This window comes from Chiloscyllium plagiosum, unplaced genomic scaffold, assembly GCF_037043375.1.
Source record: "Chiloscyllium plagiosum isolate Xiang-an unplaced genomic scaffold, Cpla_swu_hap1 HiC_scaffold_27, whole genome shotgun sequence".
NCBI classification, from domain to species: domain Eukaryota; kingdom Metazoa; phylum Chordata; class Chondrichthyes; order Orectolobiformes; family Hemiscylliidae; genus Chiloscyllium; species Chiloscyllium plagiosum.
Window position 1 is genome coordinate 10,810,778 of NW_028270165.1, and position 72,089 is coordinate 10,882,866.

General features: G+C 46.1%; 1 long non-coding RNA gene across 2 annotated transcripts; it reads right to left on the reverse strand.

The window, feature by feature from the left end:
* Positions 1 to 13,283: 13,283 nt before the first annotated feature.
* Positions 13,284 to 51,846, reverse strand: LOC148143098 (uncharacterized). Of its 2 annotated transcripts, none has more exons than XR_015751115.1 (3): positions 51,729 to 51,846; positions 18,718 to 18,822; positions 13,284 to 13,555 (listed from the first exon to the last, which is right to left on the reverse strand). It is a non-coding gene; the product is annotated as an uncharacterized LOC148143098 (long non-coding RNA). The 2 variants fall into 2 exon arrangements; XR_015751114.1 differs by lacking the exon at positions 51,729 to 51,846 and adding an exon at positions 26,423 to 26,540.
* Between the last annotated feature and the right edge of the window lie 20,243 nt (positions 51,847 to 72,089).

Genomic DNA, 72,089 nt, shown 5'->3' on the forward strand with positions numbered 1-72,089 from the left:
ATAGAACAAAGAACATAGAACAATACAGCGCACAACAGCCCCTTCAACCCTCGATATTACGCAACCTGTGAACTATTCTCAGCTCGTTCCCTGACACTATCCCAAAATCAACCATGCGCTTACCTAAGGATTGTTTAAATCTCCCTAATGTGGCTGAGTTGACTACCTTAGCAGGTAGGGCATTCCACGCCCTTACCACTCTCTGCATAAAGAACTTGCCTCTGACATCTGTCTTAAATCTATCACCCTTCAATTTGTAGTTATGCCCCCTCGTACAAGCTGACGTCACTATCCTAGGAAAGAGTCTTTCACTGTCTACCCTATCTAATCCTCTGATCATCTTATATGTCTCTATCAAATCACCTCTTAGCCTCCTTCTTTCCAATGAGAACGGACCCAAGTCTCTCAGCCTTTCCTCATAAGACCCTCCCTCCAGACCAGGCAACAACCTGGTAAATCTCTTCTGCACCGTTTCCAATGCTTCCCACATCCTTCCTGAAATATGGGGGCCAGAACTATACACAACATTCCAAGCGTTTTGTATAGTTGCAGCGTGACATTACGGTTCCCTGGAACTCAATCCCTCTACGAACGAAACCTAACACACTGTATGCCTTCTTCACAGCACTATCCACCTGAGTGGCAACTTTCAGGGATCTATGCACATGGACTCCAAGATCACTGGCTTCCTGTTATTCTTTCCAAAGTGAATCACCTCACATTTAGCTGCATTGAACTCCATTTGCCACCTCTCAGCCCAATTCTGCTAATCCATCCACCTCTGCCTGCACCGAAGTAATTTTAAAAATGACAAACCGCAGTAGTCCCAAAACAGATCCTTGTGGCACACCACTAGTAACCGGACTCCAGGCTGAATATTTTCCATAAACCACCACTCGCTGCCTTCTTTCAGAATGTCAGTTTCTAATCCAAACTGCTAAATCACCCTCAATCCCATGCCTCTGCATTTTCTCCAACAGCCTACCATGTGGAACCTTTACTGAGGTCCATGTACACCACGTCAACTGCCCTATCCTCATCTACATGCTTGGTCACCTTCTCAAAAAACTCAATAAGGTTTGTGAGACATGATCTGTCCTTGATGAAACCATGTTGACTATCTGAAATCAAATTGTTTTTTGCTAGATGATTATAAATCCTATCTCTAATATTGCTTTCCAAAAGCTTTCCTTCAACAGAAGTAAGGCTCACTAAACCTGTAGACAATGACGACTCAAATATTAAAACCAAAGGCTCTGCTATCTCCTCCCTCGCTTCCCAGAGAATCCTTGGATAAATCCCATCAGGCCCAGGGCACTTGTCTACTTTCACTCCTTCTAGAATTGATAACACCTGTGTGCAACTAACCTTGATCCTTTTGAGTCTAATATCTCGTACCTCATTCTTCTCCTCTACAATATTCTCCTTTTCCTGAGTGAAGACCGATAAGAGATATTCATTAACACCTCTCCAATCTCCACAGGGCCCACACTCAACTTCCCACTTCTGTCTTTGATTAGCCCTATTCCTACCCTAATCATCCTTTTATTCCTCACATACCTATAGAAAGCTTTCGGTTCTCCTTTATTCTATTTGGTAACGACTGCTCATGTCCTCTCTTTGCTCTTAACTCTCTCTTTAAATCCTTCCTAGCTGATCTGTAACTCTCCATCACCTCATCTGAACCATCTTGCCTCATCAACACGTAAGGCTCCTTCTTCTTTGTAACAAGAGATGCAATTTCTGTTGTAAACCACGGTTCCCTTACCTTATCACTTCCTGCCTGACAGGGACATATCTATCAAGGGCACAGAATATCTGTTCCTTAAACCAGCTCCACATTTCAATTGTTCCCATCCCCTGCATTTTGCTACCCTATTCTATGCATCCTAAGTCTTGCATAATTGCATTATAATTGCCCTTGCCCCATCAATAACTCTTGACCTGTGGCATGTTCCTAAATCTTTACATCGCTCAATGAAACCTAACTGAATTATGGTCACTCTCTCCAAAGTGCTCACCTTCCACTAAATCAAACACCTGGCCTGGTTCGTTACCAAGCACCAGATCCAGTGTGACCTCCCTTCTTGTCGGCCCTTCGACATACTGTGTCAGAAAGCCCTCCTGCACACACTGGACAAAAACTGATCCATACGACGTACTAGAATGAAAGCATTTCCAGTCAATGTTGGCGAAGTTAAAGTCCCCCATAATGACCAGCCTGTTCCTTTCACTCCTACCCAGAATAATTTTGCTAATCCCCTCTTCCATCTCCCTGGAACTCTGCGGAGGCCTATAAAAAAACTGCAAGCAGTGTGACCTCTCCTCTCCTGTTTCTAACCTCAGCCCACATTACCTCAGTAGAACAGTCCTCATCAAAAGTTCTGTCAGCCACCGTTATACTATCCTTGACTAACAAGGCCACGCCTTTTCCTCTTTTACCGCCTTGGCTGTTCTTATTGAAAGATCAAAACCCTGGAACCTGCAACATCCATTCCTCACCCTGCTCTCTCCATGTCTCCAAAATGGCCACAACATCCAAGTCCCAGGTACCTATCCGTGCTGCAAGCTCACCGACTTTATTGCGGATACTCTGGCGTTGAAGTAGACACACTTCAAATCACTTCACTGTCTGCCAGCACATTCCTGTGACCCTGAAATCCTGTCCCTGCCCTTCCTACTCTCATCCTCCTGTGCATTGCAGCTACACCCCCTGGTTCCCATCCCCCTGCTGAGCTAGTTTAAACCCACCCGAATAGCACCAGCAAATTTCCTACCCAGGATATTAGTACCCCTCTGGTTCAAGTGAAGACTGTCCTGTTTGTACAAGTCCCATCTTCCCCAATTATCCAAAAACCTGAAACCCTCCCTCCTGCACCATCCTTGCAGCCAGGTGTTCAGCTGATATATCTCCCTATTCCTTGCCTTGCTATCACGTGGCACGGGTAACAAACCAGAGATAACCACTCTGTTTGTTCTAGCCCTCAGCTTCCACCCTGCTCCCTGAAATCCTGCCTTACATCCCTATCCCTCTTTCTGTGGGAGATTAGAAATGTTGTTTTTGCAGATGGGTGATGGGATGTAGTAGGGGGAAGGGAAGCGGAATTCTTGTAGCATGTAGCAAACATAAGGCTACGACTTTAATGAATATAGACGGTCTTTTAAAGAAAATAGTTTTAAGCTAGGAAATAACTTTAAAGTGTTGTAGTGGACCACAAGAAGAAGCAGCGGGGGTATTTCACAATAAAGCTGAAGTAAAGTGATTCCGCAATAAAGTGATTCCGCAACTTGTAAACTGAATAAGAAAGCGAACAGGCTCTGTTTTGGCACGCATTTCTGCTTGATTGCAGAAGCGTCCAGTACTTAGAAGACTGTAATAAATTGTTCTTGTTTCCAAGGCTTTGTCTCAGGCTGATTGATTTGTGAGTGAGTTCTGTTTCTCACAACTGGGGGCCTCGTTCTGGGATCCAAGACTCAGACCGCTCGACACTCTTGGGATGACCGGGGAGGTGCACCTCGCCGATTTCGGTGATCTTCGACTCCCTTGCTTGTCGTTCGCGGTTTGGGCGAGTACGATCCGGACTGGGAGACCCTGGAAACAAGGCGGGCAGACACGGCGGGTTAGGTCGGGCAGCTCTTGTGCACAGGAACCAGGTAGGGAAAGGTCTTCAAGGATATATCCGGGCGACCGGGGGCAGCGGTATTTGCTGCAAGAATTGCTGCGGGACGGGGCGCACCGAAATGACCAGGTAACTCTGTGCACAGACCAAGGTCAGAAGAGAGACCTTTTATGTCTTGCCTTGGTGGTCGGGACATATAAAAGTATGAGGAATTGGCAATATATAAAATTAAGCATATGTCAATGGAAAACAGCCAGTGTCAGAAGGGCTAGTAGTTGAAGGGCTACTGAGGATGCCCTTCATAACTAACTTATGACCAGACGTCCAGATGAATATTCAAAAGCTAGAGGAGTCGTTGCGGAAAGCTCAAAGTTTCTGTGAGACACGGTGTCTGTGTGTGTGTGTGAGAGAGAGAAAGAGCTGTACAGCAACTAGAAAGTTTAATCTGTTGTGATTTGGTTTGAATGCACATTTGTTTGTTGGTGATTGAATGTTTCTGCTTTGTTCCCTGGAGCTTGAGATCCGGCACTGTTTTGAATCTGATTTCTACGATGGAAATTTTAACATGATTTCTTTTAAGGTTAAGGATTTTACAGATTATGAAATAAAGTGTTAACTCCTGTTCTTTTTACAGGTCATAACTGCCTTACTATCAGTTTCTAACTAATCTCTTTTATCCTTACATAAAAGTGATTTATGGAGAACAGTTGAAGTCTCAAAAAGCATATAGTTAGTCAGATTAATTGGACGAGTAATGTGTCTAGTCAGGACCCTGAAGGGGGTGTGGAAGAAGGTGACACCGGACCTCATTAAGATTAATTAAATTAGCAACAATGGGAGGCACGGGGAGTTGCCTGGGTAACGATCGATCTGTAAATAACGTTAAAGGGGAATATATTTCACCCGACAGTCCTTTGGGGAGAATGTTGGGAAATTGGGAACACAACTCCCCGACGCGGGGGAAAGATAAGGCTACAATGGTAAACTATTGTTGTTTTGTCTGGACTAGATAAAGTATTAAGGCGCCTGGTATTTTTTTGCCCAAATATGGGTCCGATGAGGATTGGCTGTGTCAAGATCTTAATATATATGTCAATCGGAAAGAAGCGTACAGTCAAAAAGAGTCCGATTATGCGGTTTGTTGGATAGAGAGCGCAGGGGTAAAATTATCTCCCATGAATAGGGAGGAATCAGGGAAAGAACAGAAAAAGAATGAACAAGGGAAGCCACAATAGGATCCCTTAACGTGTTTGCCGCCCCCATATACTACTCCCCGGAACGAGCCTACAGCTCCCGAAGTAGAACCGAGTCCAGACACAGAAATGGGAACGGACTCTGAACTAAAAGATGCAGAACCTGGGGGGAGGGGGCAGAGTCACTCGAGCCACCACACGTAAAGGAGGGGCAGAGATATTGGAAAATGTAAAATTATGTCCCTTATGAGAGGTTCTGATTGGGGAAGGTACAATCGGATATGTAAACGCTCCCTTAACTAGCAGTGAAGTTAGGGTCTTTACAAAGGAAATGACAAGTTTAATAGAGGATCCGGTTGGACTAGCCGAACAATTAGAGCAATTCCTAGGGCCTAATTTATATACCTGGGGAGAACTGATGGCAATTTTAGGAACATTATTTTCAGGGGAAGAACGAGGTATGATTAGGAGAGCAGCTTTATAGCAATGGGAAAAGAGGCACGCAGTTGGGGAAGAAGGGGCCCCAGCAGAACAGAAATTCCCAAATGTTGACCCTTATTTGGAAAATAATGACAGAGAAGATAGGGAGTCAATGCGGGATCTATGAGAAATGGGAATATTAGGAATTAAAGAGGCGGCACCAAGATCATAAAACTTTGTTAAGGCCTTTGAAGTACGACAAGAGACGGATGGAACCACTTCTGCATTTCTTAAAAGCTCAAGGAGGCCACAAGGAAGTGTTTGGGAATGGATCCCAATAATCAGATAGCACAGGGACTCTTAAAGGTCCAGTTTGTAACGAAATCATGGCCGGACATACAAAAGAAATTACAGAAATTAGATGGATGGATGAAAGACAGATGGAAGAGCTGTTACGTGAGGCACAGAAAGTGTATGTGAAAAGGGAAGACGAGAAGCAGAAACAGAAAGCCAAAATGATGGTAGAGGCAGTAGAAGAAATAACAAAAAGGAGACTGGGGTCAAGGGATAACAGGAAGGGTAGGGGAGGACACAAAAGACAAGGGTCAGATACCTGGGAAAGGAGGCAACAAACCAGAGATAACCACTCTGTTTGATCTAGCCCTCAGCTTCCACCCTAGCTCCCTGAAATCCTGCCTTGCATCCCTATTCCTCATTTTTTTGTGGTTAGCACTGCTGCCTCACAGCACCAGAGCCCCAGGTTCAATTCCCTCCCCCTCCCCCCGCCGCGTCTGCGTGGATTTCCTCCCACAGTCCAAAGATGTGCGGGTTAGGGTGAATTGGCCAAGCTAAATTGCTCCGTAGTGTTAGGTGACGGAAAATGGGGCTGGGTGTTTTGCTCTTCGGCGGGTCGGTGTGGACTTGTTGGCCCGAAGGGCCTGTTTCCACACTGGAGGGAATCTGATCTAAAGTTCTGGAATTTATATATTGATGAACTGAAACCTGCAACCCATTCTAAAAGATGAAGGACTCAGCAGCGGTCCAGGTTTGTTCCAAATATTGCATCGGTTGCATGACACTGTGATGTTTTGCTATTAATTCTGTGTCTTATGATCCTGCAGCACAGCTACCCACAGAAGGAGCACTGCTGCAGAAGCTCGTGCTTCCAAATACACCTGGGTGGGCGCGGTTTACCAGGAGGGGCGGGGATTAGTCTGGGGGCGGGGTTTACGATCTACGTTCGGAAGGGGCGGGACTTACGTGTCGCCTTGGACGAGGAGGGGGCGGGACCAGGACCAGGGGGCGTGGCCATCCCGAAGCCGGAAGTGTGCCCGAGGCCTGTTTCCTCCGCTGGAGCTTCGGCTGCAGCAAGTAAGGTAAAGCTTTATCAATATTTCCTTTTACAGAGTTTGTATTTAATAACCAGTAATGGCTACTCAATATCATCATATAATCCCAAAATGCAATTCATTTCAATCCATAGCAGATAAGCACTAATAGTTAATTTTCTACGGGATTCGACAGCGTCAGCACTAAAATGGTCTCACAAGGGAACGGCTGTGAATGTTATCACTTGGTGTCCTGTTCACACAGATTCACTGATGCTGAGGCAAACGCTCTTAATTGCCTCACAGCATCCTGTTATCGCTTGGTGAGCCCAGGTGTCCCTATCTTTAAGTTCTCTCCTCTTTCTGAGCCTTCCGGCCTGTTTATTTTCTAGTGCAGTAAATGTATTCAATAATTCAGCATTACATTTTAGTCTGAATGTTTAAAGACAAGTTTTAAGGCTATAGACTTTCTCACCCAGGTGCCCACACCCTCATTCCTCCCTTTGATTGCACGGAGATCACTGAAAGAGAAGGCTAATCCAAACGAATGCCCTTCAAGGTGGTCCAGCCATCAACATCCTGTAGAGTAACACCACCATCCTCGCAGCTCATCTGGTCATATTTATCATCGCCATCGACACGTGTGGGTGAGCCATCGGATCGCAAAAGGAGCATCTTCTGGGGCAAATCTATATCACTAAGGGACCTCATAAGCCGAACAATTAAACACCTAACAATACCAATACCGACAAACAGACATAGCTAAATTGATAAGCCAATTGTACCATCAGCCCGATCTGCAGTTTTCCCAACTGGTCCCTTCAGTCATTCTGGATCTCTGCTTGTATTTTAGTAATATTGCCAGTGAGATCGGGAATGCCCATAGTGAATTTATCTTGGACAATGGTGCAGACCTCACCCTCCCGGGCGAGTATATAGTCTAAGGCATACCGATTCTGCATAGAGTAAAGACACAGGTCTGATAATCCCAGTTTACTCTGTTCCAGAGCCTCTTTAGTCTTATTTCCTCGAATGGTCAGGCCGCAAAAGAGTGAATTGCGCTTCTTTTAACTTGTCACTCCTGCTGATCCTTCCAACCTCAGGGTACTCTGGATTCCCCAGCCTATCGGGTGTCCTGTATTGTCACGCAGTCCTTTGGGATCTTTCCAATTGGAGCAAGGTTGGCTGAGACCGACCGCTGCATCCTCCTCAGATGGAGGTTCCATCGACTTGTCCACTGGCCAGGACAAGGTACTGTTGTGGGAACAAGGGCTCCGATGGTGACCTTATGAGGGACATCTTTGCCATTCGGGACAAGGAAATTGGTAGCTTTACCTTTACCTTAAGAAATAATAGTCTGGTTTGGTGTATATTAGGGAGAGTTTGTCAAAATAGGTTACTGAAATGTTACAGCAGGGGGTCTGGTCAGATCTACAGGAGTAAAGGGTCGACGTTTTAGATTAGATTAGATTAGATTACTTACAGTGTGGAAACAGTGATGAATAGATTGGAATCGGAGACTGGGGACAGGCAAGTAAGTCATCTCCCGATAGAGAGGAGTAACATACTACTGCCTCTGGGGTGAATAGCGTTCTGTGGGCCTGTATAAATAAGTTGTTTGTGGATTGAGGAGTTTCCCCTATCAGTCCACACCACCCCGCCGAAGCGCAACCCACCCATACCCCTACACAACTACCCCCTACCTAACACTATGGGCAATTTACCATGGCCAATTCACCTGACCTGCACATCTTTGGATTGTGGGAGGAAACCGGAGCACCCGGAGGAAACCCACGCAGACACGGGGAGAATATGCAAACTCCACACAGTCAGTCGCCTGAGGCGGGAATTGAACCCGGGTCTCTGGCGCTGTGAGGCAGCAGTGCTAACCACTGTGCCGCCCACAGTGGCACAGAGGAGTTGCTTGAGCACTGTAAAAATGGGCCAAGGGATTCGAGCACTCGCACTGTATGGGAGACAATGGTCCTCAGAATGCTGTTCCCATTGGGCTCTCCCTTAGCTCTATTGTACATGGTCTTGGTGACAGTATCAGGTTCTGAAAAGAGAAAAGGTCCATGTGCTGCATAAGGTCTGCTGTACCCCAGCCAGTGTTACACCAGCTGTTTGTATACACAGACCCGAGGTATTGGAAAGTGATATTTCTCTTCGCGGGGTCGACAGTAGGAAGTCTGATGAATAGATTGCAATCGGGGACTGGGGACGGGACAAGTAAGTCATCTCCCAATAGAGAGGAGTAACATACTACTGCCTCTGGGGTGAAGAGCGTTCTGTGGGCCTGTATAAATAAGTTGTTTGTGGATTGAGGAGTTTCTCCGATCAGGCTTCCCTTTTCTCGAGTTGGCCCGTCCTGCAAAAAGGGATGATGTTCCTGGGCATATTTACCATAATAACAGGGTTGATCATTTTTATCTTCACTAGGCTTGCGACTGCAGGTAAAATAAAAAAAAAACATGGTAACGACATGATAACTCTCACTGATTTCTACTGTCCAGATGGACCATCTGGTCTTTCTGATGTAAGAGTCCATTGCAATAAACAATCTTCATCACGTTCCACACGTCAAAGGCGTCTGGTCCGGTGCACTGGACGACATCTCCTCAGCATGGGTGGTGGATAATCTCTGATCATTCCTGGTCGCATCCATAGTTAGTGGCGTTCCCCATCAGGATGTTGTACGTGATCAGAAAGGTGAGGAGATAAGCGATCCCCAAATGTCCCTCCTCTTAGTTCAAGTATCTGTAATAAGATTAACATGAGAACAACAGCAAAATTCAAAAACCCAACTGGACAGGGTCCACTCCTTTTGTTGAGATTCCAGGATTCTCTCCTCCTCTTCCCCCCTTTTGATTGGTGCGGTCAATCAATTTACAATGGTGCAGTTGGACCCAAGCTGAGCGCCCAGCGACTGAGACCGCCGGAGGGGTGGGAAGTAAAACCTGGAAGGGGCCATCCCAACGAGGTTGGAGACCTTTGCCAGTCCAGTTCTTGACGAGCACCAACGAACCAGGCTCTACCCGTGACAAGGCTGAAAGGGAGGGAACATCGCTGTAGGCCGCACGCTCCTGGGAGTGAAAGGCACGCATAACATTGGTTAGAGCAAGAACATAACCAATGATTGCTTTGGTCATGAGGTGGAAGTGGACTCAGAAGGGAGCCGAATCGTTCCAAGGGGTACGGAGGCAGTGACCAGAGAAACTCTCAGCTCGAGACATTCGTGTCTTGCCCACAGACATGGATCGCATCTGGTATAAGGCCACAGGGATTAGCATAACCAGGAGAGGCCAGACTCGGCCATTAATTTGGCAAGTTTAGTCTTGCATCTGGTTAAAACATTCAACAAGGCCGGCCGCCTGAGGATGATAAGCACCATGCAGATACCGCCAAATACAAAGCTGGGAACAGAGTTCTCTGTTAATATTACCTACAAAGTGTGATCCATTGTCCGAGCTAATGCACGCAGGTATACTGAAGCAGGGAATTACTTCCTTAAACAAAATCTTCACCACAGTCTCAGCAGTAGCATTAGGAGGAGGGTAGGCTTCAATCCACTTATAAAAGACATCAGCAACAAGCAAAACACATTTATAGCATCTCAACTCATTTCTCCAACTCAATGAAGTCCAGTTGAAGTGACTCCAAGGGACCCTCCAGCAAGGGAGTTCTCGTAGAGATACTTGAACTAAGAGGTGGGGGATCGCCTACCCATGGACCTGTTTGATCACGTACAACATCCTGATCGGGAAAGCCACTGACTGAGTATCGATGCGATCTGGAATGATCTGAGATTATCCTGGTGTCATTTGGTGCACCAGATCAGACACTTTCAACATGGAGTCGCTTGAGCGATGGCATGAGCTGCCAGAGGAAGTGGTGGGTGCTGATACGATGACAAGTTAAAAGGCTCCTGGATGGGCATATGAATATGAAGGGTTCAGTTGGGTCAGGGCCAAGTGATGGCAAATGCGACTGGAGTCATAGAGATGTACAGCACAGAAACAGACCCTTCAGTCCAGCCCGTCCTTGCTGACAAGATAGCCAACCCAATTTAGTCCCAGCTGCCAGGACCCAGCCCATATAGGGGCCAAGTGATGGCAAACGTGACTAGATTAATTTAGGATATCTGGGCAGGTTGGGCCAAAGGGTCACTTTCCGTGCTGTGTGACTTTAGTGTGTCTTTAGTGGAAGCAGAAGTGTGGTTGTGAAGGCTGGACTTTCAGAGTATGTTTTGCCCTGACTGCGAGCAGAAGAGTTTGACTGAAGTGTGTCGGTGTTAATGCCTTGACATCTCATTTTACTCCCACCTTCTCGGGGTCGTTAACCATTTTGTGTCTGGTCCTTCCTCAAGAAGCTGCATTGCAGGTTCACCCTGAATTGACACTTTTTTTTTTGCTTCCCAAAATCAGACCTGCTCACTCTCAGCAGGATCCCAGTGTTGTGAAAGATATTAACTTTCAGGTGGAGGTATCCAAAATTCAGAGAGATGTCAGTCTTGACGTTTTTGCTTTTCTGTCCCTGTAAGATCCTGAATCAGCACCTTCAGGAGAATTAGATAGAGCGGAGTGAGAACAGAGGGGGAAGAGGGTGTGGGAGTGCTTTCAATTTTGTGGAACAACAAAAGAAAAGAATATTCCACAAAGTAGAATTGCTTGTTCTGAATTTCTACCCTGCACTGATAGTGATGACTTTTGTAATCTGTTTTTAACCGTGTATTTGAAGATCTGAAGACTGAAGCTTCAAAATCAACAGATGAAGGGCTTATGCCCGAAACATTGACTCTCCTGCTCCTCAGATGCTGCCTGACCTGTTGTGCTTTTCCAGCGGCACACTTTTCGACACTGACTCTCCAGCATCTGCAGTCCTCACTTTGACGTCAATGTCTGACAGTCACTCAATCCATCGGGACCGCAACGATTTTCAACTATGATTCTGTGAGAAGGAGCAAAGCATTTTGGTTCCTGTTTGAGTAAGTTTTCAGCATCAGTGGGACTGGATGAGAGACCCTACTGTTGCAGCGCACTGAGTGTTGAGCCTGAAACAGTTATACGGCCTGGGAAGAGGAATTCACGGTGGGGAGGGGCTCCACACGCATTTGTGTGTAACTGAAGCTTCGGCCATGGAGAAACCTGAGGAATCCAGCCCCGTGGAGAAACGGTGGAAGTGTGGCGACTGCAGGAAAAGCTTCTGTGTCCCATCTGTCCTGGAGACTCATCGGCGCACCCACACCAGGGAGAGCCCGTTCCCCTATCCCATCTGCGGGAAGGACTTCAGCAGTTCCTCCACCCTGCTAACCCACCAGCGGATCCACACTGGGGAGACGCCCTTCAGCTGCCCAGTGTGCAGGAAGGCCTTCAGCGATTCCTCCACCCTGCTGAGGCACCAGCGGGTCCACATGGGGTAGAGGCCCTCAGCTGCCCCCTGTGCCGGAAGGGCTTCACCAGCTCTACCAACCTCCAGAGGTACCAGGGAGTTTATGTACCATTGCAGGGGGATTTAAGGCACGATGGCTGAGTGCCAGTATCGACTGGACTATCAACCCAGTTCCAGGGGCTCCCAGGTTTGAATCCCACTGCAGCAGATGATGCGATACAGGGTATGGGTTGAAATTGCCGAGTGAGGCAACACTTCCTCCAGGTTAAGGCTGTACCAAGGATCCAATTACAAAGGGACAACTTGGTGGTGACCAATAGTAAAGAAGTGAGGTGGGTAAGGGGGTGGTGGGGTAGCGTGCGCGTTTTGACCTTGAACTGTTTAAAAAACAGCTACTTTTTCTTTGCCTTTTTGCTGAGGGGGCTTGAAGCTGTAACAAACTTGGATCTCAATAAAAGTTATCTGAATTTACCCCCGGCTCAGACTCTCATTGAAAGCTTTGAGCTCCAAGGTTTTTGTTTTATAACTGCTCATTTCTTTCAGCTTCCTGCACTAAGCTTCCAATGTGGCGTATCAGATGGATCAGTGAATGAGCAGCCAGTTTCGTTAGAAATTGTGAATTTTTCAGGAGCGCATAGTGTGTCATTTCATCGGCGTTGTAAAGTTTACTGGCAGCATTGGGAGGTGTGGGCTGTGCTCACTAGAAATGATGTGGAGGAGCCGGTGGTGGACTCGCCTGGATGAAGTTAAAAATCACACAACACCAGGTTATAGTCCAACAGGTTTATTTGGAAGTGTGAGCTTTTGGAGCACTGCTGCTTCATCGGGTAGCTGTGGAGCAGGATCATAAGACACAGATTTTATAGCAAAAGATCACAGTGTCATGCAACTGATAGGATATATTGAACAAACCAAGATTGCTGTTAAGTCTTTCACCTTTTAGAATGCGTTGCAGGTTTCAGTTCATTAATATGTAAATCCCAGAACATCTTTTGATTCACATTCTCAAGATGACTTAAGTTTTTTTTTAAAAAAAGTGACAACTCAGCCCAGACAGCCCCGATAAAGGTTTGAGGTTCGAGTCTGTCAATGTCCCAATTTTGAATCAGACTGGTTCTATTTCCAAAGTAGGAATTTATAAAATATTACATGGATTGACTGCCTGCAGACTGTGCACTTTGAGCAAAATTGAATGTATCTGCAAACATAATTCTGCCAATACAAATTTGCCCAAAAAGTGATATGTGAGTTTATGCATGAGTGCACATAAGAGTGTGATGGAGTATATGCCTGTAAATGTGTTGGGGGTGTATGTGTGCGGTATGAATAAAAGCAAGGGCTTGCGTTTTGCTAAAGCAAGGAAGGTCAGGACTTGTACAGTTAATGGTAGGGCCCTGTGTCATGCTGTAAGAGAGAGACATGGTGGGGTTCAGGTACACCGTTCTTTCAAAGTTGCTTCACTGCGAGACAGGGTGGTTAAGAAGGCGTTTAGCACACTTGCCTTCATTGTTCACCACATTGAGTATAGGAGTTGGGACATCATGTTGACGTTGTACAGGATGTTGGTGAGGCCACTTTCAGAGTACTGAGTATGGTTCTCGTGTCCCTGTAATAGGAAGAATACTATTAGAGAGGGTTCGGTAAAGATTTCCCAGGATGTTGCCAGGACTGGAGGGTTTGAGTTATAATGAGAGGCTAGGACTTTTTTCACTGGAGCACAGGAGGTTGGGGGGTGACATTATTGAGATTGATAAAATCATGAGGAGTGGAGGTAAGGTGAATAGCAAAGGCTCTTCCTTCGCGTTGGGGAGCTCAAGACTAGGGGGCATATTTCTTTAAAGTGAGAGGAGAGAGATTCAAAAGGAACCCGAGGGGCAACGTTTTGACAGAGGGCGGTTTACACATGGAATGAACTTGTTGAGGATGTGGCCAATGCAGGTACGTTTACAAAGTCTAAACGACATTTGGATGGGTACCTGAATAGAAAGGTTTAGAGGGATTTGGGCCAAACGCAGGCAAGTGAGGCTAGTTTAGTTTGGGAACCCTGGTCGCCATGGATGAGTTGGACCAAAGGGTCTATTTCTGTGCTGTCTACCTCTCTGAACCAGAAGTGATCTTATTGAAACCAGTAGAATTCTGAAAGGGGCTTGACAGGATAGATGCAGATAAAATGCTCCTTTGTGGTGGGAGTCATAGAATCCCAACAATGTGGAAACAGGCCATTCAGCCCATCTATTCCACACTGGCCCTCTGAACAGCATCCCACACATACCCACCCCCTTACTCCGTATTTCCCATGGCCAATCCACCCTAAGTTTCACATCCCTGGTCACTATGGGTAATTTAGCACAGCCTAACCACCCTAACCTCTACACCCTAATCTGTAAATTACCTTCTCAAAAATGTAATTTAAATGTAGAGTTTTTCTCGAAGAAAAATGTTAGTCTGACTCAATTCGGGCGCAGACAGAATTCACACTTATTGTTAGAAAAGCTCTGCATTTGAATGGCATTCTTGAGAAGGTAACAAAAAGGAAGTTCTGGGATTAACAAACCAAAGAGCAGAAACCTATTCTAAAAGATGAAGGATTTAATCTAAAATTGTTTGATATGTCACATTTCCATGACCCTAGACTCCTTTGGATATAAATTGTGATCATGATCTCATTCTCCACAACTACCTGATGAAGGAGCGGCGCTCCGAAAGCTAGTGCTTCCAAACAAACCTGCTGGATTATAACCTGGTGTTGTGTGATGTTTAGCTTTGTCCATGGGAAACACATGAGTTGTGGGACTGGTAAGAGTTCTTATTTTGTGATCTATTCCAAGTGAAATTTCTCCTCTGCACAGGCACGGGTGAACAGTTTGTTTTTGTGCGAGATCGGGCTAGCAGCTTTTAAATCCTTATGTTAAGCAGTTCAAGTAAACTGTCAATCAGCAATTATATTCCGAGAGTGGTACTTCCAGCTCTGGTAATCCTGTTGCATTAACAGAGAGGGAGAGGTTGTCACATCTAAAGAGCAGAGAGAAAAGTTATTTTGCTTGTTGAGTCGGTTCCTCACTCAGATGAGACTGGATACTGCTTTTAATGGATAATCATTAAATGCTACAATGGAACACCTTAAATTCAAGGAATTTTGAAAGGGCAAACGAACAGTAACTTTGAACAGAGATGTTCTTCCATTTCTAACCTTGGTTGAGCCAAATGAAGCATTTTTACTGATAGCTCCATAATCATGTTCCTGCTGGATTTTTTTCAGGGCAAACAATTTCTGGTGGGAGAAATTCTGCATCCTGGGAAGGCGGGGAAATGAGAAAAAAAGCTGTTGAAAGCTTTGAACTGTGGGCCCATGAGCTCTCGTGGGAGCAGTGCATTTGCCAAAAACATTTCGGAGGAATTCTGTTTACCTGTTGGACTGAAAATAGTTTCCCCACTGAACGTTAAACAGGTATTGAGAACTTTGCGCATTATAGATTGTGTTCCTGAGGACCGGAGGAGGATTGAACTTGCCAACGTGAACCACACTTTGCAGAGAGAGGAAATTTCTCTGGATGGAATAGGTTGATGGAAGTCAACAATTGTCAGATTATTTCATGAAAATAACAGCTGGTATGGGGATCCCAGAAGAGGGGCGTCTGTAATGAACACACAGAAACAAACCCTTCAGTCCAGGCCAACCAGATATCCTAAATTAATCTAGTGACCCATTTGCCAGCATTTGGCCCATATCCCTCTGAATTCTTCCTATTCATGTCGCCATCCAGATGCATTTTTTTCTTCGGAGAATACTTGGGTGAGAGCCAAGATATGCAATATCTCAATGTATAATAATGAAGCAGCTCATTTATTCTGAAATTATTTCAATTAGTTGGTCAATTGCCAAATAATAGCTGCATAACTGTTGTCAATATTGATACCCAGGAAAGCTATTTTGTTTAGTATATTTCCTTTGTAAAGATCTTATCCAAATTATAAAATGAATGTATTTTCATATGAAATAAAATTTGCAGTGTTTTATTAAATGGTTGAAAGTAACTTTGCACTTAATTGCTCCATTTGGGATTAAACATTGTGACTTAGATAAAAGTGATCTTTCATAATTTATGATGAGTCTATTAACAAACGAATGTTGCCATTTGCTCTCAAGTTAGCTCAGATTCAATTTGAAATTCTTAAATGAGTTGAATAAGTGGTAAAAAGTAAATATTTATTGCACTTTTCTGAAATTCTCTGCACTGCCATTGTATTTGGTTAAACAAAATATGTATCTCTCTTCATAACTTTGATATCACCACAAATCCTAGTAACCCCATCCAGGACAAACATATAAATAGAAAGTAGGAGACAACAGCTTCGCTTCACTTGGAAGTCACCACTGATGATATTACCTAGCCAGGTAATGAAACGTCTGGATATCAAACCTACAGCTCAGCGAGCAAACCTGCACCCTAAACATTCTACTTTGCTGAAAGACTGCACAATCTGCAGGCAGTCAATACATGTAATATATTGTCAATTCCACTTTGAAAATAGATAATGGGCCCACTACCTTTTGGATGTGAGCATAAGTGGTATAGTAAGTAAGTTTGCTGATGACAATAAAAATTGAAGGTGTAGTGGACAGCGAAGGAGGTTACCTCAGATTACAATGGGATCTTGATCAGATGGGCCAATTGGCTGAGAAGTGGCAAATGGAATTTAATTTAGATAAATGTGAGGTGCTGCAGTTTGGGAAAGCAAATCTTAGCAGGACTTATACACTTAATGGAAAGGTCCTAGGGGGTGTTGCTGAACAAAGAGACCTTGGAGTGCAAGTTCGTAGCTCCTTGAAAGTGGAGTCGCATGTTGATAGAATAGTGAAGATGGTGTTTTGCATGCTTTCCTTTATTTGGTCAGAATATTGAGTACAGGAGTTGGGAGGTCATGTTACTGCTGTACAGTTGGAATATTGTGTGCAATTCTGGTTTCCTTCCTATCAGAAAGATGTTGTGAAACTTAAGGGTTCAGAAAAGATTTACAAGGATGTTGCCAAGACTGGAAGATTTGAGCTATAGGGAGAGACAGAACAGGCTGGGGCTGTTTTCCCTGGACCGTCAGAGGCTGGGGGCTGACCTTATAGAGGTTTATGAAATCATGAGGATCATGGATAGGATAGATAGACAAAGTCTTTTCCCTGGGGTGGGAGAGTCCAGAACTAGAGGGCATAGGTTTACAGTGAGAGGGGAAAGATATGAAAGAGACCTAAGAGGCAACCTTTTAATTTAGAGGGTGGTACGTGTATGGAATGAGCTGCCAGAGGAAGTGGTGGAGGCTGGTACAATTACAACACTTAAAAGGCAACTGGAGGGATATGGGCCCCATGCTGGCAGGTAGGACGAGATTGGGTTGGGATATCGTGCACAGGGTTGTGCAGGTTAGGTGCATTAGTCAGGGGTAAATGTTGAGCAATAGGGGTAGGGGAATTGTGTGGGTGGGTTACCCTTCGAAGGATCGGTGTGTCGTCTTTGGGCCGAGTGGCCTGCTTCCACACTGTGGGGAGTCTCTGAAGGGGAAGGGATTTTTGTAAACTGTGCAAGGTAACACAGGTGTAGTGCGGGGGCCTGCTGTTGGCCTTGCTCTGCCCCTTGCTCCTCCCCCTGTTGTTGAGCTGTCTAACAAACAGATACTCTTTCTCTGCCTTTTTGCTGGGGGCATCTGAAGCTGTAACAATGTTGGGACACAATAAAGGTTACCTGAACGTTCTGCCGGACTCAGACTCTCATTGAAAGCTTAGAGTTCCAAGCGGTTTTTGTTTTAAAGCTGCTCATTTCTTGCAGCCTCCTGTACTAAGTTTCCAATGTTGTGTATCAGATGGAGCAGTGACTGAGTAGCTGGTTTCGTTAGAAAGTTTAAATTTTTTGGGAGTGCAGGCACTGCATCGTTTCATCGGCAGTTTACTGGCAGCACTGGGAAGTATGGGTTGTGTTCATTAGAAAGGAAGTGGAGGTGCTGCTGTTGGACTAGGTGGGACAAGGTTTAAAAATCACAACACCGGGTTATAGTCCAACAGGTTTATTTGGAAGCACCAGCTTTCAGAGTGCTGCTCCTTCATCGGGTAGCTGTGGAGCAGGATCATAAGACAGAGTTAAGAGCAAAAGATCAATGTCATGCAACTGATATGATATATTGACAAATGTAGATTACTGTTAAGTCTTTCATCTTTTAGAATGGGTTGCAGGTTTTATTTCATTAATGTGTACATCGCAGAACTATTATTAAGTCGTATTCTCAAGATCACTTAAGGTTTTTTTTAAAAACAGGTGACAGCTCAGCCCAGACAATGCATGAAAGGTGTGGCAGTATCCCAATCTTAAATCAGACTGGTTCTATTTCCAAACTAGGAATTTATAAAATATTATGTGGACTGACTACCTGCATGTTGTGCATTTTTTGTGCAAATTGAATATATCTGTAAATATTATTCTGCAAATGCACGCCATCGTTATATGTGTACACACGTGTGCGTGTGTGTGTGTGCACATGCTTTGTAAAGGGAGTGTGTTGGAGGAGAAGCCTATGAGAGGGTGTGTGTACATCTGAGAGAGAGCGTACGTATGAGAGAGGTATAGATAAAAGTGAGGGATTGCATTTTCCTAAAATAGGGGCAGGACTTGTACAGAGGGATATTGGGGGGAGGGGTGGGGGGGGGGGAGGTGTTCAGGTACATACTTCATTGAAAGTTGCATCACTGGTTGGAAGGGTGCTTCACAAGGCATTCAGCCCACTTACCTTATTTGTTCACACCATTGAATAAAGGAGTTGGGACATCATTTAGAAGTTGTACAGGATGTTGGTGAAGCCACTTGTAGAGTACTGAGAACACTTCTGGTGGCCCTGTAATAGGAAGAATACTATTACAGAGGGTTCAGTAAAGATTTACCAGGATGTTGCCAGGACTGGAGGGTTTGAGTTATAAGGAGAGGCTGAGACTCTCTTCACTGGAGCACAGGAGGTTGAGGGGTGACCTCATTGAGATTGATATAATCATGAGGGTTCTAGGTAACATGAGCATCAAAAATAGCGAGGACCCTGCACGGTTATGTCAAGTGACTAGGGGGGGGGGGGGGGGGAAGAAATTGTGGCATTTGGACACTTTAAATCCATCAGGAACAGCATCTCCATACAGCATACTGCGCATGTCAGGTGAGGTGCCTGAAGATTGGAGGTTGGCTAATGTGGTGCCACTGTTTGAGAAGGGTGGTAAGGACAAGCCAGGGAACTTTAGACCAGTGAGCCTGACGTCAGTGGTGGGCACATTGTTGGAGGGAATCCTGAGGGACAGGATGTACATGTATTTGAAAAGGCAAGGACTAATTAGGGATAGTCAACATGGCTTTTTGTGTGGGAAATCATGTCTCACAAACTTGATTGAGTTTTTTGAGGAAGCAACAAAGAGGATTGAGGAAGGCAGAGCAGTAATGTGATCTATATGGACTTCAGTAAGGCATTTGACAAGGTTCCCCATGGGAAACTGATTAGCAAGGTGAGATCTCAAGGAATACAGAGAGAACTAGCCATTTGGATACAGAACTGGCTCAAAGGTAGAAGACAGAGGGTGGTGGTGGAGGGTTGTTTATCAGACTGGAGGTCTGCGACTAGTGGAGTGCCACAAGGATCGGTGCTCAGTCCTCTACTTTTTGTCATTTACATAAATGATTTGGATGCGAGCATAAGAGGTACAGTTAGAGGGAGAGGCTGAACAGGCTGGGGCTGTTTTCCCTGGAGTGTCAGAGGGGTGACCTTATAAAGGTTTACAAAATTATGAGGGGCATGGACAAGATAAATAGACAAAGTTTTTTCCCTTGGGTTGGGGAGTCCAGAACTAGAGGGCATAGGTTTAGGGTGAGAGGGTAAAGATATAAAAGAGACCTACGGGGCAATTTTTTCACACAGAGGGTGGTACGTGTATGCAATGAGCTGCCAGAGGAAGTGGTGGAGGCTGATACGAATGCAACATTTAAGAGGCATTTGAATGGGTATATGAATAGGAAAGGTTTGGAGGGATGTGGGCCAGGTGTTGAGGGGCGGGACTAGATTGGGTTGAGATATCTGGTCGGCATGGACGGGTTGGACCGAAGGGTCTGTTTCCATGCTATACACTTCTGACTCTATGCTGGTTCAGCAAAAGCCGCGCATGCTCTGTCTGCAGAAACAGTGCAAACCCTTCTTCAGATGGACCAATGAGAAGCCAGACAAGGAGCCTGGTCCTCCTGCCAATCAGAACTCCCCAATTGTCTGAATGCGGAAGATGGACCATCAGGTTCTGAAGCTGCTGCTGCTCCTCCTCTCCAAATGAAGAACGAGCTTCACCTCAGACCGCAACTTCCTTCCTCTATCCGCCATCTGAGTACGGCACTGTCTTTACCATTTCATTTTTTCATTCTGGGGTTAAATTGTTGACTTGCAGCAACTGAAAAGAAAGCGAGTGAATCCAGGGAGGGGACAGAGTCGGGAAACGTTGGTCCAGGTCTGTGTCTCAAACGCACAGCAAATGCAGTCCCACAGTGTGAAGTTATAACCTCGGTTATGAAAAAATAACTGCCAAAAGGAAGTACGTTGTTTAAATGGTGACATATCGGGATGTGGAGAAAGTGAGGACTGCAGATGCTGGAGATGAGTCTCGAAAAGTGTGGCACTGGAAAAGCACAGGAGGTCAGACAGCATCCGAGGAGCAGGAGAATCGACGTTTCAGGCACGAGCCCTTCCTCAGGAATGATGTGTGGATGTAAAAAGTGGCCTCAGCATCCTTCCACACCAGTCACTGCCAGTTGTCAGACGGATGCAGCAAGCAATCAGCAAGGCAAGAGGTATATTAGCAAGAGGAATTGATTTCAGAAGTAGGGATGTCTTCCTGCAGTTAGGGGGTTATTGAATATATTCAAAGCTGAGTTCATCTGATTTTGGAACAACCATGAAGTGGATGTTTATGGGGGAAGGCAAGTAAAATGGTTTTAAGACCAGTACAGAACAGTTAGAGTCATACAGCACAGAACAGAGCCTTTAGCCCAACTAGTCCATGCTGACTATATTCACAAACTAAACTAGTCCCACATTCCACTGAACCTTTCCTATTCATGTACTTATCCAAATGTCTTTTAAACGTTGTTACTCAACCTGCATCCACCATTTCCTCTGGACATTCATTCCACACAAACCACTGTTTAAAAAAAGAGGTGCTCCTCATGTGTTTTTTTAAATCTTTCTCCTCTCACCTTAATTTGCAGCCTAATCTTGAAACGACACATGCCAATCACCTTATCTACGACCCTCATGGTTTTGTAAACCTCTATAAAGAGAGCAACGAACCTTACAGCACAGGAACAGGCCCTTCAGCCCTCCAAGGCTATGCTGATCGAGATACTCTATCTAAACCTGCCGCCTATTTTCTAAGGATCTGTATCCCTCTGCTCCTTGCCCATTCATGTCTCTGTCTAGATACATCTTAAATGACGCTATCGATCCCACCCTTACTGCCTCCACTGGCGATGCATTCGAACGCCCACCACCCTCTGTGTAAAGAACTTTCCATGTATATCTCCCTCAAACCTTTCCCCTCTCACTTTGAACTTGTGACCCTGAGTAATTAAGTCTTCCCCTCTGGGAAAATAATTCTTACTATCCACCCCTGTTTACAGCCCTCATAGTTTTTAGGCCTCAATCAGGACCCCCCCTCAACCTCCTTATTTCCAATGAAAATAATCCTAATGTACTCAACCTCTCCTCATAGCTCGCGCTCTCCATAACAGGCAACATCCTGGTGAACCTCCTCTGCACTCTCTCCAAAAGTATCCACATCCTTTTGGAAATCTGGCGACCGGAATTGTATGCAGTATTCCAAATGCGCCAAACCAAAATCTTATATAACTTTAACATGACCTGCCAGCTCTTTTACTCAATCCGTCCGATTATGGAACGCGTGTTGTATACTGCCTTGACCACTCTACTGACATGCGTTGCCACCTTCAGAGAACAATAGACCTGAACACCCAGATCTCTCTGTACATCAATTTCCCCCAGGACCTTTCCATTTATGTATAGCTCGCTCTTGAATTGCATCTTCCAAAATGCATCACCTCGCATTTGTCTGGATTGAACTCCATCTGCCATTTCTCTTCCCAACTCTCCAATCTACATTCTGCTGTATCGTCTGACACTCTTTCAACCTCCTGTGCTCCAGTGAAAAAAGTCCCAGCCTACCCACCAATAGGTGTGAATTCTGTCTGGGTCCCAATGTCGAGTCAGCCTGACATTTTTGATAGAAAAGCTCTGCATTTAAATTACGTTCTTGAGAAAGTTACTGAAAACAGGTTTTGGGATTAACATACCAAAGAACAGAACCCCATTCTAAAAGATGAAAGATTTAATCTAAATTGTTTAATGTATCACATCTCCATGAACTGGACTCTGTTGGCTATAAATAGTCTAATCATGATCTTATTCCCCACAACCACCTGAAGCAGCAGTAGCAGCACTTCAGAGATCCGGGTTCAATTCCCACCTCGGGCAACTGTCAGTGTGGAGTTTGCACATTCTTCCAGTGTCTGCGTGGATTTCCTCCCACAGTCCAAAGATGTGCAGGTTAGGTGAAGTGGCCACGCTAATTTGCCTGTAGTGTTAGGTGAAGGAGTAAATGTTGGGGAATGGGTCTGGGTGGGTTGCTCTTCGAAGGGTCGGTTTGGGCTGAAGGGCCTGTTTCCACACTAAGTAATAAAATCTAAAATAAATCTAATCACTCCGAAAGCTAGGGCTTCCAAACAAACCACGTTATGGCAGCGGTGGGAGGTGTGAATTATATTCACTAAAAACAGTTAAGCAGTTAGATAACACGTTCGAGTGGGAAGTGTGTATAACATGATCTCACAACTCCTATACTCAATGCTATGAGCAATGAAGGAAAGCAAACCAAATGCCGCCTTCACTACTCTGTCCACCTGAGACTCCAGCACTCCAAGGTCTCTTTATTCTGCAACACTCCCCTTAACTGTGTCAGTCCTGCCTGGATCGCTTGACCAAAATGCAAATCTCTGATTTCTCTAAATTAAACTCCAACTGACACTCCTCGGTTCATCAGCCGATCCCATAAATTCCAATTTATAGTGAACTCTTTCCTCTCTTATTCCCCGGAAGCTGAAAATCTCCATCCCACACTCTCTCCCTCCATTTTCACTTTGCTCATAGCGGAAGAATGTAACTGAGAAACTTATCAGCCACGATTGAATGGAATGAGCAGACCTGATGGCCTAATTTCTGCTCCTATGTCTTGTGGTCTCTTGCTGTCCTGGACACAGAGAGAATTGGGACCAGCATTGAACCGATCATGACTGGATATGGATCTACCTGCATCTAGGTGGATGGGCTGGGACTTTTTCACTGGCGCATAGGAGGAGGAGATGTGACCATATCAAGGTTTATAAAATCATGAGGGGAGAGATGAGGTGAACGACGGGTGTCCTTCCCCTAAGGTTGGGGTTTCAAGATTAGGGAGCAAATTTTGATGGTGACAGGAGAAAGAGATTTTAAAAAGACTTGAAGAGCACAATTTGTTTTATGCAGAGTGGTTCACATGCGGACTAAATGTCTCAAGGAAGTGGTGGATGCAGGCACAGTAACGACGATTAAAAGACATTTGGATAAGTTCATGAATAGGAAAGGTTTGGAGGGATATGGGCCAAAACACTGGCAGGTGGGACTGGTTTAGTTTGAGAATATAGTCAGCATGGACTAGTTGGACTGAAGGGTCTGTTTCTGTGCTGTATGGCTCTGTAACTCGGTCCAATACTAGTCTTAAAACCATTTTCTTGCCTTCCCCATAAACATTCACATAAAAATCAGATGAACTCAGCCTTGAATATACTCAATGACCCCTTAACTGCAGGAAGACATCCCCACTTCTGAACTTAATTCCTCTTGCTGATACACCACTTGCCTTGCTTCTTGCCTGCTGCACCTGTCTGACAACTGGCACAGAAGGACACTGATGCCCCTCTGAACATCCACGCATCATTTCTGATGAAGGGCTTGTGCCCAAAACTTCGACGTCCTACTTCTCGGATGCTGCTTGACCTGCTGTGCTTTGCCAATTGTGGTCTTCTCTACATCGGGGAGACCGAGCGTAAACTTGGGGAACGGTTTGCTGAGCATCACAGCCGGGTCCGCAGAGGCTGAGCGGACTTCCCAATCTCCACCCATTTTAATGCCCCTTCCCACTCCCCTTCCACAACAAACCAAACCACAAATTGGAGGAACAAAACCTCATCTTCTGTCTGAGCAGTCAACAGCCCGGAGGACTCAACACTGAGTTCTCCAATTTCAAATAATCTCCCATCCCATCCCCCAAGTCACTTCCCAGCCCCTTCCATTCTTCCCTGCCAACTAGATTCCTTCCTCCGATTCACCAGTCCAGGTTATGGGGATAAGGCAGGAACAGGATATTGATTGAGGATGATCAGCCATTATCACAATGAATGGTGGTGCTGGTTCAAAGGGCAGAATAGCCTACTCCTGCATCTATTGTCTATTGTACCCTCTACCTGTCTCCACCTATCCCCACTTCAATACCCTGCCCCCAGCACACCCTTGTTCCACAGCTCTCCCTATACCCACCCCCAGTCCTGAACAAGGGTTACACCAGATACCTAGACTTCTCCACCTCCTGATACTGCCTGGCTTGCTGCGTTCTTTCAGTCTCCTGCCTGTCTATTTTGCCAGTTGAGAACAAGCCTGGACTAACTTTCCCAGAGCCTATCCCCTCGCTGGATTCACTCCCATTCCTTTCAGTTGCTCCAAGTCAACAACTGAACCTCAGAATGAAACATAAATGGAAATGGGGGTGAGAAAAGAGAGTGCCGTACTCTCAGATGTTGGACAGAGGAAAGAAGTTGCAGTCTGAGGTGAAGCTCAATCTTCATTCAGAGAGAGGATGAGCAGGAGCTTCAGAACCTCATGGTCCAACTTTCACATTCACCAATAGGGGAGTTCCGAATGGCAGGAGGACAATTCTCCCTCCGGTCCTCCAGTGCTCCTTATTTGTCCATCAAACGTAGGTCTCGCCCCTTTTCTGCCAACAGCGAGAAACATGCCCAATGTTTTGGTGACACCGGCAAACATGTGCCCTGCTTGTTGACACTGAGGAGTGTACACAATATGCACTGTAGCAATACTGGTGTCATTGACAGATTTTAAGTGTCCAAATTCCTATGGGAGAACAAAAAGGGTAGAGCCATAATTTTTTTTTCCATGTGGCTCAATATTTGATTGCTTTTGCATTTGTCTGGCTGCTCAATGTTTTTCTGTCTTTTCCTCAGTTTTGGGGTGAGATTCACAACTAGAGGGCATAGGTTTATGGTGAGACCACAAAGGTACCTCAGGGGCATCGTTTCCGTGCAGAGGGTGGTGCACGTATGGAATGAACTGCCAGAGGAAGTAGTGGAAGCCGGTATAATTACAGCACTTAAAACACATCTGGATGGGTATATGAATAGGAAGGGATTAGTGGGATATGAGCCAAGTGTTGGCAAATGGGACTAGATCAATTTAGGATATCTGGTTGGCATGGACAGGTTGGATCAAACGGATTAGTTTCCGTGCTGTACATCTGTGACTTTAAATAATAAAGTCGATTTTTCCAAATAACAAACTATATCCATGTTAACAAGGCTTAGTGCACAACATGCTTTACTAACCATTCTCAACAGGTCCTGCCCCTTCAATGGCTGAGGAACATATACATGCTGGTGTATAATCTCCTTCACTAGTATTTACACACTACCCTCAACAATTGGGCGGCACGGTGGCACAGTGGTTAGCACCGGGTTCAATTCCCGCCTCAGGCGACTGACTGTGTGGAGTTTGCACGTTCTCCCCGTGTCTGCGTGGGTTTCCTCCGGGTGCTCCGGTTTCCTCCCACCATCCAAAGATGTGCAGGGTCAGGTGAATTGGCCATACTAAATTGCCTGTAGTGTTAGGTAAGGGGTAAATGTAGGGGTATGGGTGGGTTTCGCTTCGGCGGGTCGGTGTGGACTTGTTGGGCCGAAGGGCCTGTTTCCACACTGTAATCTAATCTAATCTAATTGCACAAGTAAGAGCAAACAGCACAAGGATTAAACAAACAGTGAGGGGGAAACAGCACAAGGATTAAACAAACAGAGAGGGGGAAACAGCACAAGGATTAAACAAACAGAGAGGGTGAAGCGCCAGTAAAAGCAGATGGAAAGGGAGTGTAAAATGTCACTATGACAGGACAGGCCCCACATTCCTTCCCCTCCGTCCCCCCACCCCCCAACCTGCCTCACCTTTCACCTCCCGGGCCCAGTACCTTCCAGGTGGCCCCATAGTTGACACAGGGACCGCCCCACGACCAGTAGAACTCCACCACCCAGGCGGCCGACGAGTTCCCAAGCAGGCCTTTAACCCCATCCGCCTCCAGAATGCTCACCGGCTCCTGGCTGCTGTACAACCGGCCGGCGTGGCCGTGACCCAGCAGCTGCGCCAGGAAGGCGGCGGTGCCCAGTGACGGGTGTCTGCCCCGGGCCGCACGGCGCCATTTTCCTAACGGCCGCCCTCCCGCCGCTTCCCCGCTCGAGCGACTTCTCCTCCCAACCGCCTTCGCCCCCGCGCGACGTCTGCACGGGGGATGGGCGGGGCCGGGGAGCCTCACCGTCACCAAGCAACAGCCACCTCGCGCTACAACTGCTCATTCACAAAAACAAACTCTCCTGTCTCGCTCTGCAGCTGCAGGGGGGACACTGCCACGTTTCCAGGAGCCCTGTCTATATTGGGAAAGCTCACGGCTCAATTTAAACACATTCCGACATCTAACGGAACGGCTTCATATCTAAAGGGGCAATCTGCATTTTAAAGGGACGTGGACATTTTAATGGGTATTTCTGCAAATAAAGAGGTTTAAATGGACAAGATTATATTTCAAAGGGATGTGGCACATTCAAAGGGATATCTTCATGTGTAAAGTGACGCAGTTATATCTAAATGAATCTACATTTCGAAGAGACGTTGCCCTATTTATAAGTAGAGACAATAGGTGCGAATTCTGTCTGTTTCCCAATGTTGAGTCAGACTGACATTTTTCTTAGAAAAGCTCTGCATTTAAATTACATTCTTGAGAAGGTAATTTATAGATTCGGTGTAGGTTCGGGAGAATTGGCCGTGCTAAGTTACCCATAGTGACCAGGGATGTACAGGTTCGGGTGGCTTGGCCATGGGAAATACGGAGTAAGGGGTTGGGTATGAGTAGGATACTGTTCAGGAGGGCCAGAAAGGAAGAGATGGGCTAAATGACCTGCTTCCACATTGTTGGAATTCGATGACCCTCCCCACAAAGGAGTATTTTATCTGCATCTATCCTGTCAAGCCCCTTTCAGAATTGTACTGGTTTCAATAAAGATATGCAGCACAGAAACAGACCCTTCGGTCCAATTCATCCATGCCGACCAGGATTCCAAACTAAACCAGTCCCACTTGGCTGCATTTGGCCCATAATCCCTCGCAACCTTTCTATTCATGTACCCATCCAAATGCTGTTTCAATGTTGTAACTGTACCTGCATCTACCACATCCTCAGCAAGTTCATTCCATATACAAAGCCACCCTCTTTCAAAATGTTGCTCCTCAGGTTCCTTTTAAATCTTTCTACTCCAAGCAATATGCCCCCAAGTTTTGAGCTCCCCGATGCTAAGCAAGAGCCCTTTGCTATTCACCTTACCTCCATTCCTCATGATTTTATCAATCTCCTGCACTCGAATGAATAAAGTCCCAGTCTCTCCTTATAACTCAAACCCCCTTCCAGTCCTGGCAACATCCTGGTAAATCTTTACCAAACCCTCTCTAATAGTACTCTTCCTCTTACAGGGCCATCAGAACTGTACTCAGTACTTTGAAAGTGGTCTCACCAACACCCTGTACAACCTCAACATGATGTCCCAACCCCTATACTCAATGGTGTGAACAATGAATGCTATGCTGCTAAATGCCTTCTTAACCGCCCTGTCTACCTGTGATGCAACTTCCAAAGAACTATGTATCTGAACACCCCCCCCCCCCCCCATGTCTGTCTGTTCTATAACATGACCCAGGGCCTTACCATTATCTGGACAAGTGCTGCCCTTCCTTGTTTTAGCAAAATGCAACCCCTTGCTTGTATTAATACCTCTCACACACATGCTCCCCCTCAGACACACACAAACATTTCCCTCCCCAATGCTCTCACAGGCTTCTACTCCATCACACTCACACTTTACCAAGCATGCACACACTCTCACGCACAAACTCACATGCACGCATCCACAATTCTTTGGAGTGAATTTGTATTGGCAGAATTATATTTGCAGATACATTCAATTTTGCTCAAAAAGCATATAATTTCCAGGCAGTCAATCCATGTAATATTTTATGAATTCCTCCTTTGGAAATAGAACCAGTCTGATTCAAGATTGAAATACTGACAGACTCAAATCTCACACCTTTAATGCATTGTCTGAGCTGAGATGTCATCTTTTTTATAAAACCTTAAGTCATCTCAAGAATGTGACTTAAGAGATGTTCTGGCAGTTACACATTAATGAACCAAAACCTACACCCATTCGAAGAGATGAAAGACTTGACAGCAATCTAGACTTGTTCAATATATTCCATCAGTTGCATGATACTGACCTTTTGATATACGTTCTGTGTCTTACGATGCTGCTCCACAGCTACCCGATGAAGGAGCAGCACTCAAAGCTAGTGCTTCCAAATAAACCTGTTGGACAACAACCTGGTATCGTGTGATTTCTTTTTAACTTTATCAACCCAGTTTAATACCGACACCTCCACATCATTTCTAGTGAACACAGCCCACACCTCCTGGTGCTGCCAGTAAACTTTACAATGCTGATGCAACAACACAGTACCTGAAAGATTTACAATTTCTAATGACACTAGCTGCTCCATCTGATACACGACATTGGAAACTCAGTGCAGGAGGCTGAAACGAAAGAGCAGCTTTAAACAAAAAACCTCTTGGAGCTCAAAGCTTTCATTGAGAGTCTGAGCCTGGCGCAAAGTTCAGGTAACCTTTATTGTGACCCAACTTTGTTACAGCTTCAGATTCCCCCCCTGCAAAAAGGTATAGACAAAGTAGCTGCTTTTTAAACAGCTCAAGATCAAAGCCCACACAAACCCCACTGTCTTTACTATTGGGCAGCACCAGGTTGTAATTAGATCCTTGGCACAGCCGTAACCCGGAGGAAGTATTGCCTCACTCAGCAATTCAACCCATACCCTGTATCCTGGTAAGTTTCTCCCCACTCATTTGCCAGTGGGGGAAGGGCAGTGGAGAGACAACCAGACTGCTATGGGTCTGGGGTCACATGTAGGCCAGACCGGGTAAAGGATGCAGCTGGAACGACTGAGTGAATCCTTTCCCACAATGGCGGTTCCATTCTCTAACAAGGGAGAGAGTGAATCAGATGGGTGCTTTCTCCCCCGTACCACCCCCTCCCTGAAACGGTATCATCGTTAGATTCCGAACTCCACATTTCTGACCGAATACCAATTCTGCCATCTGTTGTGGCGGGATTCGAACCCGGGAGTCCCCGGAACCGGGTTGATAGTCCAATCGATAATGGCACTCGGCCGTCACTCCTTCAATCCCCCTGCGATGGCACGTGAACTTGCTGGTGTTTCTGCAGGTTGGAGGAGTAGGTGAAGCCCTTCCCGCACTGAGTGCAAGTGAACGGCCTCTCCCCTGTGTGGACATGCTGGTGGGTCAGCAGTTTGCAAGAATTGCTGAAGGCCTTCCTGCACTCGGGGCAGCTGAAGGGCCTTTCCCCGTGTGGACCCGCTGGTGCTTGTGCAGGTGGGAGGAATACCTGAAGCCCTTCCCGCACTGAGATCAGGTGAACGGCCTCTCCCCCGGTGTGGATCCGCTGGTGCCTCAGCAGGGTGTAGGATGTGCTGAAGGCCTTCCCGCACTCGGGGCAGCTGAAGGGTTTCTCCCCCGTGTGGATCCGCTGGTGCCTCAGCAGGTTGGAGGATTAGGTGAAACCCTTCCCGCACCGAGAGCAGGTGAATGGCCTCTCCCCCGTGTGGACCCGCTGGTGGGTCAGCAGGGTGGAAGAATTGCTGAAGGCTTTCCCGCACTCATGGCAGCTGAAGGGCCTCTCCCCCGTGTGGACCCGCTGGTGCCTCAGCAGGTGGGAGGAATGTCTGAAGGCCTTCCCACAGTCGGTGCAGGGGAATGGCCTCAACCCGGTGTGACAGTGCCGATGAGACTCCAGGGCAGACGGGAAACGGAAGCCTTTCCCACAGTCGCCACACTTCCACAGTTTCTCCACAGGGTGGGATTCCTCGGGTTTCTCCATGGCCACAGCGTCAGCTGCACACAAACACGTGTAGAGCCCTCCCTGCCGTGAAATCCCCTTTCCAGGCCGTATAACTGTTTCAGGCTCCACACACAGTGCGCTGCAATAGTGGGGTCTCTCGTCCAGTCCCAACTGATGCTGAAAACATCCTCAAACAGGAACCAAAAAGCGTTGATCCCTCTCACAGAAATCACAGTCAAAAATAGTTGCTGTTCCGATGGATTGAATGACTGTCAGACATTGACATCAAAGTAAGGACTGCAGACGCTGGAGAGTGAGTCAAGAAATGTGGCGCTGTAAAAGCACAGGGGAGTCAGGGAGCATCCGAGGAGCAGGAGAGTCAATGTTTCGGGCATAAGCCCTTCATCTGTTGATTTTGAAACTTCAGTCTTCAGATCTTCAAATACTCTGCAAAAAAAAAGAGATTACAAAAGTCATCACTATCAGTGCAGGGTAGAAACTGAGAACAAGTAATTCTACTTTCTGTGGAATATTCTTTTGTTGTTCCACAAAATTGAAAGCATCATCCCACTCTTCCCACCCCCACTCTGTTCTCACTCCATTCTAACTACGAGAACTCCCTTGCTGGAGGGTCCCTTGGAGACACTTCAACTGGACTTCATTGAGTTGTAGAAATGAGTTGAGTTGCTAGAAATGTGTTTTGCTTATTGCTGATGTCTTTTGTAAGTGGATTGAAGCCTACCCTCCTCCTAATGCTACTGCTGAGACTGTGGTGAAGATTTTGTTTAAGGAAATAATTCCCTGCTTCAGTATACCTGCGTGCATTAGCTCGGACAATGGACCACACTTTGTCGGTAATATTAACGGAGAACTCTGTTCCCAGCTTTGTATTTGTCGGTAACTGCATGGTGCTTTTCATCCTCAGGCGGTCGAATGTTTTAACCAGACTCATGACTAAACTTGCCAAATTAGTGGCAGAGTCTGGCCTGTCCTGGCTATGCTAATCCCTGTGGCCTTATACCAGATGCGATCCATGTCTCCCGGCAAGACACGACTGTCTCCAGCTGAGATTCTCTCTGGTCACCCTCTCCATACCCCTTGGAACGATTCGGCTCCCTTCTGAGTCCACTTCCACCACATGAGCGAAGCAATTATTGGTTATGTTCTTGCTGTAACTAGTGTTACGCGTGCCTTTTACTCCCAGGAGCGTGCGGCCTACAGCGATGTTCCCTCCCTTTCAGCCTCGTCACGGGCAGAGCCTGGTTCGTTGGTGCTCGTCAAGAACTGGACTGGCAAAGATCTCAAACCTCGTTGGGATGGCCCCTTCCAGGTTTTACTTCCCACCCCTACAGCGGTCACAGTTGCTGGGCTCTCAGCTTGGGTCCAACTGCACCATTGTAAATTGATTGGCCGCACTAATCAAAAGTGGGGGGGGGGGAAGAGGAGGAGAGAATCCTGGAATCCCAACAAAAGGAGTGGACCCTGTCCAGTTGGGTTTTTGACTTTTGCTGTTGTTCTCATGTTAATCTTATTGCAGATACTTGAACTAAGAGGAGGGACATGTGGGGGATCGCTTATCTCCTCACCTTTCTGATCACGTACAACATCCTGATGGGGAAAGCCACTAATTATGGATGCGACCAGGAATGATTAGAGATTATCCACCACCCATGCTGAGGAGATGTCGTACAGTGCACCGGACCAGGCGCCTTTGACGTGAGGAACGTGATGAAGATTGATTATTGCAATGGACCCTTACATCAGAAAGACCAGATGGTCCATCTGGACAGTAGAAATCAGTGGGAGTTACCACGTCGTTACCATGTTTTTTTGATTTTACCTGCAGACGCAAGCCTAGTGAGGATAAAAATGATCAACCCCGTTATTATGGTAAATATTTTATGGACGCCCAGGAACACCATCCCTTTTTGCAGGACAGGCTTACTCGAGAAAAAGGGGAAGCCTGATAGGGGAAACTCCTCAATCCACAAACAACTTATTTATACAGGCCCACAGAACGCTCTTCACCCCAGAGGCAGTAGTATGTTACTCCTCTCTATCGGGAGATGACTTACGTGCCCCGTCCCCAGTCCCCGATTCCATTCTATTTGTCAGAATTCCTACTGCCGACCCTGTGAAGAGAAATATCACTGTCCAACAGCTCCGGTCTGTGTATACAAACAGCCGGTGTAATGCTGGCTGGCGTACAGTAGACCTTATGCTGCACATGGACCTGGAACGGAACCCTTTCCTTGCGCATTTATAGGCCTTTTCTCTTTTCAGAATCTGATACTGTCACCAAGACCATGTACAATAGAGCTAAGGGAGAGCCCAATGGGAACAGCATTCTGAAGACCATTGTCTCCCATACAGAGCAAGTGCTCGAGTCACTTGGCACATTTTTTACAGCGCTCAAGCGACTCCTCTTGCAAAACGTCGACTCTTTACTCCTGTAGACCTGACCAGACTTCCTGCTATAACATTTCAGTAACCGATTTTGACAAACTCTCCCAAATATACACCAAACCAGACTATTATTTCTTCAGCTAAGGTAAAGCTACCAATTTCCTTGTCCTGGATGGCAAAGATGTCCCTCATAAGGTCACAATCGGAGCCCTTGTTCCCACAACAGTACCTTGTCCTGGCCAGTGGACAAGTCGATGGAACCTCCATCTGAGGAGGATGCAGCGGTCGGTGTCAGCCAACCTTGCTCCAACCGGAAGGATCCCAAGGGACTGGGTGACAATACAGGACACCCGATAGGCTGGGGAATCCAGAATACCCTGAGGTTGGAAGGATCGGCAGGGGTGACAAGTCAACAGAACCGCAATTCCCTCTTTTACAGCCTGACCATTCGAGGAAATAAGACTAAAGAGGCTCTGAAACAGAGTAAACTGGGATTATCAGACCTGTGTCTTTACTCTGTGCAGAATCGGTATGCCTTAGACTATATACTCCCCCAGGAGGGTGAGGTCTGCACCATTGTCCACGATAAATGCACTGTGGGCATTCCCGATCTCACTGGCAATATTAACTAAGATACAAGAAGAGATCCAGGCATTCCTTGACAGAATGACTGAAGGGACCAGTTGGAGAAACTGCAGATCAGGCTGATGGTACAATTGGCTTATCAATTTAGCTATGTCTGTTTGTCAGTATTGGTATTATTAGGTATTTAATTGCTAGGCTTATGAGGTCCCTTAGTGATATAGATTTGCCCCAGAAGATGCTCCTTTTGCGATCTGATGGCTCACCCACACGTGTCGATGGTGATGATAAATATGATCAGATGAGCTACGAAGATGGTGGTGCCGCTCTGCAGGATGTTGATGGCAGGGCATTCGTTTGGACTAGCCTTCTCTTTCAGTGATCGCGGTGCAATCAAAGGGAGGAATGAGGGTATGGGCATCTGGGTGAGAAAGTCTATAGCCTTAAAACTTGTCTTTAAACATTCAGACTAAAATGTAATGCTGAATTATTGAATACATTTACTGCACTAGAAAATAAACAGACAGGAAGGCTTAGAAAGAGGAGAGAACTGAAAGATAGGGACACCTGGATTCACCAAGTGATAACAGGATGCTGTAAGGCAATTAAGAACGTTTACCTCAGCATCGGTGAATCTGTGTGAACAGGACACCAAGTGATAACATTCACAGCCGTTCCCTTGTGAAACTAATGATAGTCTTTGAATCTGACCCTGAAACAAGACTCGGTACTATCCATAACTTTGTAATTAATGGTTGGATCTTGTCCATTATAATGCATTCTTACTCCCCCTTGCAAGCGGGGCATTCACAAAATAAATCTTTGCTGTCTTGAGAGTTCAAAAGGACACGGGAGAGAGGCTGTTGAATCCCTTAGAGAATTAACTCTTAGTGCTTATCTGCTATGGATTGAATTGAATTGCATTTTGGGACTTTATGATGAAAGGTTTTTATTCCAGGCTTCCAAAGAGTATGATCTCCAGGACAAACCAAGAGAGGGGCTTTACAGGTCTGAGTTCTCAAAAGGATTCCCTGGGCCACCTCAAATCTCCACATGGGAGATAGGACATGGGAGGTAGGACAAAATGGCTTCTGCTTGGCTAACTCGGTGGGACTGAGTCAGGCAGATACTCACAACTCAGAACAAACAAGAAACCACAGACTGATATAAATCCAGTGAAAAAAACTGCAAATGCAGAAGTAACAAACGTGAACCTAACCATCAATCGCAGTAGTAACGGTTTAATCCTAACCACCAGACAGGACAAATACAATTCCAAGAACAGGTTGTCTACAAGAAATTATGATAGATTAGATTATATTCCCTACAGTTTGGAAACAGGCCCTTCGGCCCAACCAGTCCACACTGACCCTCCAAAGAGTAACCCACCCAGAACCATTTTCCCTCTGACTAATGCACCTAACACCATGGGCAATTTAGCATGGCCAATCCACCTGACCTGCACATCTTTGGACTCTGGGAGGAAACCGGAGCACCCGGAGGAAACCCACGCAGACACGGGGAAAATGTGCAAACTCCACACAGACGGTCACCCAAGGCTGGAATCGAACCTGGGATCCTGGTGTTGTGAGGCAGCAGTGCTAACCACTGAGCCACCATGCCACCCTAGGCTAAGTCAAAAATGCATGAGGACCTCGCGGGATCTGATTGGTTGTTACTATGTGATCTTGCTCAATGTCTGACTCTAAACAATGTACATAAGTTCTATCCACACTCTGTAAAAGTTGGCGGATTCTTTTGGCACTCTAGGAGTACTCATCGATGGCCCAGTGGTTAGCACTGCTGCCTCACAGCACCAGGGGTCCCAGGTTCGATTCCTGCCTCCGGGGGCTGGCTGTGTGGACTTTGCACATTCTCCCCATGTCTGCGTGGGTTTCCTCCCACAATCCAAAGATGTGCAGGTTTGGTGAATTGGCCATGCTAAACTGCCCATAATGTTAGTGTATTAGTCAGAGGAAGATGGGTCTGGTTGGGTTACTCTTCAGAGGATAGGTGTGGACTGGTTGGGCCAAAGGGCCTGTTTCCACATTGTTGGGAATCTAATCTAATCTAATCCTTCTGGGCTGATCAGAGTCTACCGACCGGGCCATATCAAAGAATAAACTATTGCTTGTGTGATTGACAAAGTCACTTCCAGGTATGTTTCTTGACCAATCCCAGAAATCCGATCCAGACAGCAGTCCAGATCAGAACAACCAGATAGGAAATGGTTAATGTCCCCTGGATGTGGGGAGCAAAATAAGACACCAAGGCGTTAACACCAACATCAGGGAAAAACTGAACATACAGACGTAACAAACATTCGTAGCAAGCCAGAATCGCAGATGTACAGCACAGAAACAGTCCCTTCAGTCCATGCTGACCAGATATCCTAAATCAATCCAGTCCCATTTGCCAGCACTTGGCCCATGTCCCTCTAAATGTTTTTTTTTGATTAGATTAGATTAGATTAGATTACAGTGTGGAAACAGGCCCTTCGGCCCAACAAGTCCACACCGACCCGCCGAAGCGAAACCCACCCATACCCCTACATTTACTCATTACCTAACACTACGGGCAATTTAGTATGGCCAATTCCCAATATATACCCATCCAGATACCTTTTAAAGGTTGTAATTGTACCAGCAGCCACCACTTCCTCTAGCAGCTCATTCTTTACACACACCACCCTCTGTATATAGGAGTTTCCCCTTAGGTTTCTTTTAAATCTCACCCTAAACCTATGAGCAATCCCAGATCAAAGATCTTGTCTATTTACCCTCGCCATGCCCCACATTATTTTATACAAGGTTGTAGGGTCACCCCTGTGGGATATAGGTAAAGCAGTGTTACTTCTAAAACCATAATTGCTTCTGCAAGGTAAATGAACTAACGCCAGGGTATAATTGTTTCAGCCAAGAGTGGAGTTAAGAATGAAAACTATGTGAAGGAAATATATAATTGCTTTTGTATTAGCTAAAATGTGCATACATGAAATGTGCCTGCAAACAATGGTAGATGTTACAGACAAACAGATAAGATGCTGTGAGGGGAGGGGGTGTAGGTTAAGCTAGATATGCTCGTACAAACAGTTATAAGCATCTGTTTCCTGCTTCTGCAAAAACAAAAAAAAACACACAATCATGGAGGTCAGAAGGCTCAGTGTCGGCGAAAAATGGGAGGAAATGTTGCTTTCGCAAACAAGGAAGTAGCTGGCAGTGAAAGAGGATATACGCTAACACTTTGTTCACGCACAAGGCCGGATAAGGCAGAAATAGACAAGAGTAATGGACGCCACCGGGAAAGAATGGAGGGACAAACCGATCTTTTGAGGATCGGCTTGGAACATCAGGGCGGGGGCGGAGGAATGTGAATGAGGGAAAGAAGCTGAATGTGCTGGAGCCAAAGTGGAGGAAGAACAGAGGATGCAAAACCGGCTTGAAGCTGCAATGAGGAATATTGCATGTGCTGTACTTTACCTGTGGCAGTTAATGGTGGGAATCGGGTGAATTTTAAAAATAAAAACAGAAAAGATATCCAGCCCTCCCCCTTCCCAATCTCTATCCTTCAGTCCCTCCTCACCTGGCTAACTAAGACACATACCTGAGTTTGCAGAGTCTGCTCTCTCCCTGCATTCACTCCAGTTGCTACAAGTGAACAATTTCCCCTCCTCCCATCTCTGTCTCCCTCCCAGGATGAAGAGTGACCCAGAGGGCGGGATATTCACTTTGAAACTGACAGCCACTTCCGCCTTGTGACGTCACAAAGGAACTAGGGGCGGGCCGAGGAAAAGTGACGGTTGAGGGGGCGGGGCATGGCCAACCGCGGGACGACGCACCGCACATGCGCTGCGCCTGCAGCAGACGCGGACGAGAAAACACTTTCCAAAAAACCCCTCCCTTCAGAGAATCCCCACAGTGTGGAAGCAGGCCACTCGGCCTCACCGAACCTCCCAAGGGTCACCCACCTACACCGAATCCCCTACATTTAACCCTGAGTAATGCACCTTACCTGCACATTATGCCTAATTTCGCATAGCCAATTCACCCCTACCTGCACATCCCTGGGCACGATGGGTATTTCAGCATGGCCAATCCACTTTAGATTAGAGTGGTACTGGTAAAGCACAGCAGTTCAGACAGCACCCGAGGAGCAGGAAAATTGACGTTTCGGGCAAAAGCCCTTCATCAGGAATAGAGGCTGCAGGGTGGAGAGATAAATGAGAGGAGGGTGGGGGTGGGGGTGGGGGTGGGGGTGGGGGTGGGGAGAAAGTAGCATCGAGTACAATAGGTGAATGGGGGTGCGGATGGAGGGGATAGGTCAGACAGGAGGGTGGAGTGGCCTGTTCGGATCTGAACTCTGCTGGTTTAAAGGTGGTCCGGAGTCAGTGTAGGATGAGTTGGTTACGGAGGCAGGTAATGAGGAAGCAAATGTGGCTGTGGTAGTGAGTCTGTTTCAGGACATGGTTGAAAAGCTTCAGGGCAGAGGAAATGACCTGGGAGTTGCAGTGGGAGAGGGATTCCTTGAGATTCTTGTAGAGAGAGGAGGAAAACTTCTTCAATGCAGGCATCCTTGCAAGAGGATTCACTGTAGGGTTAAAATCAACTAGGTAAAAACAAGGACTGCAGATACTAGAAACCAGATTCTAGAATCACAACTCCAGGCTGTAGTCCAACAGGCTTCTTTGGAAGCAATAACTTTTGGAGTTCTGCCTCTTCATCAGGTGGTTGTGGAGGATAAGATCCTAAGACACAATTTAGAGCAAAACATTCCAGTGTCCTGCCACTGAAATGGTATATTGAACAAACCTGGATTGTTAAGTCTTCCACCGTTTCAAATAGGTTGTAGGTCTCATTACAATGTAAATCCCAGAACTTCTTGTTGTCACCTTCTCGAGATAACAAGGCTTTATAGCAAAAGCTCACATCTCAGCCCAGACAATGCATTAAAGGTGCGAGGTCAGAGTCTGCCTGTATCCCAATCTTGAGTCAGACTGGTTCTGTTTCCAAAGTCGAATTTACAAACTATTACATGTATTGACTGCCTGCAGATTTTTCCTTAAAAAAATGCACATAGAATTTATCTGCAAATATACGTGTGTGTCCCCCCCCCCCCCCCCCCCCCCCCGCCACACACACACACACACACATGCACAAGTTTGTTGGGTGAATTCGTACTTGCAGAATTATGTCTTACTTTGCTCAAAAACTGCATGAATCCATGTAAGATTCTGTAAATCAGTTTAACCATTGTGGCACAGAGTCTCACACAGGGGAGCTCACACCTTCAATACATTATCTGGGCTGACGCGACACCAATTGGTAAAGTTCACTTGAGGATTTAACTATTTTAAAAGGTTTTGTGATTTACATTTGAAAGAACTGAAACTATCATGGTCATTCAAACAGATGAGAGACTTAAACAATCCAGGTCTTTTTCAATATATAGTTTCAGTTACATCACACTATAAACTGTTGCTATAAATTCTGTGTCTTACAATTTCATATTCCACAATCCCCTGATGAAGGAGCTGCACTCCGAAAGCTACTGCTTCCAATTAAACTTGTTGGACAGAATTTCTCAAGTAGGGCACCATACGAATCCTGGGAGACTGCTATTTCTTGTTTACTTCATAATGAACAAACATTAAGCACGGTCGCCAATTTATTTCTAATTTTGTTTCATTTTTCTTATTTAATTCTCTTCGATGATGTGGGAGAATTGTTAGATTTGGGTCAGCCATTTGGTCACATATTAAAGCCTGGAAACCATTTTGAATCTCAGCTTAGTGCCTGCTTGTTAAAGTTTGTGTTTCCCAGGCTCAGCGGAGACGGTTGGCCTTGCAGCTGTACTGCTTCCTGATAAACAAATTCTTTCCTGACATGGGGCTTTATTTCCATCCCCCACAGTTGGCGAGTCAGGCAGGAGATACCCTGGTCCTGCCAGGTCACCGGCCGATATCCTTTGAGAGATGAAATATCTGGTTGCTGCTTTTGTTGTGTCCAAAATAAAGAGGAAAGCTGGCCAGGGACAAAAGTGCCGATAGAAATATTGATACAATTCTCCCTACTCAGCCACAAGATACTAGTGAGAGAACTAAACAGGGTCCCAGCATCTGGACATAATACTGCTGAGAGCACTTGTGCTTTACAAAATTAGTCATAAATAATTTGCGTACTGCAGGGTTATGAGAGGTGAAACCCTATTTGATAAGCCCTGGACCCACACTGAGGTCCGTGGCATGCTTCAAGATACCCTCAATCTGTTCGAGTGCCCAACATTAGTTTTAATTGGCGAGTAGAAATCTGAAGTATAATTGTTCACTTCAGGATGTCCAGACTTGAATGAATTTGGCATACAGGACACATTGGGCAACCATTAAAGACTCTGTTGTATTTCCCTGGGTTATGGACTCATGCAGAGACACAAACAACTTGTGTTGAAAACAGTGTTTGATTTGCAAATGGAACAGCTGAGAGGTATTTAGAGTTTGCACACTTGGTTAAGCAGCAATGTGTCACAGCCAGGATTTATGAGGCTCAACTCCCTAACTTGGGCTGTTCTGGAATGTGAGTGCCTCATTAGCCTTGGAAGGAAGGAAGGAATAAACAAAAGCTGACAAACTGAGATATGAAGCAAGTTAGAAAATGTTACAGAGAGACACACACAGGCAGAAGTTTGCAGGAAAGTTAACACTTCATAATCTGGTTTCAATGCACATTAGCCTGGGTATAGTACTGATATCACAGGGGCCTCAAATAGGGGACTCCCTCAATACTCAAACCAAAACATGGGTGCCCCCTGCTGGACTGGTTTGTATTCATTCTTTGCTGCTGCCTATTTCAGTTGATGATGTCCATTATTGTGGCACCCAGATTTTCGGAAAGCAGCTAGGAAAAGATCTGAAGCGTATTTAATTTGTAAACAAACAAGATGCATACTCTAAGGGATGCCCTGTGTTTGTTAACCACTTCCTTGCCTGGTCAGCCTTTACTGGTTTACAACTTGTGTATATAGAATCACCTCGCGTACATTGTCATGAATATTGTCTAATAAGAGTAGATGTATTTAGTAGATGAATCAAAACCATCTCAATGACTGAAACAGCTGACACTGCATTGTTGGTCAAATGGGAAATATTTGCATCAGTTAATGAAAACTCTTCAAAGTATACAGTCACGGGTACGTCAAGCTGAAGAATTAGGAGCGGGGCATATTGGAGCCTGCTTCCTCGGGCAGAGAATTCCGCAGATACACTACTCTCTGGGAAAACCAGCAGCCCTCACTTCCTCCTCCTCATCTCTGTCCTAAACCTACTCCCCCAAAGCTAGGGGCCTAGTCTCAGCCACCAGCAGAAATGACTGGATAGGGTAGGGCTTCATCCTCTCAGTGCAAAGAATTCCCACTTTCCAGCAAAATCCCGGAGTTGCTTGCTGTCTCACAAATGAAAGATTTTGTTGTAACTTCTTCCGGTCCCAGTAGGGCAAAACATCTTTGAAAGCTGCTCTGAAAGCCCTGTCTTCACAACCACACTTCTGCTTTCACCGAAGACAGTAAGAGTCATACACCACAGAAACAGATCCTTCCACCCAACTAGTCTATGCCAACCATGTATCGAAAATCAAAGTATTCCATTTGCCAGCATGTGACCCATATTCCTCAAAAACCTTCCTCTTCATGTACCCATCCAGATGCTTCTTAATTGTTGTAATTGTACCAGCCTCCACCACTTCCTGTCAGCTCGTTCCATAAATGCAAAACCCTCTGAGAAAAAGTGGCCCCTCGGGTCCCTTTTAAATCTTTGCCATCTGAGCTCAAACCTCTGCCTTCTAATTTTGCACTCCCCGACCCGGAGGAAAAGACTTTGGCTATTTACCCCTATCCATGCCCCTTATAAACTTCTATAATGTCACCCCTGAGCCTCCGACACGAAGGGAAAACAGCCCCAGCCTATTCAGACTCTCACTCAAACCCTCCAACTCTGACACCAGCCTTATAAACCTTTTCCAAACCCTTTCAAGTTTCACAACATCCTTCCATAGGATGGAGATCAGAATTACACACAATATTCCAAAAGTGGCCTAACCAATGTCCTGTACAGCCGCAATATGTCCTCCCAACTCCTTCACTCAATACTTTGACCAATAGAGGAAAGCATTCCAAACATCATCTTCACTATCCTGTCTACCTGCGACTCCACTTACAAGGAACTATGAGCATGCACTCCAAGGTCTCTTTCTTCTGCAACACTCCCCCTAAGTTCTACCTGCATTGCTTGACCAAAATGCAACACATCACATTTCTCCAAGTTCAACTCCATCTGCCCCTCCTTAGCCTATCAGCTCATCCAATCAATTCTAATTTATCGTGAACTCTCTTTCCTCTCTTATTCTTTAGAAGCTGAAGATCTCCATCCCACACACTCTCCCTCCATTTCCAATTTGCTGAACCCAATCCCTGCTGTACCTCATCCTGAAGGGTCTGGTTCATGCTGATTAACAGGGCCATACTCAGGGGAGATCTAATTGAAGCATACAGAATACTGAACAGCCTGGACAGAGTGGATGTTGGGAAGATGTTCCCCTTGATAGGAGAAACTAAGACCTGAGGGCACAGCTTTAGAGGAAAGGGAAGACTTTTTAGAATGGAGCTAAGGAGAAATTTCAGCCAGAGAGTAGCGAATCTATGGAATTCATTGGCACAGAAGACTGCAGAGGCCAGGTCACGGAGGATATTTAGACTGAGATAGCTAGGTTCTTGAGTATTGAGGGGATCGAAGGTGACAGGGAGAAAGCAGCAGAATGGCTCAGAAACTGATCAGCCACGATTGAATGGTATGAACAGATCTGATGGGCTGAATAGCCTACTTTCTACTCCTTTGCCTTATTGTCTCTTGCTGTCCAGGACACTGAGAATTGGGAGCAGGAGTCGGCCATTTGGTCTTTTAAGCCTGCACCAGCATTGAACAGATCACAAATGGATATGGACCTCCCTACATCGAGATGCAGAGGCTGGAACTTTTTTCACTAGAGCATCAGAGGTTAAGAGGTGTCCTTAGAGAGGGTTAAAAAATCATGAGGGGTATAGGTGAGATGAATGGCAGGTGTCATTTCAAGATTAGGGAGCAAACTTTTAAAGTGAGAGTAGAACGAGTCTAAAGACATGAGGAGCACTTTTTTTTAAAGAAAGAGTGTGGTTGTTTGTGGAATGAATGTCTAGAGGAAGTGGTGGATGCAAGTAGTTACAATGTTTAAAATACATTTTGATAAGTACGTGAATAGGAAAGGTTCGGAGGGATATGGGCCAAACACAGGCAGATGGGATTAGTTTGTGAATATAGTCAGCATGGATTAATTGACCTGAAGGGTGTGTTTCTATGCTGTATGACTGTCACTGTTCTGTACTAGCCTTAAAACTATTTTCTTGCCTTCCCCAATAACCATCCACTTCTCTGTTGTTCAAAAATGATATGAACTCAGCCTTGAATATATTCAATGACCCCCTAATTGCAGAAAGGCATCCCTACTTCTGAACTCAATTCCTCTTGCTCATATACCACTTGCCTTGCTGAATGCTTGCTGCACCTGTCTGACAACTGGCATTGACTGGTGTAGGAGGACGCTGAGGCTCCTTTGTCCATCCACACATCATTCCTGATGAAGGGCTCTTACCCGAAACGTCAACTTTCCTACTCCTTGGATGCTGTCTGACCTGCTGTGCTTTTCCAGCGCCACACATTTTGACTCTGATCTCCAGCATTGCAGTCCTTACTTTCTCCACTTCCCAATATATCACCATTTAAACAATACATCTCATTTCTGCTTTGTTTTTTCCACAGCAAAGACTATAACTTCACCCTCTGGTACTGCACTTGCCAGGTGTTTGAGGCACAGACCTGGACCAGTTTTTCCAGAGTCTGTCCTCTTTCTGGATTCACTCCCGTTCTTCTCAGTTGCTGCAATTCAACAATTGGATCCCAGCATGAAAATAAAAGAAATAGAAAAGGCAGTGAGAGAAGAGTGTGCTGTTGGACAGAGGAAGGAAATTACAGTCTTGGATGAATCTCAATCTTCATTCAGAGAGAGAGGAGCAGCAACAGCTTCAGAAGCTCATGGGTCAAGATTAGAGTGGTGCTGGAAAAGCACAACAGGTCAGGCAGCATCCGAGGAGCAGGGGAACGGCAAAAGAAATTCATGCACCATTTTTAGACAGATAGAAGCATGTGCAGTTTTTTGCAGACACCGGCGAACATGCGCAGCGCTTGCTGACACCGAGGAGCACGTGCAGTAGGCTCTGTAGATATGTTGGTGTAACTGCCAGATTCAACTGGCCAAATGTCAATAGGAGGAAAAAAGGGTAGAGCCACAATTTTGTTTCACCTTCCCACCTCTGGCTCTACATAACCGCGCATGTTCCTCGCTTTTCTCCTTACCCTCACCCCTCATGATTTTTCAAATCTCAATAAGGTCATCCCTCAACCTCCTCCGTTCCAGTGAAAAAGTCCCAGCCTCTCCCGATAACTCAAACCCTCCAGTCCTGGCAACGTCCAAGTAAATCTTTACCGAACCCCCTCTAATAATATTCTTCCTATTACAGGGTGATCAGAACTGTACTCAGTACTCTAAACAAAATGACCTCACCAACATCCTGTACAACCTCAACACAGAACAAAGAAAATTTACAACCCAGGAACAGACCCTTCAGCCCTTCAAGCCGAAGCCGATCCAAATCCCCTGTCTAAACCTATCGCGCAATTCCTGAATCTGTATCCCTCTGCTCTCCCCCTACTCATGCATCTGTACAGATGTACCTTTTCTTTTTATAGATATTTTTATTGAAAATTTAACATTTTTACAAGTTTACAAATTTAAAAAAGACAAGTACAAACATTAATATACAATTAAATTTTAAATAAAGAGCCAAAACCTGTCCAACAAAAAGAGATCCAGAGAAGAAAAAGAAAAAGACAAAACTCATCTAGCTACTAATCTAACCTATAACTAAGGTAAAAACAATAACTGCAGATGCTGGAAACCAGATCTAACCTATAACTAACCAGAGTGTATGATCAAATATCTTACATTATTCAAAAGAAAACAGGATAACATAGTAATTAAGTAGTGAAGTACACACTCGTAATGAGTTAACATCAAGTTGTAATAAAACCCGTATTCATGTGGGATTCCTCTCCCAAGGGGCCCCGGACCAGCCAGAACTGTTACCTCAACTAGATGAAAGCCCTTGAAAGAATGGCCGAAATATCTGTATCGATGTAATTCAAAAAGGGCTGCCATATTTTATAGAATAATTCAGTTTTTTGGTGCACCATATTTGTAAGGAAGTCAAGGGGAACACATTCCATGATTAATCTGTGCCAATTCTGAAGTCCTAGAGGGCCCTCAGCCACCCAGTTTACTAAGATATTTTTCCTTGCATAGAAGGAGAGAATGGAAAATAATTTCCTCCCGTGCACATCCAGAGGAGGTAAGCTCGAGAAGCCCAGATCTATTGTAATTTCCGTTCCCAAGATGTCTGTCAGGGCGTTTACTACTTCGGTCCAGTATTTGTGGATCTTATGGCATGTCCATAAGCGGTGTGTAAGAGTGCCCACCTCTGTTTTACATTTGGGACACATTGGAGATACTCCTGCCCTAAATGTTGCCAATCTTTCCGGTGCCATATGGGCCCTATGAAGTATTTTTAACTGAATGGCCTGAGTTCTGTTACAAATGGAGATTTTTTTGGCATTTTCCCAGATGTCATTCCACATTTCTGTAGAAATTTCCAGCCGCAAATCCTGATCCCATGTTCTAAGCAGACGGTCCATATCTTCTGACACTTCATCACGTAATAAATGATAAAGAGTGCTGACCGAGGGTACGCCCATTGGCCACAACACTCTTCGTTCTCTATCTGATTTACAGAGACTATTTAATAGCGTAGTCGTCTTCTGTATGTAATCTCGTATTTCGAAGTATCAAAAGAGGTCTCCATTAGGTAATCCAAATTTCTGATGCAGCTGTTCAAAAGACATCAGGACCCCCTTCTCAAACAGATCCCCTAAACAGGAGATACCCCTGGATCTCCAGGATTTGAATGTGGTATCTGTAAGCCCCGGTTGAAAACCCCATGCCCCCACTATAGTAGTATAGGGGGACGTTTTATTTGAATTACCCTCGTTTTGCCGCATAATATTCCAAGCTTTAATTGTGTTTAGTACTATAGGGTTTCTACAGTGGTCCGTAATGATTTTCATCTAATCTAAAAATAAGAGGTTAATAAGAGAGCACTGTACTTGAGAAACCTTGATGTCCATCCAGATTGGGTCATGTCTGACCCGCAATCAATCGGCTATGCAGCTTAACAAGAAACTTAACTGATACTTCCTAAAGTCTGGAAAATCCAGCCCTCCCCCCTTGCCTGTGGAAGCTGTAGCTTCCTTAACTTAATGAGGGGCCGTCTAGGATTCCAGATGAACGAACCCAGCCAACCATACAATTTGCACGGTGCCAGCCTCAGCAGCACCACCGGAAACATTCTCACAGGGTATAAGAGACGGGGCAAGACATTCATTTTAATTAGGGCTATTCTACCTAGCCAGGAAATTGGAAGGTCTCCCCAGCGTGAAGGTCCTGCCTTACCCTTTCCAATAGATGCACAAAATTGGCCTTGTATAGCTGGCCAAATACTGGAGTGATAAAAATGCCTAAGTATAGGAAACCCTCCAGAGACCACCGAAAGGGGAAGTGGGATCGGTCCAATAAGTGGGACATACTAGTGAGACGTGGCCTCCGATTTTGAAAAATTAATTTTGTAGCCTGAAAATGCACTAAATGTATTAATAATTTGGATTAAGGGACGCACGGACATCAGAGGATTACTAAGAAAAAGGAGATCATCATCTGCATATAGGGTAATTTTATGTTTACTTGTACCAACCCTCAGGGCCGTTATATTAGAGTCAGCCCGTATCGCTTCCACCAGTGGCTCAATTATTAGCGTGAATAGCAACGGTGAGAGAGGACATCCTTGACAGCAGCCCCTACCCACACGGAAGCTACCTGAGCCTAATCCATTGGTGATCACAACTGCTTTGGGATCATTATACAGTGTTGAGACCCATTTGGCAAATACGTTTCCAACACCAAAACTTTCTAATGTATAGAACAGGTATGACCATTCAACCCTGTCAAATGCCTTCTCCGCGTCCAAAGAGACTACTATTCCTGGTATTTTTTCCTGATGACAGACTTGATTCACATTCAAGACCCTTCTGATATCATTAAATGATCTATGGCCCTTAATAAACCAAGTCCGCTCCTCTTTTATGATATATGGCAGTACCCTCTCCAGCCTCAATGCTAATGTTTTAGAGAGAATGTTAAAATCTACAGTTAGCAAGGATATCGGTCTGTATCATGCACAATCTTCTGGATCTTTTCCTTTTTTGAGAATAAGGGAGATATTCACCTCATTCAGTGAAGGCAGGAGGCAGCCCTGGCTATTTCTGTAGTTTTACATGTTCATAAGTGGGCCAGCTAATACTCCTGTGAACTCTTTGTAAAATCCAACCTGAAAGCCCTCTGGGCCAGGTGCCTTACCGCTCTGAAATTGCCTAATTGCATCAAGTATTTCCTGGGTTGTTAGGGAAGCATTCAGGACCGATACATGTTTCGGGGTTAAGTCCGGAAATGCCAGGCTTTTAAAAAAGGACTGCATCCTCCTGGCTCTACCTTCACAATCCTGCGATCAGAATAAAACTTTCTGAAGATTGAGTTGATCCTTTTAGGATCGTGAGTCAGAGTACCAGCATTTTCCCTGATAGCTGTGATAGCTTGAGAGGCCCTTTTTTTTACTTGCAAGAAATGCTAAGCATCTACCAGGTTTATCACTAAATTCATATAATCTTTGTTTTGCAAATAATATTTCCTTCTTTGCCGTTAGGGAGAAGGCGGTATTCAGAGCTGTCCTAAGGGCCGTAATCCTTTGTAATTTGGCAATAGAAGGTCTGTCAGCGTATGCTGTTTCAGCTGCTTTTAAGCGAGCAGCAAGTAGATGCTGTTGTTCTCCCTTTAATTTTTTCTGGGTCACCAAGTATGAAATGATCAGACCTCGTGCATAAGCTTCAATAGTCTCCCACATCATTGACGGGTTACTGGCCGTACCTGAATTAATTTCCAAGAAAGCTTCAAATTCTTGAGAAAAATATTTTGCAAATTTACTATCCTTCGTTAAGAAGGAACCCATACACCAATGTCAGGGGGATGCCTCATTGTTCCTAGCCTTGATTTCCATACACACAACAGCGTGATCAGAAATTATCATATCACCTATTTTACAGGATGATATGGAATTTAAAAAACTCGAAGGGGCAAAAAACATGTCAATTCTCGTGTGACATTTATGTGGATTAGAGTAAAAAGAGAAATCTCTGCCTTGCGGGTGGAGGCACCTCCACACATCTACTAATCCTAATTCTTGATTCAAATCCGCCAATTGTCTATATCTGGGGGATACACCCGCAGTACTCTTGGGTATGCTGCCTATTTCCGGCTCCATAATGCAATTAGAGTCTCCCCCTATAATTGTATGATGAGCACCAGTGCCATCAATTTGGAGAAAGCTTCCTTTATAAATTTGAAAGGATGCGCCGGGGGACAATACTGCTTTAAAATCCCATATTCCTCTCCATTTATAAGGGCTTTAATTCGTATATATCGCCCAGATTCATCTTTCATCTGACTTAGGATTTTGAAAGGGAGATTCTTTTAAATAAGAAGAACTACTCCCCTACTTTTTGAGCTGAAGGAAGGAAAGAAGGCCTGATCAAATCCACCCTGTTGTAATTTCAAGTGTTCTTCATCCAATAAATTGGTCTCCGTGGCCTCCGTGGCCTTCTCCGGCGATCCGAAGTCATACACTGACCTTCGTGGCTAAAACGTAGTGTTGCTGGGTAGCGCAGGGAGTACTGAATGTTTAAATCCCTTAAACGCCCTCCTCTTTTGGACCAGAGATATGGAAAAGTCCTCAATCAGCATAATCTTGGATCCTTTGTAAATCATGGCTTGGGGATCTTTCCCAAGATTTCTGGAAGCTTCCAGGAGCATCTGCTTCTCCTAAAAGCACTGCAGCCGGAACAGGACTGGGTGGGGGCGCTGGTCCAAGCTGGGCCTGTGTATTGCAACCCGGTGGGCCCATTCTACCCAGACCTGGCCTGATCCAGCCTCCAGATTCAATAACTGTGGAAGCCACTGCTCCAGAAACGTTGTAAACTGGCCTTCCTCTTCCCATTCGGGAAGGCCCAGCAAACAAATATTTTCGACGACCTTGCTTTTTGAGGTCGTTAATGTGATCTTCCAAGGCCCGGACTCGCTGGTCGAGAGTCCAGACCCGACCCACGGCTGATTCTGCAGCAGCCTCGGAGGTCGCAGCCTTTAGCTCCGCCCCTCCGACTCGATGTTCGATTCTTTCAATATCTCGGTCGTGCTTCTGCAGCGCGACCAAGAGCAACTCCCACCTGCTCCTGGACTCTTCTATGAAGGTGGCGATCTTCTCTTCAAGCTTAGAAATCACTGCAACAAGGCTCGCTACCATAGTTAAGTACCCTGGGGCAGCTGTGGACGCCTCTGCTGCAGCTGGGGAGGGGTTCCTATGTGCTGCGAGCTGCGGGCATTCTTTCCTTTAGTCATTTTAACGGGGCACTAAACTGCTCAAGTTTGGTGCAAAATAACTAGCTGTATTTAAATAAAACCTATTTAAATGATTTGGAAGGTGTGGTGGAGGCAGGTAGCCTACTTTGCCTGAGTCTTGGGCAGAGCACTACAGACTCAGACTTGCTGGGTCGCCGCCATCTTGGATTTCCTCCACCCAGATGCACCTTAAATGAATCTACCGTCCCTGCCCCTACTTCTGCTGGCAATGCATTCCAGACATCTATCACCCTGAGTAAAGTACTTTCTGTGTGCATCTCCAACATGATATCCCAACTCCTGTACTCAGCATGGGAACAATGAAGGCAAGTGTGCAAAACACCTTCTTCACCCCCGTCTACCAGTGATGTAACTTTCAAGAACAATGAACCCGAACACCCCCAGGTCTCTGTTCTACAACACGACCCAGGCCCTAATATTACCTGTACAAGTCCTGCCCTCCTTTATTTTAGTAAAATGCAAACCCTCACTTATATCCATACCTCTCTCATACACACGCTCTCTCTCAGACATACACATACACCATCCTCTCAACACACTCACCCTCTCGCAAGCTCATTCTCCATCACAATCACACTTTATCAAGCATGCACACATGCAAAGACACACTCACTGAACCACAGTCTTATACACAAACTCACATACAAACACACTTTCATGATGAAAGGCTTTTCCCCGAAACGTTGATTTTCCTGCTCCTCGGATGCTGCCTGACTTGCTACAACACCACATTCTTGATCCTAAACTTATTACCCTTTAGTTCTGGGCTCCCCCATCCAAAGGAAAATACCATGTCTATTTACCCTATCCATGTCCCTCATGATGATATAAAAGTGTATAAGGTCACTCCTCAGACTCTGGCACACTACGGAAAACAGTCCCAGCCTATCCTTATGTCTCTCCTCACCCGGCTAACCATGACACATACCTGAGGTCGTAAAGTCTGCTCCCTCCCTGGATTCACTCCAGTTGCCACAAGTGAGCCTGCTCCACAATCATTAAGATCACGGCTGACCAGTCCATCGTCTCATCTCCTCCTCCCTGCAGTCACAAGGAACCCCTTAATTCCCCTACCAGGCAAAAACCCACCTAACTGTGTCTTCAATATACTTAATGAAGCTGCCTCTATTGCTTCCTTGGCCAGAGTATTCCATAGATTTTGATGGAAGCCCTTTTGACCAAAACATCGATTTTCCTGCTCCTCAGATGCTGCCTGACTTGCTGTGCTTTTCCAGTACCACTCTAATCTAGACTGTTCCATAGATTCATGACCCTCGGGGAAAAGCAGTTCCTCCGCATCTCTGTCTGAAAGCTACTCCCTCTAACCTTGAGGCGTAGTCTCACCCACCAGCAGAAATGACCGGACAGGGTAGTGCAATGGCATTGGGAAGATGTTTCCACTGGTAGGAGAGACAAGGACCAGAAGGCACAGCTTTAAGAATAAAGGGAAGACCTTTAGGAACAGAGATAAGCGATGTCACCTTTTCTGCCAACAGCGAGGAGCATGGACACCAGCGGGCATGCGTGCTGTTGTTCACACAGAGGAGCAGACACAATATGCTCTGTGGCGATGCTGGTGTTATTGACAGATGTTAAGTGTTCAAATGCCAAGGGGAGAAATAAAGAGTAGAGCCACAGTTCTTTTTCCTCATGTGGTTCAACATTTTATAGCTTTTGCATTTTGTCTGGCTGCTCAACTATTTTTAAAATGTCTTTTCGTCAGTGTAGGGTTGAGGTTCACAACAAGAGGGCATAGGTTATAGGGTGAGAGCAGAACGATATTAAAGGTATCTAAGTTGCAACTTTTCCATGCAGAGGATGGTGCACGTATGGAATGAACTGCCAGAAGAAGTAGTGGAAGCCGGTATAATTACAGCACTTAAAACACATCTGGATGGGTATATGAATAGGAAGGATTTAGAGGGATATGAGCCAAGTGTTGGCAAATGGGACTAGATCAATTTAGGATATCTGGTTGGCATGGACAGGTTGGACCGAATGGGTCTGTTTCCGTGCTGTACATCTGTGACTTTAAATAATAAAGTCTACTTTTCCAAATAACAAACTATATCCATGTTAACAAGGCTTAGTGCACAACATGCTTTACTAACCATTCTCAACAGGTCCTGCCCCTTCAATGACTGAGGAACATATACATGCTGGTGTATAATCTCCTTCACTAGTATTTACACACTAACCCCAGCAATTGCACAAGTAGCAGTAAAGGGCAAACAGCAAAAGGATTAAACAGACAGTGAGGGGTAAACAGCACAAGGATTAAACAGACAGTGAGGGGTAAACAGCACAAGGATTAAACAAACAGTGAGGGGGCAAACAGCACAAGGATTAAACAAACAGTGAGGGGCAAACAGCACAAGGATTAAACAAACAGTGAGGGGGCAAACAGCACAAGGATTAAACAAACAGTGAGGGGGCAAACAGCACAAGGATTAAACAAACAGTGAGGGGTAAACAGCACAAGCGCCAGTAAAAGCAGATGGAAAGTGAGTGTAAAATGTCACTGTGACAGGACAGGACAGGACAGGACAGGACAGGACCCACATTCCTTCCCCCCCCCGCACCTTTCACCTCCCGGGCCCAGTACCTTCCAGGTGACCCCATAGTTGACACAGGGGCCGCCCCACGACCAGTAGAACTCCACCACCCAGGCGGCCGACGAGTTCCCAAGCAGGCCCTTAACCCCATCCGCCTCCAGAATGCTCACCGGCTCCTGCCTGCTGTACAGCCGGCCGGTGTGGCCGTGACACAGCAGCTGCGCCAGGAAGGCGGCGGTGCCCAGTGACGGGTGTCTGCCCGGGCCGCACGGCGCCATTTTCCTAACGGCCGCCTCCCGCCGCTTCCCCGCTCGAGCGACTTCTCCTCCCAACCGCCTTCGCCCCCGCGTGACGTCTGCACGGGGGGATGGGCGGGGCCGGGGAGCCTCACCGTCACCAAGCAACAGCCACCTCGCGCAACAACTGCTCATTCACAAAAACAAACTCTCCTGTCTCGCTCTGCAGCTGCAGGGGGGGACACTGCCACGTTTCCAGGAGCCCTGTCTACATTGGGAAATCTCACGGCTCAACTTAAACAGATATTCCGACATCTAACGGAACGGAGTCATATCGAAAGGGGGCAATCTGCATTTTAAAGGGACATGAATATTTGCGGAAATACCGTTAAAATGAAGAGATGTAGATGGACGAGATTACATTTCAAAGGGATGTGGGCACATTCAAAGGGATGTCTTAATATGTAAAGTGATGCAGTTATATCTAAATGAATCTACATTTCGAAGAGACGTTGCCCTATTTATAAGTAGAGACAATAGGTGTGAATTCTGTCTGTTTCCCAATGTTGAATCAGACTGACATTTTTCTTAGAAAAGCTCTGCATTTAAATTACATTCTTGAGAAGGTAAGTTATAGATTCGGGTGTAGGTTAGGGAGGATTGGCCGTGCTAAGTTACCCATAGTGACCAGGGATGTACAGGTTAGGATGGCTTGGCCATGGAAATATGGAGATGGAAATGTGTTGCTGGAAAAGCGCAGCAGGTCAGGCAGCATCGAGGGAACAGGAGAATCGACGTTTCGGGCATTAGCCCTTCTTCATGGAAATATGGAGTAAGGTTCAGAGGGCCAGAGAGGAATAGATGGGCTGAATGGCCTGCATCCACATTGTTGGGATTGTATGACCCTCCCCATAAAGTATCCATTTTATCTACATCTATCCTGTCAAGCCCCTTTCAGAATTCTACTGGTTTCAGTAAACGTATGCAGCACAGAAACAGACACTTCGGTCCATGCCGACCAGGACTCCAAACTAAACCAGTCCCACTTGCCTGCATTTGGCCCATATCCCTCTAAACCTTTCTATTCATGTACCCATCCAAATGCTGTTTAAACGTTGTAAATGTACCAGCAACTACCACATCGTCAGAAAGTTCATTCCACATACAAAGCCACCCTCTTTCAAAATGTTGCCCCTCCGGTTCCTTTTAAATCTCTCTCCTCACCTTAAGTAATATGGCCTCAAGTTTTGAGCTCCGCGATGCTAAGCTAGAGCCCTTTGCTATTCAGCTTACCTCCAGTCCTGGCAACTTCCTGGTAAATCTTTACCGAACCCTCTGTGATAAGAATACTTCCGATTACAGGGCCATCAGAACTGTACTCAGTACTCTGAAAGTGGCCTCACCAACACCCTGTACAACCTCAACATGATGTCCCAACCCCTATACTCAATGGTGTGAACAATGAATGCTATGCTGCTAAATGCCTTCTTAACTGCCCTGTCTACCAGTGATGCAACTTCTAACGAACTATGTACCTGAACACCACCCCCCCATGTCTGTCTGTTCTATAACATGACCCAGGGCCCTACCATTATCAGTACAAGTCCTACCCTTTCTTGTTTTAGCAAACTGCAACTCCTTGCTTGTATTAATACCTCTCTCACACATGCTCCCCCTCAGACACACACACACACACACACACGTATACCCCCAATACTCTCTCAGGCTTATACTCCATCACACTCACACTTTACCAAGCATGTACACACTCTCACACACAAACCCACATGCACCCACACACAATTCTATGGGGTGAATTTGTATTGGCAGAATTATATTTGCAGATGTATTCAATTTTGCTAAAAAAGCACACAATTTCCAGGCAGTCAATCCATGTAATATTTTATGAATTTGGAAATAGAACCAGTCTGACTCACGATTGGAAAACTGTCAGACTCAATTCTCAGGAAGAAAGTGAGGACTGGAGATGCTGGAGATCAGAGCTGAAAAGGTGTTGCTGGAAAAGCGCAGCAGGTCAGGCAGCATCCTGAAGAAGGGCTCATGCCCGAAATGTCGATTCTCCTGCTCCTCGGATGCTGCCTGACCTGCTGTGCTTTTCCAGCAACACATTTTCAGACTCAATTCTCACACCTTTAAATGCATTGTCTGAGCTGAGATGTCATCTTTTTTATAAAACCTGAAGTCATCTCAAGAATGTGACTTAAAAGATGTTCTGGTAGTTACACATTAATGAACCAATACCTGCACCCATTCGAAGAGATGAAAGACTTGACAGCAATCTAGGCTTGTTCAATATATTCCATCAGTTGCATGATACTGATCTTTTGATATACATTCTGTGTCTTACAATGCTGCTCCACAGCTACCCGATGAAGGAGCAGCACTCAGAAAGCTAGTGCTTCCAAATAAACCTGTTGGACAACAACCTGGTATTGGGTGATTTCTTTTTAACTTTATCAACCCAGACTAATACCGACACCTCCACATCATTTCTAGTGAACACAGCCCAAACGTCCTGGTGCTGTCAGTAAATTACAATGCTGATGAAACAATGCAGTACCTGAAAGATTTACAATTTCTCACGATACTAGCTTCTCATTCACTGCTCCATCTGATACATGACATTGGAAACTCAGTGCAGGAGGCTGAAACGAAAGAGCAGCTTTAAACTAAAAACCTCTTGGAGCTCAAAGCTTTCAATGAGAGTCTGAGCCCGCCGATAAGTTCAGGTAACCTTTATTGTGACTCAACTTAGTTCCATCTTCAGATTCCCCCCTGCAAAAAGGCATAGTCAAAGTAGCTGCTTTTTAAACAGCTCAAGATCAAAGCCCACACACACCCCACTGTCTTTACTATTGGGCAGCACCAGGTTGTAATTGGATCCTTGTTACAGCCGTAATCCGGAGGAAGTATTGCCTCACTCAGCAATTTCAACCCATACCCTGTATCCTGGTAAGTTTCTCCCTGCTCATTTGCCAGTGGGGAGAGGGCAGTGTAGAGTCAACCAGACTGCTGTGGGTCTGGAGTCATGTGTAGGCCAGACCGAGTGAAGGATGCAGATGGAACGACTGAATGAATACTCTCCCACAATGGCGGTTCCCTTTCCTAACAAGGGAGAGAGTGAATCAGATGGGGGCTTTCTCCCCCGCACCACCCACTCCCTCTGCCATCTGTCGTGGTGGGATTCAAACCCGGGAGTCCCCGGAACCGGATTGATAGTCCAATCGATAATGGCACTTGACCGTCACTCCTTCAATCCCCCTGCGATGGCACGTGAACTCGCTGGTGCTTCTGCAGGTGGGAGGAGCGGGCGAAGCCCTTCCCGCACTGAGAGCAGGTGAACGGCCTCTCCCCGGTGTGGATCCGCTGGTGCCTCAGCAGGGTGAAAGATGTGCTGAAGGCCTTCCCACACTCGGGGCAGCTGAAGGGCCTCTCCCCCGTGTGGACCCGCTGGTGGGCCAACAGGGTGAAAGATGTGCTGAAGGCCTTCCCGCACTCGGGGCAGCTGAAGGGCCTCTCCCCCGTGTGGACCCGCTCGTGGCTCCGCAGGTGGGAGGAGCAGATGAAGCCCTTCCCGCACTGAGAGCAGGTGAATGGCCTCTCCCTCGTGTGGATGCGCTGGTGGATCAGCAGGGTGGAGGAAGTGCTGAAGGCCTTCCCGCACTCAGGGCAGGTGAACGGCCTCTCCCCCGTGTGGACCCGCCGGTGGGCCAACAGGGCAGAGAAAAACATGAAGGCCTTCCCACAATCTGGGCAGCTGAAGGGCCTTTCCCCTGTGTGGTCCCGCTGGTGGGCCAGCAGGTGGGAGTAATGTCTGAAGGCCTTCCCGCAGTCGGTGCAGGGGAATGGCCTCTCCCCGGTGTGACTGCGCCGATGAGTCTCCAGGGCAGACGGGAAACGGAAGCCTTTCCCACAGTCGCCACACTTCCACGGTTTCTCCACGGGGCGGGATTCCTCAGGTTTCTCCATGGATGAAGCTTCAGCCACACACAATCGAACTTCCAGCCCCTTCCTGTCGTGAATTCCTCTTTCCAGGTCGTACAGCTGCTACACGCTCCACGCACAGTGCGCTGCAACAGTGGGGTCTCTCGTCCAGTCCCAGTGATGCTGAAAACATACTCACTCAGTCAGGAACCAAAAAGCTTTAATCCCTCTCAGAGAAATCAGTCGAAAATCGTTGCGGTCCTGGTGGACTGAGTGACTGTCAGACATTGACGGCAAAGTGAGGATCGCAAATGCTGGAGAGTCAGTCGAAAAATGTGGCACTGGAAAAGCACAGGGATGTCAGACAGCATCCGAGGAGCAGGAGGGTCAATGTTTTGGGCATAAGCCCTTCATCTGTTGATTGAGAAACTTCCGCCATCAGATCTTCAAATATGCTGTAAAAAGAGATTACAAAAGCCATCACTGTCAATGCAGGGTAGAAATTCTGAACAAGCAATTCTACTTTCTGTGGAATATTCTTTTCTTTTATTATTCCACAAAATTGAAAGCACCATCCCACTCTCTCTCCCCCTCTGTTCTCACTCCGCTCTAACTAATTCCCCTGCAGGCGCTGATTCAGGATCTTACAGGGGCAGAAAAAGCAAAAACATCAAGACTGACATCACTCTGAATTTTGATACCACCACCTGAAAGTTAATATCTTTCACAACATTGGGATCCTGCTAAGGATGAGCAGGTCTGATTTTGGGAAGCAAATACAATGTGTGTCAATTCAGGGTGAACCTGCCACGCAGCTTCTTGAGGAACAACCAGACACAAAATGGTTAACATCCCTGGGAAGGGGAAGCAAAATGAGACATCAACGTCTTAACACTGACACCAGAGAGAAATTGAATATACTGACATGTCAAACATTAGTGGAAAGCCAGAGTCATAGAGGTGTACAGTACAGAAACAGACCCTTCGGTCCAACTCGTCTGTACCGACCAGATATCGTAAATCAATCTGGAACCGTTTGCTCACACGTGGCCCATAGCTGGGGTCATCCCCACCCCCTGTCCTGAGACCTTGATGCCTCCAAGCTGACCTTCAAAGGTTTGGTTTTTCCCTCCATTCTTTCCCGGTTGTCTTTTGTACGTTTTGACAACTTTCCCAATCCTCTGAGTATAGGATTTGGGCAGTTGTGTTGTCGCAGTACAGGACATTGGTTAGGCCACATTTGGAACATTGTGCACAATTCTGGTTTCCTTCCTATCAGTAAGATGTTGTGAAACTTGAAAGGGCTCAGAAACATTTACAAGGATATTGCCAGGGTTGGAGGATTTGAGCTAAAGGGAGGCTAGGGCTGTTTTCCCTGGAGCGTTGGAGGCTAAGAGGTGACCTTTTAAAGGTTTATAAAATCATGAAGGGCATGGATAGGATAAATAGGCAAAATCTTTTCCCTGCGGTGGGGGGAAGGGGAGGTCCAGAACAAGAGGGCATAGGTTTAAGGTGAGGGGGGAAAGAAACAAAAGAGATCTGAGGGGCAACCTTTTCACACAGAGGGTAGTAAATGTATAGAATGAGCTGCAGGAGAAAGTGGTGGAGGCTGGTACAATTGCAACATTTAAAAGGCATCTGGATGGGTATATATGAATGGGAAGAGTTTGGAGGGATATGGGCTAGGTGCTGGCAGATGGGACTAGATTGTGATGGGATATCTGGTCGGCATGGACAAGTTGGACCGAAGGGTCTGTTTCCATGCTGTATATCTCTATGACTAGTTGGACTTAAGGGTCTGTTTCTGTGCTGTATGACTCTGGAACTGTTCTGTACTGGTCTTAAAATCATGTTCTTGCCTTCCCCCACAAACATTCATTTCTTTGTTGTTCAAAAATCAGATGAACTCAGCCTTGAATATATTCAATGACACCCTAACTGCAGGAAGGCATCCCCACTTCTGAACTCAATTCCTCTTGCTAATATTCCACTTGCCTTGCTGATTGCTTGCTGCACCTGTCTGACAACTGGCAGTGACTGGTGTAGGAGGACGCTGAGGCTCCTTTGTCCATCCACACATCGTTCCTGATGAAGGGCTCGTGCCCAAAAAAGCCAACTGTCCTGCTCCTCAGATGCTGCCTAACGTACTGCTCTTCCAGTACCACACTTTTTGACCCTGATCTCCAGCATCTGCAGTTCTCACTTTCTCCACATCCAATTACATCTCCATTTAAACAATGCACTTCCTTTCTACTTTTTGTTTCCCACAGCAAAGGCTATAACTTCATAATGGTACTGCATTTGCCATGTGTTTGCCAGTTGTGGTCTTCTCTATATCGGGGAGAGCGAGCGCAAACTTGGGGAATGGTTCACTGAGCATCATATCTGGGTCCACAGAGCCGACCAGAGTTCCCAGTCACCACCCATTTCAATTCTCCTTGCCACCCCTTTCTGACATTACCATCTTTGGCCTCCTCTATTGCCACAACGAATCAAACCGCAAACTGGAGGGACAACATCTTAATAGAGAAGGAAGTAAGCAATAAATAATAGACCCCTACAGAGTGCTGAGGAAAAAAGGGACCTTACTGTCCAAGTTCAGAGATCCCCAAAGGTATCAGTACAAGTAAAACGGGGAATGAGGAAGGCAGCTGGATGGGTATGTGAATAGGTGGGGTTTAAAGGGAAATGGGCCAAGTGCTGATAAATAAGATAGATTAATTTCAGATATCTAGTCAGCATGGACAAGATGGACTGTTTCTGTGCTGTACAGCTCTATGGCCATCCACTTCATTTTGAAATGTTTGCACTATCACTTGGAACATCCTGTTAGGGTTCAGAGATTGCCAGGTCCTGACATCTCCTTCCTCATGGCTCCTATGTATTTTAAATCAAAAATACCATTTTTATGTTCCTGGGTTAGTACTTTAAATACACAGACACATACAATATAATCAGAGTTTCTACTCGGTAGAGACAGTGATGATTTATTTCAACTTGCTAATAGGGTATCAGAAGGGGAGGATCTGCAGACAGAAATCTTGGAAGAAATTCCATAACAAGATCTGACAGGGTCACTCAGTATCATTGGGGGGTTGAATCTGGAAAGAGAAATCCATTCGACCTGCTTCAAAGAGGAACTAACAGTGAACTGAGCTTTAACTGGTTACACAGAATGAGTGTATGTGTCCCAGTGAGCTGACAATGGGAAGGAGCTTTGACCAGTTACACAGACAGAGAGGGGCTGTGGCATTTATTTTACCCCTGGAGCATCAGAGCCTGAGGGGTGACCGTAGAGAGGTTTATAAAATCATGAGGGGCATAGATAGGGCAAATAGCCTAGGTCTTTTCCCCCCAGGGTGGGGGAGTCGAAAACTAGAAGGCATAGGTTTAAGGTGAGAAGGGAAAGATTTGAAAGGGACCTAAGGGACAACTTTTCATGCAGAGGGTTGTGCATGCATGGAACGAACTGCCAGAGGAAGTGGTGGAGGTGGGTACAATTGCAATGTTTAGGAGGCATTTGGTTGGGTATATGAGTAGGAAGGGTTTGGAGGGATATGGCCTGGGTGCTGCCAGGGGGCATTAGATTGGATTGGAATATCTGGTCAGCATGGATGAGTTGGACTGAAGGGTCTGTTTCTGTGCTGGTTCTGGGTTATGCTAATCCCCGTGGCCTTATTCCAGATGCGATCCATATCTGCAGGCAAGACACGACTGACTCCAGCTGAGAGTCTCTCTGGTCACCGCCTCCGTACCCCTTGGAACGATTCGGCTCCCTTCTCAGTCCACGTCCACCACATGACCGAAGCAATTATTGGTTATGTTCTTGCTCTAACTAATGTTATGCGTGCCTTTCACTCCCAGGAGCGTGTGGCCGACAGCGATGTTCCCTCCCTTTCAGCCTCGTCACGGGTAGAGCCTGGTTCGTTGGTGCTCGTCAAGAACTGGACTGGCAAAGGTCTCCAACCTCGTTGGGATGGCCCCTTCCATGTTTTACTTCCCACCCCTACGGCGGTCCCAGTCGCTGGGCGCTCAGCTTGGGTCCAACTGCACCATTTTAAATTGATTGACCGCACCAATCAAAAGGGGGGAAGAGGAGGAGAGAATCCTGGAATCCCAACAAAAGGAGTGGACCCTGTCCATTTGGGTTTTTGAATTTTGCTGTTGTTCTAATGTTGATCTTATTACAGATACTTGAACTAAGAGGAGGGACATGTAAAGGATCGCTTATCTCCTCACCTTTCTGATCACATACAACATCCTGATGGGGAACGCCATTAAGTATGGATGCAACCAGGAATGATCAGAGATTATCCACCACCCATGCTGAGGAGATGTCGTCCAGTGGACCGGACCAGACGCCTTTGACGTGTGGAACGTGATGAAGATTGATTATTGCAATGGACTCTTACATCAGAAAGACCAGATGGTCCATCTGGACAGTAGAAATCAGTGAGAGTTACCATGTCGTTACCATGTTTTTTTGATTTTACCTGCAGACGGAAGCCTAGTGAAGATAAAAATGATCAACTCAGGAACACCATCACTTTTTGCAGGACGGGCCAACTCAAGAAAAGAGAAGCCTGATAAGGGAAACTCCTCAATCCACAAACATCATATTTATACAGGCCCACAGAACGCTCTTCACCCCAGAGGCAGTAGTATGTTACTCCTCTCTATCGGGAGATGACTTACTTGCCCCGTCTCCAGTCCCCGATTCCATTCTATTCATCAGAGTTCCGACTGCCGACCCTGCGAAGAGAATTATCACTTTCCAATACCTCGGGTCTGTGTATACAAACAGCTGGTCTAACACTGGCTGGGGTACAGCAGGCCTTATGCGGCACATGGACCTGGAACAGAACCCTTCCCTTGTGCATTTATAGGTCTTTTCTCTTTTCAGAATCTGATACTGTCACCAAGACCATGTACAATAGAGCTAAGGGAGAGCCCAATGGGAACAGCATTCTGAGGACCATTGTCTCCAATACAGTGCGAGTGCTCTGTTTTTTTTACAGAGCTCAAGCAACCCCTCTTGCAAAACGTCGACACGACCAGACCCCCTGCTTTAACATTTCAGTAACCTATTTTGACAAACTCTCCCGAATATACACCAAACCAGACTATTATTTCTTCAGCTAAGGTAAAGCTACCAATTTCCTTGTCCTGGATGGCAAAGATGTCCCTCATAAGGTCACCATCGGAGCCCTTGTTCCCACAACAGTACCTTGTCCTGGCCAGTGGACAAGTCGATGGAACCTCCATCTGAGGAGGATGCAGCGGTCGGTGTCAGCCAACCTTGCTCCAACTGGAAGGATCCCAAGGGACTGCGTGACAATACAGGACACCCGATAGCCTGGGGAATCCAGAGTACCCTGGGGTTGGAAGGATCGGCAGTGGTGACAAGTCAACAGAACCGCAATTCCCTCTTTTGCGGCCTGACCATTCGAGGAAATAAGACTAAAGAGGCTCTTAAACAGAGTAAACTGGGATTATCAGACCTGTGTCTTTACTCTGTGCAGAATCGCTATGCCTTAGACTATATACTCCCCCGGGAGGGTGAGGTCTGCACCATTGTCCAAGATAAATGCACTATGGGCATTCCCGATCTCACTGGCAATATTAACTAAGATACAAGAGGAGATCCAGATATTCCTTCACAGAATGACTGAAGGGACCAGTTGCGGAAACTGCAGATCGGGCTGATGGTCCAATTGGCTTATCAATTTAGCTATGTCTGTTTGTCGGTATTGGTATTGTTAGGTATTTAATTGCTAGGCTTATGAGGTCCCTTAGTGATATAGATTTGCCCCAGAAGATGCTCCTTTTGCGATCCGATGGCTCACCCACACGTGTCGATGGCGATGATAAATATGACCAGATGAGCTGTGAAGATGGTGCTGCCGCTCTGCAGGATGTTGATGGCTGGACCACCTTGAAGGGCATTCGTTTGGACTAGCCTTCTCTTTCCGTGATCGCGGTGCAATCAAAGGGAGGAATGAGGGTATGGGCATCTGGGTGATAAAGTCTATAGCCTTAAAATTTGTCTTTAAACATTCAGACTAAAATGTAATGCTGAATTATTGAATACATTTACTGCACTAGAAAATAAACAGGCAGGAAGGCTCAGAAAGAGGAGAGAACTTAAAGATAGGGACACCTGGGCTCACCAAGTGATAACAGGATGCTGTGAGGCAATTAAGAACGTTTACCTCAGCATCAGTGAATCTGTGTGAACAGGACACCAAGTGATAACATTCACAGCCGTTCCCTTGTGAAATGAATGATAGTCTTTGAATCTGACCCTGAAACAAGACTCGGTACTATCCATAGCTTTGTAATTAATGGGTGGAGCTTGTCCATTATAATGGATTCTTACTGCCCCTTGCAAGCTGGGCATTCACAAAATAAATCTTTGCTGTCTTGAGAGTTCAAAAGGACACGAGAGAGAGAGACCATTTTATTGCAGAGGCTGTTGAATCCCGTAGAGAATTAACTCTTAGTGCTTATCTGCTATGGATCGAATTGAATTGCATTTTGCGACTTTATGATGAGAGGTTTTTATTCCAGGTTTCCAAAGAGCATGATCTCCAGGACAAACCAAGAGAGAGGCTTTACAGGTCTGAGTTCTCAAAGGATTCCCTGGGCCACCTCAAATCTCCACTTTAACATGGGAGGTAGGACAAAATGGCTTCTGCTTGGCTAACTCAGTGGGACTGAGTCAGGCAGATACTCACGACTCAAAACAAACAAGAAACCACAGACTGATGTCAATCCAGTGAAAAAAACTGCAAATGCAGAAGTAACAAACCTAACCATCAATCGCAGAAGTAACCGTTTAATCCTAACCGCCAGACAGGACAAATACAATTCCAAGAACAGGTTGTCTACAAGAAATTATGATAGATTAGATTATATTCTCTACAGTTTGGAAACAGGCCCTTCGGCCCAACCAGTCCACACTAACCCTCCAAACAGTAACCCACCCAGAACCATGTTCCCTCTGACTAATGCACCTAACATTATGGGCAATTTAGCATGGCCAATCCACCTGACCTGCACATCTTTGGACTGTGGGAGGAAACCGGAGCACCCGGAGGAAACCCACGCAGACACGGGGAGAATGTGCAAACTCCACACAGATGGTCACCCAAGGCTGGAATCGAACCTGGGACCCTGGGGCTGTGAGGCAGCAGTGCTAACTACTGAGCCACCGTGCTAAAATTGCCCGTAGTGTTAGGTAAAGGGGTAAATGTACGGGAATGGGTGGGTTACGCTTCGGCGGGTCGGTGTGGACTTGTTGGGCCGAAGGGCCTGTTTCCACACTATATCTAATCTAATCTATCTAATCTAATCTATGTGATCATGCTCAATGTCTGACTCTAAACAATGTACATAAGTTCTATACAAACTCTGCAAAGGTTGGCGGATTCTTTTGGCACTCTAGGAGTACTCATCGGTGGCCCAGTGGTTAGCACTGCTACCTCACAGCACCAGGGGTCTCAGGTTCAATTCCAGCCTCCGGGGGCTGGCTGTGTGGAGTTTGCACATTCTCCCTATGTCTGCATGGGTTTCCTCCAGGTGCTCTGGTTTCCTCCCACAATCCAAAGATGTACAGCCTGGTGAATTGGCCATGCTAAATTGCCCATAATGTTAGGTGCATTAGTTAGAGGGAGATGGGTCTGGGTGAGCTACTCTTCAAAGGGTCGGTGTGGACTGGTTGGGCCTTGGGCCTGTTTCCACACTGTTGGGAATCTAATCTAATCCTTCTGGGCTGATCAGAGTCTACTGACCCGGCTGTATCAAAGAATAAACTATTGCTTGCATGATTGACAAAAGAGTCATTTCCAGGTGTGTTTATTGACCAATCCCAGAAATCCGAAGATCCGGACAGCAGTTCAGAACAACCAGATAGGAAACGGTTAATGTCCCCAGAATGTGGGGAGCAAAATAAGACACCAAGGCATTAACACCAATACCAGGGAGAAACTGAACATACAGACGTGACAAACATTTGTGGCAAGCCAGAATCACAGATGTACAGCACAAACAGTCCCTTCAGTCCATGCTGACCAGATATCCTAAATCAATCTAGTCCCATTTGCCAGCACTTGGCCCATGTCCCTCTAAATGTTTCCCAACATATGCCCATCCAGATACCTTTTAAAGGTTGTAATTGTACCAGCAGTCACCACTTCCTCTGGCAGCTCATTCTTTACACACACCACCCTCTGTATATAGGAGTTGCCCCTAAGGTTTCTTTTAAATCTCAGCCTCACCCTAAACCTATGAGCAATCCAGATCAAAGATCTTGTCGATTTACCCTCGCCATGCCCCACATTATTTTATTCAAGGTTGTAGGGTCACCCCTGTGGGATATAGGTAAAGCAGTGTTACTTCTGCAACCATCATTGCTTCTGCAAGGTAAATGAACTAACGCCAGGGTATAATTGTTTCAGCCAAGAGTGGACTTACTCAGTGGGAATAGGGAGATCAGAGGACAGAGAAATCAGGTCGTGAAACCCGAGCTGACACCAGACTACCGTATGCTCAGTGCTTTGGTGAGCAGTGCCAACCCGCTGCCTTTACCTAGCTTCCCATCTGACTCCCCCCTCAATATTCAGGATCCAATCCTTGCCATCCTGAAGCCATGTGTCTGTAAGGAGTCTCAGACCATAATTATTCATTTCAATGAGTGCAATTAATGCATTCACTTTTGTTACAATGTGGCACACGTTCAGACTCACCATGTATCATTTCAGTTTTTGTGACATTAGTATCCAGTTTTCATTGCTGGTATATTTACTCTCCTTGTCCCTTTCTATTGTTCTCTGATATTCATTTTCCACATCACTACATTACTCACCGGCCTTGATTTGGATTGGCCATGCTAAATTGCCCACAGTGCCCAGGGATATGCAGGTTAATGGGTTAACCATGGGAAATGCAGGGTTATAGTTTCATAGTAATAGAAGCAGGGGTAGGCCATTTGGCCCTTCCAGCCTACATTAAGATCAGGGCTGATGCATCCATTGTCTAAGCTCCTCTTCCCTGCATTGTCCCAACTACCCTTAATTCCCTGACTTAACAGAGACACTAAGCCTTGCAGCTGTACTGCTACCTGATAAACAAATTATTTCCTTGCGTGGGAATATCCTTCTCTTTGCAAGGACCTATTGTACACTTATCAGCTACTAACCAACACTATCCAGACACTGTGTCGCTGGGCAAAGTGACTTAGGTTGCTCAATATCCTGCAATTAACAGTTTGCTAATTGTTAAATGATTGTAACCTATATAATCATACAACTCTCTGTTACTCGTCGGAGTGACTTGTGAGCTCGCAAATAGACAGCCAATAACCCAAGGTTTGTGTGTCATGTTTACTTATCTAATACTTATTGGTCTACTACGAGTAAGTCACCCGCAGCATAATCCACTTCCATCCCCAACATGGATCAAGACGCCATCCTTTTTTGCCAGTTAAGTAAATGTGTCATGCTCAGGAAACAAAGCCTGTCAAACATTAACAGGCACAGATCTAAACCAACCTTTTCCAGAGTCTGTCCCTTCACCTCAATTGACTTGCTTTTTCCCTCAGCTCCTACAAATCAACAGCTGAACCCAAGGATGAGAAAAGAAATGGGAAAGAGGGCGAGAAAAGAGAGTGCGGTACTCCCAGATGTTAAACAGAGGAAGGAAGATGCAGTCTGGACTGAAGCTCAATCTTCATTCAGAGAGAGAAGAGCAACAGCAACTTCAGAAGCTCATGGTCGAACTTCCGCATTCAGACAGTGGCGGGGGGGGGACTCTGATTGGCAGGAGGACCAGGCCCCTTCCGGTCCTTTCGGGTTTCCCAAAGATTGGTCTCCCCGTCCATCAGAACGACGAGGGGCGGGGCCCCATTCCGAGCTCACACATGCGCACTATGAACACTGCTCACGGCCCAAAGAGCGGTTTCTGGATCGCATGGGATTGTGGGTCCTACAACAGCCATTAAAGAGATAAAATCAAGAGTCCCATATGCTGTCTTAACCGTCCTTTTTTATGTGTTAATGACGAACACGTCAAGAGCTAATCTTTAATCGATTTTCGATTGATACACTGAGTGAAACACTACAGGTGTTTAACTCTCTATTTCCAGTTCAGTGTCAGTATAACACTCTTAATCTGTCCTCAAATAAGGACCGAATCAAAGCCCGACGTCTGCTCCACCTGAAGGTTGTTTTTTTTAGTTTGCAGTTTCCAATCCTCCGTTTCAATCATTTATTAAAAGTTACTCGTGGTACATGAGCATTGCTGGCTGGCCAGCATTTAGTTCCCCTTGAGAAGTTGATGGTGACCTGCCTTCTTCAACTGCTGTGGTCCACACGCTGTACGGTGACCCATAATGTCCTTACGGAGGGTATTCCAGGATTTAGACCCAGCAACACTGAAGGAGCAGCAATATATTTCCAAGTCAAGATGGTGAGTGGCTTGGAGGGGTACTTGCAAGAGGTTGTGTTCCCAAGTATCTGTTGCCCTGGTCGTTCTAGAGGAAGTGGTTGTTGGTTTGGAAGGCATTTTCTAAGGATCTTTGGTGAATTTCAGTGTTGTGTCTTGTAGATCGTACACACTCCTGCTTCTGAACAGTGGGACAGAGGGAGTGGATGTATGTGGAGATGGTGCCAATCAAGCATTTGTCCTGGATGGTATCAAGCTTTTTGAATGTTGTTGAAGCTGCACCCATCCAAGCTGGTGGGAGAGTATTCCATTACACTGCAGTCTTGTGATTTGTAGAAGATGGGCAGGGTTTGGGGAGTCACAGTATGCCTGACCTGTTGCCTGCTCGTGTTGTCATTGTGTCTGTGATTAGTCTAGTTGAGTTTCTGGTCAATGGTAAACCCCAAGGATGTTGATAGTGGGGTGTTTAGTGACAGTAACACTGTTGAATATCACGGGGCAGTGGTCAGATTCTCTCTTTTGGGGATGAGTCATTGTTTGGCATTGGCATGCATACATGTTACCATAAGACCATAAGACATAGGAGTGGAAGTAAGGCCATTCGGCCCATCGAGTCCACTCCGCAATTCAATCATGGCTGATGCGCATTTCAGCTCCACTTACCAGCGTTCTCCCCGTAGCCCTTAATTCCTCTAGACAACAAGAATCTATCAATCTCGGCCTTGAAGACATTTAGCGTCCCGGCTTCCACTGCACTCCGTGACAATGAATTCCACAGGCCCACCACTCTCTGGCTGAAGAAATGTCTCCGCATTTCTGTTCTGAAATGACCCCCTCTAATTCTAAGGCTGTGTCCACGGGTCCTAGTCTCCTCGTTTAACTGAAACAATTTCCTAGCATCCACCTTTTCCAAGCCATGTATTATTTTGTACGTCTCTATTAAGTCTCCCCTTAATCTTCTAAACTCCAACGAATACAATCCCAGTATCCTCAGCCGTTCCTCATATGTTAGACCTGTCATTCCAGGGATCATCTGTGTGAATCTCCGCTGGACACGTTCCAGTGCCAGTATGTCCTTCCTGAGGTGTGGGGACCAAAACTGGACACAGTACTCCAAATGGGGCCTAACCAGAGCTTTATAAAGTCTTAGTAGTACATCTCTGCTTTTATATTCCAACCCTCTTGAGATAAGAGACAACATTGCATTCGCTTTCTTAATCACGGACTCAACCTGCATGTTTACCTTTAGAGAATCCTCGACTAGCACTCCCAGATCCCTTTGTGCTTTGGCTTTATTAATTTTCTCACCATTTAGAAAGTAGTCTAATCTTTTATTCTTTTTGCCAAAGTGCAAGACCTCGCACTTGCTCACGTTAAATTCCATCAGCCATTTCCTGGACCACTCTCCCAACCTGTCTAGATCCTTCTGTAGCCTCCCCACTTCCTCAGTACTACCTACCTGTCCACCTAACTTCGTATCATCGGCAAACTTCACTAGAATGCCCCCGGTTCCCTCATCCAAATCATTAATATATAATGCGAACAGCTGTGGCCCCAGCACCGAACCCTGCGGGACACCGCTCGTCACCGGCTGCCATTCTGAAAAAGAACCTTTTATCCCAACTCTCTGCCTTCTGTTAGACAGCCAATCCTCAATCCATCCCAGCAGCTCACCTCGAACACCATGGGCCCTCACCTTGCTCAGCAGCCTCCCGTGTGGCACCTTATCAAAGGCCTTTTGAAAGTCTAGATAGACCACATCCACTGGGTTTTCCTGGTCTAACCTACTTGTTACCTCTTCAAAAAATTCCAACAGGTTTGTCAGGCATGACCTCCCTTTACTAAATCAATGTTACTTGCCACTCCTGAGCCCATTGGATATTGTTAAGATCTTGTTGCATTTCAAACTGAACTGCTTCAGTTTGTGAGGAGTTGTGAATCGTGCTGAACATTGTGCGAATATCTCCACCTCTGACCTTATGATGGAGGACGGTCATTGATGAAGATGGTTGAGCCTAAGAAGACACAACCCTATGAATTCCTGCAGAGACGTTCTGGAACTGAGATGACTGACCTCCAACAACCAAAGCCATCTCTCTATGTATCAGGTATCCCTGAACAATTCAGATACACAACAATATTTCAAAACTAATTGAAGGAATACAGATGCAACACCCCTCTTCTGGGAGTCTCCAGTGCAAGTTTTTCTGTTCGGGAAACAATCTGATAAATGTTGCCTGTCATCAACCTTTTTGATCTTGGCCACACACAGCGCTCCCTGTCCATTTCTTCCCCGCCACTCCAGCGCCCCCTATCCATTCTCCCTCACCACTCACAGCACCCCCGTTCTTTCCTCCCACCACCCACAGCTCCCCCTGTCCATTCCCACCGCCAACCACAGCGCCCCTTGTCCATTCTCTCTCCATCCCCAGGTTCTTGCCCATTCTCCCTCTATACTACAAACACCCTGTCCATTCTCTCTCGCGCAACTCTCTGTACCCCTGTCGTTTCATTCCTCAGCCCCTGTCCAGTCCATCTCCCCACCTTCTACACCCATCTATTCTCTCTCATCCCACCCTCTGTCCATGTCCATTCTTCCAGCCCCCACCATCCATTCTCTCTCTCTCGCTCCCCCCACCATCTGCCACCCCACCCATTCTCTCTCCCCTGAAATACACCAGGCTCGGAGTCAGAATTGGCGTTCAATGACAGAGTTTATTACACAAGGAAATACCAGGGCTCCGGGGAGAGAAACACTTTTTTTTATTTCAAAATATACTTTATTCATAGAAATAAATCTTTGGTACTTGTACAATTTGTCATGTCGTTCATATATATATATACATTGCATGTCTTCACATTACAAAGAACAGATTAAATTAATCGAATTTACAGTTATCCTATTTACAGTTCCCTTTATTAACCATCCAGTCTCTTATTATTTAGCTGTGGCTTCAGCAGGACCCACCTACTGAGTGGGTGCCCTGTTAAGAACAGAATTTTTTTTTATTTCAAAAATATACTTTGTTCATAAAATACTTTGGTGATCTGTACAACTGGACATGCCATACATATGTAAACATTCGATTTGTTTGCATTCCAAAAACAGAGTAATCATTCCTGTTTACAGGTCTGTACGATTACATTTTTAGCTGAGGCGTCAGCAGAGCCCAAATGACTGCGTGGGCTCCCTGTTCTTCTTTCGGCAGGCAGATGTTACACGGTGGTCTTTCCCCACCGCGCCTTGGCAGCAGCTGTCCCAAGCTTCAGCGCGTCCCTCAACACATATTCCTGGACCTTGGAATGCGCCAGTCTGCAACACTCAGACAGGGTCAAATCCTTCAGCTGGAAGATCAACAGGTTTCGGACCGCCCAGAGAGCGTCCTTCACCGAGTTGATGATCCTCCAGGCACAGTTGATGTTCGTCTCGGTGTGTCCCCCTGGGAACAGGCCGTAGAGCACGGAATCCCGCGTCATGGCGCTGCTCGGGACGAACCTCGACAAACACCACTGCATTCCTCTCCAGACTTCTTCTGCGTAGACACATTCCAGAAGGAGGTGTGTGACAGTCTCGTCCCCCCCCGCAGCCGCTTCGAGGGCAGCGTGTGGTGCGGCTGAGAGTCTGGGCATGCATAAAGGATCTCACAGGCAGAGCCCTTTTCACCACCAGCCAAGCCATGTCTTGGTGCTTGTTGGAAAGTTCTGGCGATGAGGCATTCTGCCAAATGGCTTTGACAGTCTGCTCAGGGAACCGCTCGATAGAATCCGCCCTCTCCTTTTCCCAAAGGGTGCTGACCACTTCCTGATGGACTTGTGGTCAAAGGTGTTTTTCTTCACAAACTTCTCCAGGACAGGTGATACGGAACGGTCCAACTACTCGGAGTGTTCCGTGGCAGCGAGGCCAGGCCCAACCTTCGCAACACCGGGGACAGGTAGAACCTCAACACGTAGTGACACTTGGTGTTTGCATACCAGGGATCCACACACAGCTTGATGCAGCCACACACAAAGGTGGCCATCAGGGTGAGGGGAGAGAAAGACACCAACAGCACAGTGTCAGCTGCGAGACTTCTCTCGACCCAGAGCACACGTCAAGAAACCTTTATACATCTTATGATACAATCGGTCAGGGATGAGATTATTGTCTTTGTAACATGATTTGTTTATGGTAATCATTGTAGAATCGTTGATAGTTTCGGTAAGTCTTTGTCAGTTCCAGCACAGCCTTTGTTAATTTCCGCACAGTCGTTGTCAGTTTCAGTGCAGACATTGTCCATTTCAATGTCTGCATGGAAATCCATTGTTGTAGTAATGGGCGCTAATTGCTCTTCCTGAGAAGGAGGATTCCTGCAGCCCTGGCTATTAGCATTTGGTATTGAGTCTGTATCATGCTGTTAGCACTTCTATAAGAGGTGCTGGCTGGACCCAGACACTTCGGCAGGCAGTGTTCATTACTCATGTGTATTCTCTCCCCCACCCGCCTTAAACTAATCACCTGGGTTGTGAGTCCATTGTGCTGGTATTCTGGTGGCCCCAGGCAGTGTTGTATCAGCTCTGCTGTTTCTCTCCATATTGTGATCCGGCGGCCATCTTGTGTGTCAAGTTGGCCAACTGATGGCTCAGTGGTCATCTTGTGTATCTGTGTGCCTAGTGTCACCCTGTCCTGTGCCATCTCCCACTTCTCCGCCACGCCCACTCTCTCCCCCACCCAATTTCTCTATCAACCCCACTCATTCTCTCTCTCTGTATCCCCTAGTCTCTCTCTACCCCCACCCTCTGCCCCCCGTCCATTTTCTCTCTCTCTGTCCCCCATCCATTCGGTCTCTTTTCTCCCCAGCCCCCACCACACCCGTCCTTTCTCGAGCCTCGAACCATCTTTGACCACTGTATCAAACCTTTCAAAGGACAGAGCGAGGGAGATAATGGATAGTAATGACTCTGCCTGGGAGTCGGGAGGGATGAGAAATGGTTGATCTTCAAAATTGAGAATACCTAAAATATATTCAGAAACATCATTAAAGTGAGAAAGCACGTTCAAGTTTTTTAAAAGAGCTGCTGAAATCTTTCTGAAACTTTCACTGAAATAAGCGCAGTCAGGCCACTGCTCAGGAGAGGCTGGAAGGGGTGAATGGGCGAAGGTGAGCATTGCGGATGCTGGAGATTAGAGTCAAGATTAGAGTGGTGCTGGAAAAGCACAGCCGGTCAGGCAGCATTTGAGGCTTTTGCCTGAAACGTTGTTGTTCCTGCTCCTTGGATGCTGGCTGACCTGCTGTGCATTTCCAGCACCACTCTGATCTTGAATGTAAGGGGTGAATGGCCTAGTCCTCGTCTTGTGAAGTTGGTTCCAACTATCTAGAAATAGCGAAACAGAGCACAGAAACATACCCTTCGGTCTATGCCGACCAGATATCCTAAATTAATCTAGTGACCCATTTGCCAGTATTTAGCCCCTTATCCCTCTGAATCTGTCCTATTCATATCCCCATCCAGATGCATTTTAAATATTATCATTGTACTGGCTTCCACCACTTCCTCTGGCTGACACGCACCAGCGTCTGTGCAAAAAGGTTACCCCTCAGAAATCTTTCCCCTCTCACCCTAAACCCATGCCCTCCACTTCTGGACTCGGGGTAAACCTGGGGAAAAGGCATACCAAAGTTGAGCAGCCAGACAGAATGCAAAAGTAATACAATGTCGAATCACAGGGAAAAACAAATTGTGGTTCTACCCCTTTTTTCCTATTGGCATTTGGACTCTTAACATCTGACAAAAACACCAGGATTGAAAAGTGTGGTGCTGGAAAAAGACAGCAGGCCAGGCAGCATCCGAGGAGCAGGAGAATTGACGTTTCGGGCATAAGCCCTTCTTCAGGAATCTTATGCCCGAAACGTCGATTCTCCTGCTCCT